Source organism: Haliotis rufescens, unplaced genomic scaffold, assembly GCF_023055435.1.
Source record: "Haliotis rufescens isolate VD_foot unplaced genomic scaffold, xgHalRufe1.0.p SCAF_24, whole genome shotgun sequence".
In the NCBI taxonomy this organism is placed as follows: domain Eukaryota; kingdom Metazoa; phylum Mollusca; class Gastropoda; order Lepetellida; family Haliotidae; genus Haliotis; species Haliotis rufescens.
In genome coordinates, this window is record NW_025963935.1 from 6,326,909 (window position 1) to 6,398,997 (window position 72,089).

The window sequence follows — 72,089 nt, forward strand, 5'->3', positions numbered from 1 at the left end:
TGTTGTGACTGTGCTGCTGGCGGTGTTACTGTTTGACAGAATGCGAGATATTCCCTTCTGCTTTTCAGTATTCATACTTGAGTAATTATTTATCGAATTCACGTTTTTGTGGCCTGAAATTTGGAAAACAAAATAATTCAAAATAACGTTTTATCCATATTTTGAAAGATGAATGAATGATATTTGTATTTCTCTTAAGAGTATTTTATTATTTATTTGGTATTTCATTACTTTAATGTCTTAAAACAACAAGTTTATAGGATGAGGCCAATAGAACTTTCAAATGTTTATTTTTTTTTTTAACCAATATATGTTCTCATAATATTCAAAATACCAACAAAATGAATTTATCTAACTTATACAAACACATTTTAACCATTGATATTAAAAAAAGAAACTAAATTTGTTATTGTCCCCAGACTTATTAAATAAATGTAAAATTAATGTATATTTTCACTTCAGTGGAATACCAACCTTCAGAATTTCTTTCTGAATATGTGTTTTCCATATAATTTTATTGTTTTAATATATGTAGTATAAATATTTCATAAATTCATTTTTTTGTTTACAGCTGTCATCTCACCAGATATCTGAATGATGTCATTGGGAGAAACGCCGCTGTCTCTTAACTTCTGGACCAGGTGTTTCCTCATACTGAAAAAAACCCCAAATGATTCAGGTATATTCAATATCATGCCATTTATTTGATATTTATTACCTAATTTATTTTGACTTACTTTATGGCTGATTGGCATTGTATTTCCCAATATTATACTAAAGTGTTTATCCAAAACTAATATAGATATTGAATATTTACCTGTATGGTGTCAATCTTTTGTCATCAGCTATGTCAGCACCTTCTGTCATAGCCTTCAAAATTCCATATAGCTTGTTGACACCTAGTGGGGCATTTTTGTACCAGTACGACTGTTCCTTCCTGTTGTTATTGACTGCTAGAAAAAATGGACTGTCTGGTGTACAAGAGGCTGGTGGTCGTCTTTGTCTGTACAATTTATATGCATTGACAGGGCATCTTTCCAGGTCTTCTGGTGTTGCATAGGCTCTTGGATTTATTTGCCGTATATTTTTAGGATTATCCCCAGGTCTTGTTTTTGTTTGTCGCTCACTTATAAAGATAAGATACTCGGATCCATCATCATCATTTCTAATGTCAATGTCTCCCCATTGTAAATTTCTGGTTTCCTTTCCGGTTCTCATGCCGAAGTTCAGACAACAAATCATCCACATGGTGTGAAGGAGGCTGTGGGGGTCATCACTTCCGAGGGTCTTGGCATCGTACATGGCATCAATATCTATATCTGACAGCTCTTCAGCAGCCTTTGGTTTGTTGCCTTTACCCATTGATTTAAGTTCTTTTTGTTTGCATTTGAGGGTTTCTCTAGATCTTGCAAATGTGATATTGGAAATGATGTTAAATGTAGAACCCATTTGTTTCAACTATCTTTGTAGGGAAGATTGGTAGCTTTTTAGACTGACTGGTTCATATTCTGATCCATCATTCTTTTTTACTGACAGAAAAAATCTTGACAAATAGGAATCTAAAGATACTGCATCGATTTCTTCAATTTTTCTAGTTTCCCCCTCAACCATCACTAGGTACTCACTGATAATTCTAATGTCTCTATCTGTCTTCTTTCTTGTGTTTTCATTTTCCAGATCTTGAAGAAACCTTGAAACATTATTATCACTGATAGATTGATACTTTTTATCACCAAGTATGCTGTAATTTATTGCAGATAATAAATTATCCACATCATCTCTCTCTCTATGTTGTCGCTCATTTTGGCTAGCAGACGATCCAAGGGAGGTAATCATGAAATTATGTCCCTTTGTATCAAGGGGAAGTAACTCGAGATGAAAGTAGTTTCGGTTCAAACCTTTTATTTTCACCGGTGAAAATATAAGCTTATATTTTCACTGAAGTGAAATATCATTTTTCAAATTTATTTCACAATACCATTTATATTTTCACTATATATCTATATATTTCATACTTATGTATTTAATAAATAGTTACACGGGACTACTGTGTTTATGTATTTCATTTTAAAACACGAGAAAAATGAAAGGTTGGTTTGTTGTTTAACGCCGCAATATTCCAGCAATATGACTGCGGTCTGTATGTAAATAATCGATTCTGGACCAGACAATCCAGTTATTAATATCGTGAGTCGATCATGAGCATCGATCCCGGCAATATTTGGATCGACGGCTTTCTTTGAAACGGACAAGTAAAGTCTAGACCATGTTATAAAAGTAAAGTTATCACTTAATGATATATTCTGATTGCAAACCTTGTCTTTTTAACTGTTGTTCTACATCTAAGTTTAAATCTTCCAACACAGAAGACCCGTCACAGTGTCAATTCCCTTCACCTGCTGAAACTTCCATCTGACAGGTCTCACAGTAGAAATGTACTTTGTGCACCTTAAATTTGACAGATTTTCCCAGCTGTTCCTTGATGTCATGAACACAGATGTGACTGAAAAGACAGACTTGACCAACAAAATCATATCTGAAAAAAATTCTTTTGATAATGAGTGTTGAGCCCGTGGATCCGGGGTAGAATAGGTATGCTGGCCGTAAAAGGCGACTAACGGGATCGGGTGGTCAGGCTCCCTGACTTGGTTGATGGATGTCATCGATCCCAATTGCGTACGTGGATCGATGTTCATGATGTCAATCACTGGATTGTCTGGTCCAGACTCGATTATTTACAGACCGCAGTCATATATAGCTTGAATATTGCTGAGTGCGGCGTTGAACAACAAACCAATCCTATTAAATAGGCGGCGGTCGGGTTAGTTAAAGCGTTCGATTCCCGACATGGTGAAAGTGACCGGCAAACTGCATTCTAAACCCTGCCACTGCTGAATAATACGATATATTTAAATCATTTGACAATCTGCATGTACAGAAACATATCAACAAGCGGAGACTGCTTTTGAAAAAATAACTTACCTCATCCGAATTCACAGATCATCTGTCCAGTTCCAGTTGCTGCACAATCACTTGGTTGTAATATATCCAGAGTGAGCTTGAACTAAGATGGCTGGTGACAACAAATCTTCCCCGACAATGTGATGTCATTCTGCTGTCACTTCACGAGGCAACAGGCTAAACTTTTCGGCAGTCGCTCCCACGCCGCACAAAATGGGCACCAATTGTTTTTAACTGTAATATTGCTTGTCACAACATTTAGTAGACAGATAACTTCGTGAATAGATATATTTGTTTAAAAAAAAAATCAAACTAAGGGATGGTAGATCTACAAGTGGTTTCCTAAAATCATTTACAAACAGTGTTGTAATGTCCAAAGCACAACGTTATGACAACGTTAAATTGCAACGTTGTTGTTACGTTGTGGAATAACGTTGTCATAGAGATACGCAATTACGTTCTGGGAATTTTAGTATTAAGAGATGAAAATTTAAATGCCGAATATATAGAAAGGTACAGCAGTTCTGTCTTGCTATTCTGACAAATTGACAAATTCATGTTTATTTTGATAAAGCAGTTCTATTCCTTTATGACTATCGAGAAGCAAACTCCATAGCGTTTCACCGACGTTTCAGAAACGTAGTTACAAAATGTTGTGTGATGTCCAATGCACAACGTTTTCACAACGTGAATGTGCAACGTTGTTATAACGTTGTGAAATGACGTTGCACATTGACGTTATAATAACGTTGTGACAACGATGTTACCAGTACACAACCTTTCCACAACGTTGTGACAACGTCGTGTGTTCGCTTGGCATTCATGTCTAAATGTTAAGAAATCTGTTCAATTGGATCCCCATTATCAGAAAATATTATCAAACAGAAACTGTACAGTCTCTGAAATGAATACACTATAATAAATAAGGTTAATATCTGATAGTGTGTTCACGAGTAACAAAATCTAGATTTACTGAACAACTATAGACTTGCTCGAGATGTTTGGATATTTGTGCGCCGGGGTTTGTATTAAAGCTGTGGGCTGGAAGCTGTCATGACTTATGAGACATGTATTATAAGATGAAACATATGTATGATCTGCAATGTAGATACATTATGGCTCATCATGATTTGAGCTCGATACCGTCATCGATACCTCTTTCGTTGACGTCAGTTGGCGGTCGGGTAGCCTAGTGGTTAAAGCGTTCACTCGTCACGCCGAAGACCCGGGTTCGATTCCCGACGTGGGTACAATGTGTGAAGCCCATTTCTGGTGTCCCCCGCCGTGACATTGCTGGAATATTGCTAAAAGCGGCGTAAAACCATACTCACTCAATCACTCACTCGTTTACGTCAGGCAGTGAGATGGTGTTGGAGGTAACGCTCCTTTTCCAAACGCATATGAATAAAAAGCTGAGTAACGATTATATATATTTTAATGAAAATCCCATGTGAATGTTTATATATCCGTGATCAGGAAAGAATCACATCGTAAGGATGATGACTTAATGAATCACATTACAAGGACACATTAATTGTTTTATGATATAATGGGTAGGTTTCTCGGCAGGTTAAAGCCAACGGATAAAAACGATATCCGTTGGGGTCATATGCGGATAGAGATGCAAATATCAAAGGTCAAGTAGGGACTACTTTTACTGTTTATAAACAAACATGGCGTCGCCCTTGTCATTCGGCGATCGAGACAGAATTAACCATCGGGAATATGGATAAACTACAGGGATAATTGCTATCATTATCAAAAGAACAGTCATATAAACTGAGAATCAGTGTCTAACTGTGACGTAGCTAAGGCATTTTATAAGTTTTGGCAACTTTGGCGATATAAATTTCGAAACAATTTTGCGAGGGCACGAGGCCTAGCCAAACGGGATCATTAACCATATCTGCAGCTTGAAACCTTCTCCACAAATTAAAATAGTTGGATTTGGCCGTAATATGTTTGAATTGTTACCTTGTTTCGTTTTGTCGCTGTGTGTACATCTGACTACACTTCTTAACGTTATGACAGGACCGACCGACTGTCAACAACGTCTGACCGTGGCCGTGACGTCTCATTGACTAGGGTTAGAGAAGCTTCCCTTTGACAAAGGGCAGTTACACTAGCGGACAGACCGATGGATTGCCGCGAAAGGCAATTAAAAACAATTGTTGTTTTGCGTATATGTTGCTTCGCCACTGTATAAGAAACAGATTTCAGTTGGAACTATATTGGTTTCTGTCACTGTCCGACTGACACATCACTTACCCTATGACGTAATAAATATTAATGCGCGCATTCCAGGAAAACTCGCAATGTTTCGGTAATGTTTGTGAGAGAGGGAAAGCGATTTTGAAGCACAGAATTAAAGAATGACATTATATGATAAAGAGGTTATCACGCTTGTGTGTTTCGGGATGGTAAATATCCTGTACTAGGAATAAACACTATGTATTTAGCTCGCCAAGGCTCGCTAAATACAATGTTTATTCCTAATGCAGGATATTTACCATCCCCAAACACACTCGCGTGATAACCTCTATTTATCCCATATAAATCCTCCTGTGATCATGATAATAAACTCATCATTCCATCCACGTTTGTAAAAACAGTTACCAGCACATTGATACTGACTACATTTAATGAAAGTGATATCAACAATTAAAACAAAAGTGAATGTCTGTTGGTAAGTTGACAGAATAGGATTCGATTATTTACACAGACCACCGTCATATAGCTGGAATATTGCTGAATGCGGCGTAAAACAAATCGTACTATATCAACGTGCCTAAAAAGCAACGACATGAATGATTGTTCCCAAAGGACCCGTGAAGATTCCGGGGTAGAATAGGTCTTCAGCAACCCATGCTTGCCGTAAAAGGTGACTATGCTTGTCGTAAAAGCGGACTAACGGGATCGGGTGGTCAGGCTCGCTGACTTGGTTGATGCATGTCATCGATCCCAATTGTGTGGATCGATGCTCATGATATTAATCACTGGATTGTCTGGTCCAGACTCGATTCTTTACAGACCGCCGTCATATAGCTGGAATATTGCTGAGTGCAGCGTTAAACAACAAACCAACCAACCAGACATAAAGACAATCCAGCGATTAGTTCTTGAGATATCGCGGCAACACCGTTTTCCAACTCCAAAAGCAGATTTGCCTGCCGTGACCTTGAACATGGGGTCAAGGTCACCAAAACCGACTGGTGTCTGCGGTGTCTGTATATACACCATAGTTCCACATATGAAGACAATCCAGCGATTAATTATGTGCGGCGTAAAACAACAAACCAACAACAACCAACAACCAAATGTCTCAAAGAGAGTCAAGTGCACTGGAACACTGAGAGTCTGAAGAAGCCACCACACATCTGACTGCTGTCGCCCTTACATGGATCGTCGCAGTCCCCTTCGCTCATGACAGTATACTTCGTGTTGTCATAGGAGTTTCCACAGAAGCAATGTGTTTTGAGCTGAAAGAAAATGTGCGTTCATATATTAGTGAGTGAGTGAGTTGGGTTTAATGCCGCTTTTAACAGTATTCAAGTTATATCGCATCGTGTCAGCTTAATGTGGGAGAAAAGCCCGAAGTGATGCAGGTCTCAGACGTTTACCACTTCGGTGAGACCCACGAGCACGGGTATGGTGCTGACAAACCTAGAAACATAATCGGGGTGAACCGGGATTCGAACCCACAATCATAGGTTTCTGGCATGCCCAAGGGACGCAACTCTGCGCAGCGAATCGCGGCGCCTTAGACGACTGGGCCACCCGTGCCCCCAGCATGAGAAAGAGTACATTGTGGTAATATCGGGTAAATACCGTCTCAAACGTATCATTTGGTTAAGCATTTACGGCATTGCAATTATACAGTATGTTAAATACATTTGTATGTAAATACATGAGTAACTCTAGAATGCCGTAAATGTAAATGTTAACAGTTCCTGTATGAAAGGTCGAAGCTAGAATAACATGAAATACCTCCCAGTATTCACAATTCGTTTTTTGTACCTTATTTATTAGAACAGTCCTGTTAAGAAAGTTTCAACCAGTCATTATCAATTCATGTATGGTTGTCAATTATGTATTTAATGTAACAAGTCATTGACTGCATCTATCTTGTAACGTAATATTGTTTAAATTTCTCTCTCTATATAAAATTTCACTCTGCCATGAATAAAGACTTAAAGGGACTTAGCAGCCTTCTCTCTGTTTAAAGGTGATAGCCGAGTAATCAGCCCCACCAAGTTAATTCCCCCACTATCTTGGTCATTGTGACGTAGCAAACGGGACCACGCCCAAACAAGGCAAAACGGTCCCAAAGACCAGCTACGTCACAGCTATCCCCCGTGAATACATACGAGTGATTGCCAGTGTAGGAGTGACGTCTGTCTGTTATTAGTCAAATAATGAAATGAGTCCGTTCATAACTGAAACCGTCTCCGTGCATGATACTTTGAAAACGCCCTTTGATGCAAGATGAACAAAAAATATTGCTGTTTGTTGGATTTAATCTTTGTACTCGCTGATTTCCGTCTCATTGGAACTGAGTTGTTTTGTTTTGTTGGTTAAAGATAGCGGCTAGACTGCAAAGCTGTCGTGTATATTCATGGGTTATACAAACCACTGAAGCACTGAAGATGCTTCCTCTGACAGTGATGTGTCAAATAATCTCTCTGAGGATATTTGTGACGTTGTATATTTCTATTTGAACCATTTAGCCATTGGATTTCACGCTGGTGGTTTACTTACCTCAAGTCCAGCAATAACATAGTTGTCCTGTCTGCATCGAGTCAGGCACCATTCATGCGTCATGGAGTCGTGGAAGTCGTGGATGTCGTTGATCATTCTGTCAATGTCATCCAGGTAGCATCCCTTATACACAAAACCTGCAACCAGATCAGCATCAGATGTAGTTCAGGACTTCTTAGCAAAACATAGATTAGCTGTTTTTGTTTGTTTCTTGTTTATTGTTGCACACACAGGGCAATGTGGCAGCTATATGCGGCAGTCCGTGAATAATCGAGTCTGGACCAGACAATCCAGTGATTGGCGTTATAATCATGGATCTCCAAGAATGGGTTACGATCACATGCATCAAACATGTCTGCGTGCCTGGCAAGCGGCTCAGCTTTTGAAGAACGCATGTCTTAGTTTCGGTTGCGTTCAGGAGACTGCTGACAGCTCCAGACAGGCAATAAGCCAAGACGCAGAGCCTGACAACCACAGACAGGCAATAAGCCAAGACACAGAGCATGACAACCCCAGACAGGCAATAAGCCAGGACGCAGAGACTGACAACCACAGACAGGCAATAAGCCAAGACGCAGAGCCTGACAACCCCAGACAGGCAATAAGCCAAGACGCAGAGCCTGACAACCACAGACAGGCAATAAGCCAAGACACAGAGCCTGACAACCACAGACAAGCAATAAGCCAAGACGCAGAGCCTGACAACCCCAGACAGGCAATAAGCCAAGACACAGAGCCTGACAACCCCAGACAGGCAATAAGCCAAGACACAGAGCCTGACAACCACAGACAGGCAATAAGCCAAGACACAGAGCCTGACAACCCCAGACAGGCAATAAGCCAAGACACAGAGCCTGACAAGCCCAGACAGGCAATAAGCCAAGACACAAAGCCTGACAACCCCAGACAGGCACTAAGCCAAGACACAGAGCCTGACAAGCCCAGACAGGCACTAAGCCAAGACACAGAGCCTGACAACCACAGACAGGCAATAAGCCAAGACACAGAGCCTGACAACCCCAGACAGGCACTAAGCCAAGACACAGAGCCTGACAACCACAGACAGGCAATAAGCCAAGACACAGGGCCTGACAACCCCAGACAGGCAATAAGCCAAGACACAGAGCCTGACAACCCCAGACAGGCAATAAGCCAAGACACAGAGCCTGACAAACCCAGACAGGCAATAAGCCAAGACACAGAGCCTGACAAGCCCAGACAGGCAATAAGCCAAGATGCAAAGCATGACAACCCATGACAGGCAATAAGCCAAGATGCAAAGCCTGTCAACCCATGACAGGCAATAAGCCAAGACACAGAGCCTGACAACCCCAGACAGGCAATAAGCCAAGACACAGAGCCTGACAACCCCAGACAGGCAATAAGCCAAGACACAGAGCCTGACAAGCCCAGACAGGCAATAAGCCAAGACACAGAGCCTGACAAGCCCAGACAGGCAATAAGCCAAGACACAAAGCCTGACAACCCCAGACAGGCACTAAGCCAAGACACAGAGCCTGACAAGCCCAGACAGGCACTAAGCCAAGACACAGAGCCTGACAACCACAGACAGGCAATAAGCCAAGACACAGAGCCTGACAACCCCAAACAGGCAATAAGCCAAGACACAGAGCCTGACAACCCCAGACAGGCAATAAGCCAAGACACAGAGCCTGACAACCCCAGACAGGCAATAAGCCTAGATGCAAAGCCTGACAACCCATGACAGGCAATAAGCCAAGATGCAAAGCCTGTCAACCCATGACAGGCAATAAGCCAAGACACAGAGCCTGACAACCACAGACAGGCAATAATCCAAGAAGCAAAGCCTGACAACCCCAGACAGGCACTAAGCCAAGACACAGAGCCTGACAACCACAGACAGGCAATAAGCCAAGACACAGAGCCTGACAACCCCAGACAGGCACTAAGCCAAGACACATAGCCTGACAAGCCCAGACAGGCAATAAGCCAAGACACAGAGCCTGACAACCACAGACAGGCAATAAGCCAAGACACAGAGCCTGACAACCCCAGACAAGTAATAAGCCAAGATGCAAAGCCTGACAACCCATGACAGGCAATAAGCCAAGACACAGAGCCTGACAACCCCAGACAAGTAATAAGCCAAGATGCAAAGCCTGACAACTCATGACAGGCAATAAGCCAAGACACAGAGCCTGACAACCACAGACAGGCAATAATCCAAGAAGCAAAGCCTGACAACCCCAGACAGGCAATATGTCAAGATGCAAAGCCTGACAACCATGTCCTCGTGTTCCCCCTCTGAATCTACACGAAAATAATTGTAATGAAATGCACGCCCTGTATAATATACATCATGTAAACCCTACACACATATTAATGATTGATTTGAGTCTTTTGTTTAGTGTAGTGTAGTATTCTCTATGTTTTAATGCATTCATCCAATCAGACATGTCTAGTGCTGTGTTGTGGAGTAGCAGAGTGTGAGTTAGTGAGTTGGGGTTTAACGCCGCTTTTAACATTATTCAAGTCATAACACGGCGTGTCAGCTTCATGTGGGAGGAAAGCCCGAAGTGATGCAGATCTTAGACGTTTACCACTTCGGTGAAACCCACGATCACGAGTATGGTACTGACAAACCTAGAAACATAATCGGGGCGAACCGGGATTCGAACCCACAATCATAGGTTTCTGGCGTGCCCAGCGAATCGCGGCACCTTAGACGACTGGGCCACCCGTGCCCCCAGCAGCAAACAGAAGATGGCAAGACAGAGAGAACTTAGTCAACACTGGGCTATGTGCAGGAGCAGGAGTAAAACCCTGTCAGGGCATTGGAGTGAAAAACAACAATCATTAACTACCCACATGTGGCGTTGAGATACCCACCATGCTCACACGATGCATCTGTAGTAGTCACTGATGTTGTGGCAACAGTCATTATTGTGGGAGCTGCAGGCGGGGTAGTAGCAGGGCCTGCAGTTGTCGTTGTGGTTGCATCCAGGTCTGTAGTCGTCACAGACGTAGCAGTGGTGGCAGCATTGGTGACTTCCAGGGCTGTAGTCGTCACAGACGTAGCAGTGGTGGCAGCAGTGGTGACTTCCAGGTCTGTAGTCGTCACAGACGTAGCAGTGGTGGCAGCAGTGGTGACTTCCAGGGCTGTAGTCGTCACAGACGTAGCAGTGGTGGCAGCAGTGGTGACTTCCAGGGCTGTAGTCGTCACAGAAGTAGCAGTGGTGGCAGCAGTGGTGACTTCCAGGTCTGTAGTCGTCACAGACGTAGCAGTGGTGGCAGCATTGGTGACTTCCAGGTCTGTAGTCGTCACAGACGTAGCAGTGGTGGCAGCAGTGGTGACTTCCAGGTCTGTAGTCGTCACAGACGTAGCAGTGGTGGCAGCAGTGGTGACTTCCAGGGCTGTAGTCGTCACAGAAGTAGCAGTGGTGGCAGCAGTGGTGACTTCCAGGTCTGTAGTCGTCACAGACGTAGCAGTGGTGGCAGCAGCAGTGGTGACATCCAGGGCTGTAGTCGTCACAGACGTAGCAGTGGTGGCAGCAGCAGTGGTGACATCCAGGGCTGTAGTCGTCACAGACGTAGCAGTGATAGCAGAAGATGTTATCATCGCTGCTGTTGCAGAAGCTGCAGTTGTGGCAGTGTTGGCATCCAAAGCTGTAGTGGTAGAAGAAACTGAGATATATGTTAAATATACGCTTAGATGTATGTACCTTTACATAGGGATCAAGGGAGGCGGTCGTGATTCACGCATGGACTTTCAACATTGTTGATACTATTTCAATCTGTCATCGCTGTTGTCATGTTGACGCGGTTTCTGTGTCGATACTGGATTTATTACAATAATGTTTGTATATCACTTGTTAAAATCAGTATCTCAGACACATGAATGTCACAAATATCAATACACATGCCTCATTTTTTGTGTTTTATTGATTGCAGTGCTTAATTACTTTTGTACTTTTCATTTAGATTTCAATCTCATGATATCAGGTGTAAAACAATTCATACAACGTCCTAATGTATTATTATGTTTCAAATATGTTAAATGTTCAATTCCCTGTGGTTTTTACCTTTAAGGCGGACATTGGATAACACTCAGTTCTGTATTGTATGTGAGACATGTTCTTAAAGTGCAAACTCTATATGCTGCTAAATAGACTCGGGGATATTCTCCCAAGCTGAAGACCAGGTTGTCCTTCTGTCCGTCCCGACGCTAAATTAAAGGCCTGAGTTGCTGTCAGACGCGAAGACAGAATTTGGTCACGTAACAGATGTTTTGGGCCGAGGTCCGCGAAACCGAGTTCGGCTCTGTGGCCATTGACAAATCTATGAGATTTAATACCTTCTGTGTATTTAGATCAGGGAAGCTGCATATTTAGTACTGACTAGGTCAATAGTATGCTTTGTAAAGCCTTAATGCTTTCGATTGTTTTTCTTATATTGGTGTTCAAAAATCCTCAAACGTCTTGGTCAATGCGCCTTGATGTAATCGGTCTGCCAAGTAAGTTGACTTCTCACGAGTTTGCACTTGTGCATACGCTATTTGGACAGTTATGAGGTTATAAGTTTTTCGCTAGCGTGGGCTGCGTAACCATGACAGCACCCTTAGCATTTACATGTGTATTTTCTCCATCAATCAATATCAGATTCATTAGATGAATATCGCGTCAACGTGGATGTAACCATCGCCATAACACAAGCTTTGTTGTTTGTTTTATTGATTTCTGTTATTGGTTAAATTTATTGATTACTGTTATTGATTACATTTATTGAATACTGTTATTGATTATGGTAGTATCTGCAGTTAAGATAGTAGGTAGGGTCTTCATCAACCCATGCTTGTCTCCACCCGTGAAGATCTGGGGTAGATTAGGTCTTCATCAACCTATGCTTGTCTCCACCCGTGAAGATCCGGGGTAGAATAGGTCTTCATCAACCCATGCTTGTCTCCACCCGTGAAGATCCGGGGTAGAATAGGTCTTCATCAACCCATGCTTGTCTCCACCCGTGAAGATCTGGGGTAGAATAGGTCTTCATCAACCTATGCTTCTCTCCACCCGTGAAGATCCGGGGTAGAATATGTCTTCATCAACCCATGCTTGTCTCCACCTCTGAATTGGGGTAGAATAGGTCTTTATCAACCTATGCGTGTCTCCACCCGTGAAGATCCGGAGTAGAATAGGTCTTCATCAACCCATTCTTGTCTCCACCCGTGAAGGTCAGGGGTAGGATAGGTCTTTATCAACCTATGCTTGTCTTCACCCATGAATCGGGGTAGAATAGGTCTTCATCAACCCATGCTTGTCTCCACCCCTGAAGATCCCGGGTAGAATAGGTCTTCAACAACCCATGCTTGTCTCCACTTGTGAAAATCCGGGGTAGAATAGGTCTTTATCAACCCATGCTTGTCTCCACCCATGAAGATCCGGGGTAGAATAGGTCTTCATCAACCCATGCTTGTCTCCGCCCGTGAAGATCCGGGGTAGAATAGGTCTCATTCAACCCATGCTTGTCTCCACCCGTGAAAATCCGGGGTAGAATATGTCTTCATCAACCCATGCTTGTCTCCACCAGTGAAGATCTGGGGTAGAATAGGTCTTCATCAACCCATGCTTGTCGCCACCCATGAAGATCTGGGGTAGAATAGGTCTTCATCAACCCATGCTTGTCTCCACCCATGAAGATGTGATGAATGTTTTAGCTGTATGCATGTTTTCACATTTGATAACCTGGCCTTACTTCCATTAACATCTGCTACGGATAACAGATTCGTGTTTTAACTGTTTAGTTTTATCTAAATCTGAATATATAATTGGGATTTCGACTGTATCTTATGTGAACATAAGACCCGTGAAGATCCGGGGTAGAATGGGTCTTCAGCAACCCATGCTTGCCGTAAAAGTCGACTATGCCTATCGTAAGATGCGACTAAAGGGATCGGGTGGTCAGACTCGCTGACTTGGTTGATGCATGTCATCGTAGCCCAATTGCGTGAATCGATGCTCATGATGTCAATCACTGGATTATTTGGAACAGACTCGATTATTTCCAGACCGACGTCATATAGCTGGAATATTGCTGAGTGCGGCGTTAAACAAACAAACAACCAACCAACCAACCAACGATGCTCATGATGTCAATCACTGGATTGTTTGGACCAGACTCGATTATCTACAGATCGCCGTCATATAGCTTTCATTTTTCTGAGTGCGGTGTTAAACAACAAACAAACAATTTGTTTGTGTACCACGCGCCTTTGTGATATATAGTTTGGTTACATGTAATTGAAATAAATGTAAAGGGTGGCCTGATAGTTGTGATGATTACCTTCTAGAGGGAGGCAGACATGGCTTGAAGCTGTTTCAACTGGAGCACAGACATGGGTGACAGGACAAGGACGCCCTGTACACGGATGACTCGGACCCTAACAGAGAAATATGTATTAGGATCATATCATATTCCCCAAATGATGTGTTGTCCTTTTTCAAAATCATACAACGTAAAATTACGAGAAAAATGTTTGGTTGCCTGGATCCTTAATGGAGAAATGTATATAGTTCAGGGGTCAGCATACGGTTGTATGGATCCTTAATGGAGAGATGTATATAGTTTAGGGGTCAGCATACGGTTGTATGGATCCTTAATGGAGAGATGTATATAGTTCAGGGGTCAGCATACGGTTGCATGGATCCTTAATGGAGAGATGTATATAGTTCAGGGGTCAGCATACGGTTGTATGGATCCTTAATGGAGAGATGTATATAGTTAAGGGGTCAGCATACGGTTGCATGGATCCTTAATGGAGAGATGTATATAGTTCAGGGATCAGCATACGGTTGCATGGATCCTTAATGGAGAGATGTACATAGTTCAGGGGTCAGCATACGGTTGCATGGATCCTTAATGGAGAGATGTATATAGTTAAGGGGTCAGCATACGGTTGCATGGATCCTTAATGGAGAGATGTATATAGTTCAGGGGTCAGCATACGGTTGCATGGATCCTTAATGGAGAGATGTATATAGTTCAGGGGTCAGCATACGGTTGAATGGATCCTTAATGGAGAGATGTATATAGTTCAGGGGTCAGCATACGGTTGCATGGATCCTTAATGGAGAGATGTACATAGTTCAGGGATCAGCATACGGTTGTATGGATCCATGGTACCATGGTACCTACCGTCTCCGAATAATAATTGTACTGCGCAGCCCTTTCTCAGCTCTATTTAACTATTAGAGCACTACTTTATGCCAAAACGAGGCTAAAATATATCATGGATCGTAGATTCAACACGTTGTCAGAGATACGTTAATCAAGTCAATGTTGTAGTGGGAATTCCACTGTTTCACCACGTGATACTATCGGACCTTACAATGTGTGGGCATCGTTCGATGACTCCTCCCCCCCGTGGGTTGATTCAGGGTCAGAAGACGGGTTAGTGTATCATAGTTACCTTTGGAGCGAAGCCCATTTCTGGTGTTCCCCGCCGTGATATTGCTGGAATATTGCTAAAAGCGGCGTAAAACCATACTAAATCCTCACTCACTCTGGAGTGAATCAAATGCACATTGACTTACATTAAACCTAATCTCACCTCGTCTTATGCATCCTTTCACACCACAAAGCTCACCTTACTTGAAGTTTCTACCGCTCTTCTGTCCACCTTACGTTATCATCTAGTATCTATCTTGGGGCACGGGTGGCCCAGTCGTCTAAGGCGCCGCGTTTCGCTGTGCAGAGTTGCGTCCCTTGGGCACGCCAGATACCTATGATTGTGTTCGAATCCAGGTTCGCCCCGATTATGTTTCTAGGTTTGTCAGCATCATACCCGTGCTCGTGGGTTTCACCGAAGTGGTAAACGTCTGAGACCTGCATCACTTCGGGCTTTCCTCACACATTAAGCTGACACGCTGCGATATAACTTGAATACTGTTAAAAGCGGCGTTAAACCCAACTCACTCACTCCCTTGTTTCTATCTTTCTACTATGCTTGATGTGTCTTCCCCTCGACAATCTTATCTACCTTCTTGTCTACCATACCACCATGCTATCTTTAGGTTAACAACAGTGTTTATCTCTCCCATCCTATCTAGCTTCTTGTCTACCATATCACCATACTATCTTCAGGTAACCTACAGTGTCTGTCATTCCCATCCTACGTACCTTCACGTCTACCATATCACCATACTATCTTCAGGTAACCTACAGTGTCTATCTCTCCAATCCTATCTACCTTCTTGTCTACCATATCACCATGCTTTCTTCAGGTAACCTACAATGTCTATCTCTCCCATCCTATCTACCTTCTTGTCTACCATATCACCATACTATCTTCAGGTAACCTACAATGTCTATCTCTCCCATCCTACCTACCTTCTTGTCTACCATATCACCATACTATCTTCAGGAAACCTACAATGTCTATCTCTCCCATCCTATCTACCTTCTTGTCTACCATATCACCATAATATCTTCAGATAACATAAAATGTCTATTCCTCCCATCCTACCTACCTTCTTGCCTTCCATATCACCATAATATCTTCAGATAACATAAAATGTCCATCTCTCCTATCCTACCTACCTACTTGTCTACCATATCACCATACTATCTTCAGGTAACCTACAATGTCTATCTCTCCCATCCTACCTACCTACTTGTCTACCATATCACCATAATATCTTCAGGTAACCTACAATGTCCATCTCTCCCATCCTACCTACCTACTTGTCTACCACATCACCATACTATCTTCAGGTAACCTACAATGTCTATCTCTCCCATCCTACCTACCTACTTGTCTACCATATCACCATAATATCTTCAGGTAACCTACAATGTCTATCTCTCCCATCCTACCTACCTACTCGTCTACCACATCACCATACTATCTTCAGGTAACCTACAATGTCTATTCCTCCCATCCTACCTACCTACTTGTCTACCACATCACCATAATATCTTCAGATAACATAAAATGTCCATCTCTCCTATCCTACGTACCTTCTTGTCTACGATATCACCATACTATCTTCAGGTAACCTACAATGTCTATCTCTCCCATCCTACCTACCTTCTTGTCTACCACATCACCATACTATCTTTAGGTAACCTACAATGTCTATCTCTCCCATCCTATCTACCTTCTTGTCTACCACATCACCATACCATCTTTAGGTAACCTACAGTGTCTATCTCTCCCATCCTATCTACCTTCTTGTCTTCCATATCACCATAACATCTTCAGGTAACCTGCAGTGTCTATCTCTCCCATCCTACCTACCTTCTTGTCTACCATATCACCATACTATCTTCAGGTAACCTGCGATGTCTATCTCTCCCATCCTATCTACCTTCCTGTCTACCATATCACCATAATATCTTCAGGTAACCTGCAGTGTCTATCTCTCCCATCCTACCTACCTTCTTGTCTACCATATCACCATACTATCTTCAGGTAACCTGCGATGTCTATCTCTCCCATCCTATCTACCTTCCTGTCTACCATATCACCATAATATCTTCAGGTAACCTGCAGTGTCTATCTCTCCCATCCTTCCTACCTTCTTGTCTACCATATCACCATGCTTTCTTCAGGTAACCTACAGTCTCTATCTCTCCCATCCTTCCTACCTTCTTGTCAACCACATCACCATACTCTCCAGGTAACCTACAATGTCTATCTCTCCCATCCTACCTACCTTCTTGTCTACCATATCACCATACTATCTTCAGGTAACCTGCGATGTCTATCTCTCCCATCCTATCTACCTTCCTGTCTACCATATCACCATACTATCTTCAGGTAACCTACAGTCTCTATCTCTCTCATCCTACCTACCTTCTTGTCAACCACATCACCATACTCTCCAGGTAACCTACAATGTCCATCTCTCCCATCATACGTACCTTCATGTCTACCATATCACCATACTATCTTCGGGGAACCTACAATGTCTATCTCTCCCATCCTACCTACCTTCTTGTCTACCATATCACCATAGTATCTTCATGTAACTTACAATGTCTATCTCTCCCATCCTACCTACCTTCTTGTCTACCATATCACCATACTATCTTCAGGTAACCTACAATGTCTATCTCTCCCATCCTACCTACCTTCTTGTCTACCATATCACCATACTATCTTCAGGTAACCTACAATGTCTATCTCTCCCATCCTACCTACCTTCTTGTCTACCATATCACCATAGTATCTTCATGTAACTTACAATGTCTATCTCTCCCATCCTACCTACCTTCTTCTCTACCACATCACCATACTATCTTCAGGTAACCTGAATATCTATCTCTGCCATCATATCTACCTTCTTCTCTACCAGGGGGCACGGGTGGCCCAGTCGTCTAAGGCGCCGCGATTCGCTGTGCAGAGTTGCGTCCCTTGGGCACGCCAGAAACCCATGATTGTGGGTTCGAATCCCGGTTCGCTCCGATTATGTTTCTAGGTTTGTCAGCTCCATACCCATGCTCGTGGGTTTCCCATCTTACCTACCTTCTTGTCTTCCATATTACCATAATATCTTCAGGTAACCTACAATGTATAGCTCTCCCATCCTACCTACCTTCTTGTCTTCCATATCACCATACCATCTTCAGGTAGCCTACAATGTATAGCTCTCCCATCCTACCTACCTTCTTGTCTTCCATATCACCATACCATCTTCAGGTAGCCTACAATGTATAGCTCTCCCATCCTACCTACCGCCATGTCTACCATACCACCATACTATCTTCAGGTAACCTACAATGCCTTTCTCCCATCCTACCTACAAGTTATACAGATTATTGTAGCCTCATGCATCCTTCCATAACAACGCCAAACTACCTACCATCTCTGATGTGTGTACCTCTGCACTGATACATCGGGGATCTGTCATGGCCTGAGATGGATCGGTGAGTGTTGTGTCATGAAGCCGACATTCCCTGGATTTCCCGAGCCAGCTTATAGCCTTACATCGTTTGGAAAACCAGCACAAATTCACACAACTGATGTAAGTATGTGCATGTTTGACTTTGTAGAAGCCTCCATAGCACAGGTGTGTGAATTTGTCGAAAGGCCCTTGCAACGACAACCCCACAGAAAGTGATGCCAATACTGATGACATGCATACAACATTCATCTTCACAAGTGAAGAGATATTTGACCAATGCCTGCTTGACGTGATATCGAGAATGAGCTTTAGAATCGATTTATATTTTTCAATAGCTCCATCATTGCATTGTTTTCTAGGGAATTGGGTGGATGGGGTACCATCGATTTCTGATGCATGAAAAATAATGTCTTATCTGTATCTCTAGCTCGTTATTATGTGTAAACATAAACTCCTGCCCCGCGAAACCTTCAACGGAGTAACCACAACATTTATGAACCTGCCACCAAGGATACATAACAGATACATGGGGATGCAAGCAAGGTTCACAGCATGCTTCCTGGATGTTTAGCCAGCAGTAACAACTACCAACTAACCAGCCAGTCCTGTCCGCATTCAAATCATTGAATTAGTTTTTGTATAATGTAAAGAAATACATGGCCTGACTGATATTAAACACGTAACTAACTAGAAATGAATTTGCACTTGTAAAAAAGAAGAAGGCCCTACACCAGCATGTCCATTAATGCCACAATAAATTTAAAGTATTGAACCTTTATCTTCGACATGGAGATAATGCTACTACTACATTACACCTGCATAAGGGTAACCCTAACCCTAACCCTAACCCTAACCCTTACCCTTACCCTAACTCTAACCCTAACCCTTACCCTTACCCTTACCCTAACTCTAACCCTAACCCTTACCTAACCCTAACCCTAACCCTTACCCTTACCCTTACCCTTACCCTAACTCTAACCCTAACCCTTACCCTTACCCTAACTCTAACCCTAACCCTAACCCTAACCCTAACCCTAACCCTAATCGTAACTCTAACCCTAACCCTAACCCTAACCTTAACCCTGACCCTAACTCTAACTCTAACCCTAACCCTTACCCTAACCCTAACCCTAATCGTAACTCTAACTCTAACCCTAACCCTAACCTTAACCCTGACCCTAACTCTAACTCTAACCCTTACCCTAACCCTAACCCTAACCCTAACCCTAACCCTAACCCTAAACAATTCACCCTCACCAGTCTAGTATCATACAATTGTCTTTGATTTTGTGAAACAAATTACTATTACATCACACACGTACAAAGCATTATGAGGAAACTATATAAACTCCTAACACTCGAACTCGAACATTAACCCTAACGTCACCAGTAACATTCACCCTTACCTCAACACTGATATTAAACCAAGCAAATACAAGTTTAGCCAAAATTATTATTTTCCATTTTCGGCACATCAAAGCCCATAAGTTCATACTGATTGACCTAGACCTTTATGTCATTCAATCAGATATTAGAAATATCCCCCAAGGTCATATAGGAGATGTAATATGTATGCAGTCTCCAATTTTTGTCAAACGTGCATCAATGAGAAAACCAATTATGGCATCTGCGATGGTCTAATTAAAGAATGCACGAAATACGAGCAGCCCCTAAAAATGTTTTCTAATTGTCCAAATCTTATATAATGTGACAACATGAAGTAATATCGACCTCAAGAAGTGACTTAAATATGTAATATAACCATCAATATGATAATCTAAGAAGTATAAGACAGTTTTATGTAAATCCAGATATCCACTAATGTCTTTCTAATATCGTCAGTTAACATTTACCCGTGAAGATCTTGGGTAGAATAGGTCTTCAGCAACCCATGCTTGCCGTTAAAAGCGACTTACGAGATCGGGTGGTAAGGCTCGCTGACTCGGTTAATGCATGTCATTGATCCCATTTGCTTGGATTGATGTTCATGACGTTAATCACTGGATTTCCTGGTCCAGACTCGATTATCTACACACAGCCGTGATATAGCTGGAATATTAGTGAGTGGGGCGTTAAACAACAAACAACAAGTTTATGTTATACGAAATGTGCCCATGTATATTTATCACGCCATGTCAATTAAAATTTAGTTTATGTAAATACAACCGCTTCCTAAATGCTGTACACCATGGGTCTGTGCCCTCACAGTTTTGTATGAATTAATTAACTATCTATCTACAACTTGAAAACAATAATCGACTATTTCGTATCTTTTAATGTCGGTCAAAACAAAGCATGTACACTTGCAAATTGGATCGGGCCTAAAAAAAATACAAGGGAAAACATTAATCGTTGGTGTTGTGTACAGACCAGAGTGTGATAAGAAAACAATTTCTTGAACCGGCGAGGACAATATTGATTATGTGCTCGATATTACATCTAAGTTAGTGACTGTCGGAGATATTGATGTCCAGGTATGGATTGGTCGATATCGGATTTTTTACTATGCTCTTGGGGCAATATTACCGCATCTTGAATTATTAAACACTATTTTAGAAATATCAACCTTTCCTAAAAGATTGGACACTCGGCTTTATTGTTCCTCTTCCTAAGAAAGGATCTATTAATGGCGTGAATAATTACATAGGTATTGCAGTGCAAGAAAATTTATCAAAATATTTCAGTTATTGATAAATGTTTGACATTAAGGCCCAACTCTTCAGACACAATTGTTGAAGAGCAAGCTGGGTTTAGAAATCGGTAACATTGATGATAACATGTTTATACTTCAGAATATTACCATAATAAAGCATATTAAAACAAAAGGTAGATATTTCAAAGGAATTCGATTCTATATGTAGAAACACAATATGGTTATTATTTTGTTCCTAAATATATGTAATAAAATGGAAAACTGTTAATATTTTTAAAGATGTAAAATCTTGTGTTAAAAATAACCGTGTTTACTTTGATGTGTTTATTTGTCATGTCGGTGTGCGACAGGGTTGTGTTGTAAGTCCCTTTCTATTTATTCTTTTCATAAATGAGTTGGCGGAACAAATCAAAGGTAAATGTAAAAGTGGAATTTGACAACACCATGAAACAATAAAGATAGTCATGCTTCTCTTTGAAGAAGATATTGTTTTGTTTTCAAGTACTATACAAGGTTTACAACATTTTATCAGTCAATTATACTGTGAGGAGTGAAAACTGAATTTTAAAATGGATAAGAGAAAGATTATCGTGTTCCCAACTTTCGGCGAATGAAAAATGGTCTTTCGATGGAAAACAATTAGAAACTGTCACCTACCTACTTCATTTTGAAGGACGTTATCCTTGAACCTGCGTCCCAATAATGCAGCAAAGTGGGTTGAGAAACATTTACTAGGAAGTCACAGAATCAAAAATAAACATAAGTGATCGTTCTCTTTCAAAATACTTGATGTTAAAATATGGCCTTTACTTTTATAGGGCTCGGAGATATAGGGCTCCAATGAGTCCAGAGCAATTGAATTGGTACACTTTTATCCATGTAAAACATGTCTTGGTGTAAAACAATGTTCTTTAAATCTTATGGGCTATGGCGAATGTGGGCGTGTACCTTTATAGGTGTTCCAGTACACAAGATCACTTAAATATTGGCCTAAACATTCCGTGTGATAGATTGCCAAGAAAATGTGATAAAATGATTTTGTCATGTGGAAGTCAAGGAGCTTAAAATTGTGTTGATAATGTAAAACGTTTGTAAAATGAATGTGGATATACGTATGTATTGAATGAACATTGTGCACTAGAAAATTCAGATAAAATATCAACTTTCAGATGACCTACTTCTTTATTTCATTTAGGACCATCCAAATATCTTATTCTCACTTAGTACTCCAACTTCTAAATGCCTCTCAATTAAGTTATTCATCGTCTTCATGGAGACGTGGCAACCTCAACCATCAACTGACTCAAGCTCCTAATTGTAATAAAGACGTAGTTCCTATCCTTACTCAGATAACGTGGGACTCCATGAGACAAACCCTTAAGGATATGACTTTTTAAAAAAGCAATCTATTGCGTAACTTCCGGTAAATGTAATTACCTTAAGCTTTTTAAAACTCAAATCATATACAGATAAATAAACTGTGTTATCAGAGCTATCAGGATCTTATTGAAGATGAATATCACCTGCTGATAATGTGCCATAAATTTGATAAGAAGTGTCTACTTACAATGACAGTTTTATGTAAATCCAAACATCCACAATTTTCCTCAGTATTAGAGTCAGTTAATATTTACGTTTTATGAAATTTGACCGTGTATAATTATCATGACCCGCTGTGTTATTGCTGGAATATTGCTAAAAGCGGCGTAAAACCATACTCACTCACTGCAACGAAAATCATTGATAGCATTTGTTTTAACTTTATTAAGAATCTTACAATTCCATTGGTCAATCCGTATCACGTGTCAAACAATACATTTTAAAGTAGACCCCATAACAAGTGACTGACACTGACCTCGAATATTGATTTGTCACATAATCAGTATTGACCTGTCACGTGATGAATATTAACTCGTCTGCTAGAAAACAAGATGGTGTCTGATGCGAAAATTTCACGGTTAGTTACTGTTATGAAACAGAGGACACTATTAAGACTACACAAACTTTAAAGTAAATTTCGGAAACGAACTAGACGATGACAGTTTGCGAAGAAAGAACCTTCTTCTCAGGTGTCGGGACCCGTGATGATTCCGGGGTAGAATAGATCTTCAGCAACCCGTGCTTGCCGTAAAAGGCGACTATGCTTGTCGTAAAAGGCGACTAACGGGATCGGGTGGTCAGGCTCGCTGACTTGGTTGATGCATGTCATCGATCCCAATTGCGTGGGTCGATGCTCATGATATCAATCACTGGATTGTCTGGTCCAGACTCGATTATTTACAGACTGCCGTCATATAGCTGGAATATTGCTGAGTGCGCCGTTAAACACCAAACCAACCAACCAACCAACCTCAGGGGTCGGGTCCTCGGGTCCTTGTGTATTGACCCCGTCAAGAGTAATTATTTGTGTAGCGTCGTGAACAAACCTGAACATGATAAGAATATCTTTTCTGTAATTACCTGGAGGAAAGTATTGATTATGCACTCGAAATTACTTACATGTAAGTTCGTAATTGTCGGAGATATTGATGAAAGGTCTCTGAGACAGGAAATTTTAACGCAATTTGTTGAGCCTACACAAACAACAATTAAACTCTTTACTAGATCCGATAACTGAAGGTGAAGATATTTAAGGATTCTGGAGTGATTGATTTACTTAGTTTCTACATGTCAGTGAAAACAGTTTTATAAACCATATCATCATTTACATTGAAACAGCAAATAATCTGAAATATTATGCAAAGGAAATGTTATATTACACTATCAAAAGTTTTGTCATAGAGTAACAGCTATACTCAGAAAATTAATCTTCTTATTCGATGGTAAGGATAAAAAAGGGGTTTAACGTCGCGTCCAAGATTATTGCACTTATAAAGCGACGTGTATGCAGATGGTACTTGTTGTTACCCTGTCTGGCGCTCGGCATTAAGGGGCTAAAACAAGGACTGGTCGGTTCGGAGTCAGTATACTGTGTCTGAGTGGGGTATTCATGTTAAACTGCGGCATGGTACCTCAGTGAGCTAGCACTATATATCGGCATCAGTCCGGACTAGTACAAGCAGCCACACACACGTACATGCACGTCGCTATATAAGTGAGATAATCTTGGACGCGACGTTAAACCCCATTTCACCTCACCTCGCCTATAACTAATTGCAAGGGACCGGATAAATGTGTTCGTTATATACGGTGTTCGTTATATACGTTTTCCCTCTTGGCTAAAGCAAAACACAATTCACATACACATACAAGTTTATACGCGTTTCCTACCTCATCTACCGGTGACGCTCATACACATACAAGTTTATACGCGAATCCTACCTCATCTACCGGTGACGCTCATACACATACAAGTTTATACGCGTTTCCTACCTCATCTACCGGTGACGCTCATACACATACAAGTTTATACGCGTTTCCTACCTCATCTACCGGTGACGCTCATACACATACAAGTTTATACGCGTTTCCTACCTCATCTACCGGTGACGCTCATACACATACAAGTTTATACGCGTTTCCTACCTCATCTACCGGTGACGCTCATACACATACAAGTTTATACGCGTTTCCTACCTCATCTACCGGTGACGCTCATACACATACAAGTTTATACGCGTTTCCTACCTCATCTACCGGTGACGCTCATACACATACAAGTTTATACGCGTTTCCTACCTCATCTACCGGTGACGCTCATACACATACAAGTTTATACGCGTTTCCTACCTCATCTACCGGTGACGCTCATACACATACAAGTTTATACGCGTTTCCTACCTCATCTACCGGTGACGCTCATACACATACAAGTTTATACGCGTTTCCTACCTCATCTACCGGTGACGCTCATACACATACAAGTTTATACGCGTTTCCTACCTTATCTACCGGTGACGCTCATACACATACAAGTTTATACACGTTTCCTACCTCATCTACCGATGACGCAGCTAAAAAATACCCAATGATACAACCTCAAAACATTTTGATCCAATCGTGGGATTTTTTTGATTTGTCGCTGATTGCGTACAGCCAATTGTCAGTGACACTTGACACGGAGTGAGATTTCTCAGTTCGCTACACACGTCACTAATTAGTGGTAGAAGGGCCTTGTCGGTGATCAGATATCAGTTCGCTATATCCGTTAGAGATTGTAATGTACGTAACCTGTATATGATAGTGAGTGAGTGAGTTGGGTTTAACGCCGCTTTTAACAGTATTCCAGTTATATCACGGCGTGTCAGCTTAATGTGGGAGGAAAGCCCGAAGTGATGCAGGTCTCAGACGTTTACCACTTCGGTGAAACCCACGAGCACGGGTATGGTGCTGACAAACCTAGAAACATAATCGGGGCGAACCGGGATTCGAACCCATAATCATAGGTTTCTGGCGTGCCCAAGGGACGCAACTCTGCACAGCGAATCGCGGCGCCTCAGACGACTCTGCCACCCGAACCCCCTTTTATATGATAATATATATGTGAAACATCAGGGATTTTTTAACAGTTCGTTGTATCCGTTTATATCCGTGTTCTCCTGTAGATGAAACTAAGCAGTTAAATACGAGTACTCCATCCCGAGCAGATGCTGATGGAAGAAAGACGAGGTTGCCAAATGTGAAAAAGCTGAAATATTTATCACACTGAGAATAGACAAATATGATATGCGTGATATAATAAATTATCTCCCTAGGAAAAAAGCGTCTGGCCTATATCACACAAATTATAAAGTTTTGAAACATATAGTAGCATCTTTAAGGTTTTTTTATATTTCATTGAGAAAGCGTACCTGTCTTAGCCAATAGAAACTAGCTCATGTAATGCCGCATTTATAGACCAAATATCTTTGGTTTGCTTTACCGGGAAAATGTTTGAACGAGTTGTGTTCAAGCACTTGCACAATTATTTTCATGATACGAAGATGTGTTGCTTGCCTCGCAACGAAAGGTGGACACACACGCTATTGATTTGTAAATTTACATTTTGGCCTGTTCGGTCTTTTTTTTATGAAATCACGCATTTTCGAAAGTCAGTATGGCAAATTAAACCATTTGAACACTTACAGAGTCTTTTATCTGTTGCAAACCGAAATTGTTTCAGATTTGGTAAAAAAACCTTTGCATTAAATCTTATTCATTGTCACAGGAATTTATGTTGTTCAGTGTAGACAGGACGGAGGCTAAATGATACCAATGTTTTGGAAGACGTGTTGCATCTCCTCCAAGAACCGCTGGGCGTGCACAACGTAAGAAGACTATACTTTGTGTCATTGAAAGAAATCAAGCAACTCCAACAACCTTCGTTGATGAATTGGGCTACAAACAGTAAGTCCACAGTGTCGCCTGGAGTATTGTTCTTGAAATCGCTTTAAAGTGTGATTAAAAAAGAAAACCCACAGAAATAAACTCCACTGAATCAGACAAAGGTCGCATGTTCTTGAATAATAATTGTGCAAAAAGGGAATTGGTGAGTTAAAGTCGACTCAGGTTCAATGACTTCGTTATCATCGTGGCGTAATGTCGTATCCTGAGGTCCTGAGACGTTGATCGTATTACCCTCCCTGGGTTGTCTGGCCAAGACTAAATAATGTAGAGGGCGCTGTCATATTACATGAATATTCCGGTCTGCAGCGTGAAAAAACAACAGCGCCACAAGGCATCCGCGATGTAATCATGTAGTTAAAGATATTACAATGAATCTATATACTACTATCATGTATCCTAAGGATCAGAGGGTAATAATTGGCTTCACGGTATATCCACAGAGTATTCAAGATACCACTGTGCAATAATTGACACCACAGTGCATATGGGTATCAGTGTGTAATTCGTGACACCAAGGTGTCCCCAAGGTATGCTTGACACCACAGTATATCCGAGGTATGTTTGAAACCACAGTGTATATATCTATCAGTGTGTAATACTTGACACCAGTGTATCCAAGGCTTGAGATCACAGTGTACCCAAGGTATGCTTGACATCACAGTGTATCCAGGGCTTGAGATCACAGTGTACCCAAAGTCTGCTTGATACCACAGTGTACCCAGGGCTAGAGATCACAGTGTACCCAAGGTCTGCTTGATATCACAGTGTATCCAAGGTATGCTAGACATCACAGTGTATCCGAGTAATGCTTGACACCACAGTGTATCCGAGGTACGCTTGACATCACAGTGTATCCAAGGTATGCTTGACATCACAGTGTACCCAAGGTACACTTGAAATCATAGTGTATCCGAGGTATGCTTGACATCACAGTGTATCCGAGGTATGCTTGACATCACAGTGTACCCGATGTATGCTTGACATCACAGTGTATTCAAAGGTGAGCTTGACATCACATTGTACGCAAGGTACACTTGACATCATAGTGCATCCGAGATCTGTTTGACATCACAGGGTATCCAAGGTCTGTTTGACCCCAAAGGGTATCCAAGGCAAGCTTGACATCACAGTGTACTCGAGGTACGATTGACATCACAGTGTATGTGAGGTATGCTTGACATCACAGTGTATGTGAGGTATGCTTGACATCACAGTGTATGTGAGGTATGCTTGACATCACAGTGTACCCAAGGTATGCTTGACATCACAGTGTATCCAAGGTCTGTTTGACCCCACTGTGTATCCAAGGTAAGCTTGACATCACAGTGTACTCGAGGTACGATTGACATCACAGTGTATCTGATGTATGCTTGACATCACAGTGTATGTGAGGTATGCTTGACATCACAGTGTATGTGAGGTATGCTTGACATCACAGTGTACCCAAGGTATGCTTGACATCACAGTGTATCCGATGTATGCTTGGCATCACAGTGTATCCGAGGTATGCTTGACATCACAGTGTATCCAAGGTATGCTTGACATCACAGTGTACCCAAGGTATGCTTGACATCACAGTGTATCCGATGTATGCTTGACACCACAGTGTATCCGAGGTATGCTTGACATCACAGTGTATGTGAGGTATGCTTGACATCACACTGTATCCAAGGTATGCTGTACACCGCAATTGACTTGGGTATGCTTGACATCACGCTGTATCCAAGGTATGCCTGACATCACAGTGTACCCAAGTTATGCTTGATATCACAGTGTACCGAAGTATTTTTGATACCACAGTGTATTCAAGGTACGCTTGACACCAAAGGGTATCCGAGGTATGTTTGACATCACAGTGTATCCGAGGTATGCTAGACATCACAGTGTATCCGAGTAATGCTTGACACCACAGTGTCTCTGAGGTACACTTCACATCACACTGTATGTTAGTTATGCTTGACATCACACTGTATCCAAGGTATGCTTTACACCACAATGTATCTGGGGTATGCTTGACATCACGCTGTATCCGAGGTATGCTCGACATCACAGTGTCTTCAAGGTATGCTTGACATTACAATGTACGCAAGGAATGCTTGATATCACCGTGTAACGAAGTATGCTTGACACCTAAGTGTATTTAAGGTACGCTTGACATCACAGTGTATCCGATTTTTGCTAGACATCACAGTGTATCCGAGTAATACTTGACACCATAGTGTATCCGAGGTACGCTTGACATCACAGTGTATCCAAGGTATGCTTGACATCACCGTGTATCCAGGGTATGCTTGTCACCACAGTGTATCCTAGGTATGCTTGACATCACAGGGTATCCGAGGTACGCTTGATATTACAGGGTATCCAGGGTATGCTTGACACCACAGTGTATCCAGGGTATGCTTGTCACCACAGTGTATCCTAGGTATGCTTGACATCACAGTGTATCCAAAGTTTTGCTTGACATCACCGTGTATCTGAGGTATTCTTGACATCACAGTGTATCCAAGGTATGCTTGACATCACATTGTATCCAAGGGATGCTGGACATCACAGTGTATCCAAGGTATGCTTGACATCACAATGTATCCGAGGTATGCTTGACATCACAGTGTATCCAAGGTTTGCTTGACATCACAGTGTATCCGTGGTACCCTTGACATCACAGTGTATTGAAGGTATGCTTGACATCACAGTGTATCCGAGGTATTTTTGACATCACAGTGTATCAGAGGTATGCTTGACATTACAGCTTACGTGAGGTATGCTTGACATCACGGTGTATCTGAGGTACATGTATGCTTGAAACCACAGTGTATCAGAAGTATGATTGAAACTACAGTGTATCTAAAGTATGACTGACACCACAGTGTATCCGAGGTATGCTTGAAACTACAGTGTATCAAAGGTATGATTGGAACCACAGTGTGACCAAGGTATGATTGACACCACCGTGTATTTAAGGTATATCAGTGAGGTGAGATGAGGTGAAATTGGGTTTAACATCGCGTCGAGGTTTATTGCACTTATTTAGCGACGTGCATGCACGTGTGTTTGTGTGGCTGCTTGTACTAGTCAGGACTGATGCCGATTTATAGTGCTAGCTGAGATACCATGCCGCAGTTTAACACGAATGCCCCACTCAGACACAGTATACTGACTCCGAGCCGACCAGTCCTTGTTTTAGCCCCTCAATGCCGAGCGCCAGACAGGGTAACAACAAGTACCATCTTTTAACGTCTTTTGGTATGACGCGGCCCGGGATCGAACCGCGGACCTTCCGCTCTCCGGGCGGACTCTCTACCACTAGACCACGGAGGCGGTCTAAGGTATCATGATACATCCAGTGTGTCAGTGTTATAGTTGATACCACAGTGTTCCCAGGGTACATCCCAGTGTTCAATATTTGACACCATTGTGTATTCAAGGTATAATTCTAGAAAAATCTCTCAGTGTATCAGTACCAGTGTGTAATAATTGACACAAGCGTATATTCAAAGTACAATTGTGTAATAACTTACATTACGGTTATTCAAGGCAGCAATTGCAATGTATAATGATTGACACAACACCTTATTCAAAATATTAATGTGTAATAATTACATCACAGTGTGTAGGAGGCATCATTGTATATTAATGAACATCACATTGTTTTCAAAATACCATCCTATAATGACTGACAGTGCATTCAAGGTGCAATTGTGTAATAACTGATATCACAGAGTATCCAATGTATCAGTGTTGAGACATTAGAATTGTCAGCTTTAGCGACGTGTTATGGCCTTGATGCTAATCCTTCATTGTGTCCAAAACACCATCGTATAATGACTGGCATCAGTGTATCCAATGTGCCTTTGTGTAATAACTGATATCACAGAGTATCCAATGTATCAGTGCTTACCAACTGACACCAGAATGTATCCAATGTATCAGTGTTGAGACATTAGGATTGTCAGGTTTATGGACGTGTTATGGCCTTGATGCTAATCCTTCATTGTGTCCAAAACACCATCGTATAATGACTGGCATCAGTGTATCCAATGTGCCATTGTGTAATAACTGATATCACAGAGTATCCAATGTATCAGTGTTGAGACATTAGGATTGTCAGGTTTATGGACGTGTTATGGCCATGATGCTGATCCTTCATTGTGTTCGAAATACCATCGTATAATGACTGGCATCAGTGTATCCAAGGTGCCATTGTGTAATAACTGATATCACAGAGTATCCAATGTATCAGTGTTGAGACATTAGGATTGTCAGGTTTATGGACGTGTTATGGCCATGATGCTAATCCTTCATTGTGTTCGAAATACCATCGTATAATGACTGACAGTGCATTCAAGGTGCAATTGTGTAATAACTGATATCACAGAGTATCCAATGTATCAGTGCTTACCAACTGACACCAGAATGTATCCAATGTATCAGTGATGAGACATTAGAATTGTCAGGTTTATGGACGTGTTATGGCCTTGATGCTAATCCTTCATTGTGTTCGAAATACCATCGTATAATGACTGGCATCAGTGTATCCAAGGTGCCATTGTGTAATAACTGATATCACAGAGTATCCAATGTATCAGTGCTGAGACATTAGAATTGTCAGCTTTAGCGACGTGTTATGGCCTTGATGCTAATCCTTTATTGTGTTCGAAATACCATCGTATAATGACTGGCATCAGTGTATCCAAGGTGCCATTGTGTAATAACTGATATCACAGAGTATCCAATGTATCAGTGTTGAGACATTAGGATTGTCAGGTTTATGGACGTGTTATGGCCATGATGCTAATCCTTCATTGTGTTCGAAATACCATCGTATAATGACTGGCATCAGTGTATCCAAGGTGCCATTGTGTAATAACTGATATCACAGAGTATCCAATGTATCAGTGCCCACCAACTGACACCAGAATGTATCCAACGTATCAGTGCTGAGACATTAGAATTGTCAGCTTTAGCGACGTGTTATGGCCTTGATGCTAATCCTTCATTGTGTTCGAAATACCATCGTATAATGACTGGCATCAGTGTATCCAAGGTGCCATTGTGTAATAACTGATATCACAAGAGTATCCAATGTATCAGTGTTGAGACATTAAAATTGTCAGCTTTAGCGACGTGTTATGGCCTTGATGCTAATCCTTCATTGTGTCCAAAACACCATCGTATAATGACTGGCATCAGTGTATCCAAGGTGCCATTGTGTAATAATTGATATCACAGAGTATCCAAGGTATCAGTGTTGAGACATTAGAATTGTCAGCTTTAGCGACGTGTTATGGCCTTGATGCTAATCCTTCATTGTGTTCGAAATACCATCCTATAATGACTGGCATCAGTGTATCCAAGGTGCCATTGTGTAATAACTGATATCACAGAGTATCCAATGTATCAGTGTTGAGACATTAAAATTGTCAGCTTAAGCGACGTGTTATGGCCTTGATGCTAATCCTTCATTGTGTCCAAAACACCATCGTATAATGACTGGCATCAGTGTATCCAATGTGCCTTTGTGTAATAACTGATATCACAGAGTATCCAATGTATCAGTGCCCACCAACTGACACCAGAATGTATCCAACGTATCAGTGCTGAGACATTAGAATTGTCAGCTTTAGCGACGTGTTATGGCCTTGATGCTAATCCTTCATTGTGTTCGAAATACCATCGTATAATGACTGGCATCAGTGTATCCAAGGTGCCATTGTGTAATAACTGATATCACAAGAGTATCCAATGTATCAGTGTTGAGACATTAAAATTGTCAGCTTTAGCGACGTGTTATGGCCTTGATGCTAATCCTTCATTGTGTCCAAAACACCATCGTATAATGACTGGCATCAGTGTATCCAAGGTGCCATTGTGTAATAATTGATATCACAGAGTATCCAAGGTATCAGTGTTGAGACATTAGAATTGTCAGCTTTAGCGACGTGTTATGGCCTTGATGCTAATCCTTCATTGTGTTCGAAATACCATCCTATAATGACTGGCATCAGTGTATCCAAGGTGCCATTGTGTAATAACTGATATCACAGAGTATCCAATGTATCAGTGTTGAGACATTAAAATTGTCAGCTTAAGCGACGTGTTATGGCCTTGATGCTAATCCTTCATTGTGTCCAAAACACCATCGTATAATGACTGGCATCGGTGCATTCAAGGTGCAATTGTGTAATAACTGATATCACAGAGTATCCAATGTATCAGTGTTGAGACATTAGGATTGTCAGGTTTATGGACGTGTTATGGCCTTGATGCTAATCCTTCATTGTGTTCGAAATACCATCGTATAATGACTGGCATCAGTGTATCCAAGGTGCCATTGTGTAATAACTGATATCACAGAGTATCCAATGTATCAGTGCTTACCAACTGACACCAGAATGTATCCAATGTATCAGTGCTGAGACATTAGAATTGTCAGGTTTAGCAAGTGTTATGGCCTTGATGCTAATCCTTCAATGAGTGAAAGTGAAACTGAAGAAACTTTGGGAATTATGTGGTTGACGAGGAACCTTTGGATGATTCAGGTTTGGTAATGCTGGTGGAAGAAAAATCAGAAAATCTTAAACTGACTTAGCTGGAAATAGAATAAGGAATTAAAAAGAAAGAAAGAATTAACACTGAACTAATTATAGTTTCAAAAAGAAATAGAGGAGACATAATTCAGAATGAGGGAGATGGACTCGCAATATAGTCATTTCTGAAAATGTATCAAAATTATTAACTAGTATTGTCAGATTTGTCCCTGAACTGTTGACAATTCGTTTCGGCATTTGTGAAAGTGGCAACAAATTTAAAGTAGCATAAATCGCAAGTTATTGCAAAGTGTATCAAAAGGCAAATTTTCAAAAGACTATTTGAAGCGCTATCAGTTGGTGAAAAAGGCATACAGGCCAACATTACATTTCTTACACTTAAACGTGTGTTATCCATCGTGTACTCATCGACACATCGGTGTATCCATGGTACCACTGTGTACTACTGGCACATCAGTGTATCCAAGGTACAATCGTGTACTCATTGAAACCACAGTGTATCCAAGTTACCACTGTGTACTCATTGAAACCACAGTGTATCCAAGTTACCATCGTGTACTAAATGACATCACGCTGTATCCAAGGTACTATCGTGTACTAACTGACGACGCAGCGTATCCAAGTTACCATCATGTACTAATTGACAACACAATCTTTCCAAGGTATCGGAGTATGCTACTTTAAAACACAGTATATCAAAGGCATCAGTTTGCACTACATTCCTGAATCGAGGACACAAATGAATCAGGGCTTGAGCTACTTGATCATATGATTGTCCAGCCCGGTCTAGTGTACTATGCCATAATGGCGGAAGAAAATGTTAAACAAAAGTCACTCATGACCCTTTCGAAAGTTTATGAGTGAATCAATTTTTTGCAGTATTTCTGTTATTGTACAGGCCTCACACGATGTATGCATGCCAGGAGATAATCCTGATTGTTCGTTAAACAAATGGGATACCCAATCGACTTCTTGTCTCAAAGAATTATGCACACAAGGTATATTAATCAGCCAGACAATGACAGCTGGCTGAACGTTATGTTAATATCTAGGGATGATACATTCACAAAAAGACCATCATTGTCTTATAGAACAGATCCTTTGGCAGTGAGAAGATTCACAATTGCAGTATTTCCAGTCTGTTTTGCATAATCAAGGGCAGTCTTTCCCTCTTTGTCCTCTATTCCTGGAACTGTACATTTCTCCAAAATCTACTTCACAGATTTACAATTTTCCCTGTGGGCCGCATTATGAAGAGCTGTTTTCCCCTCTCGGTCCTGTTCAGATGGATCAGCACCTGATAGCAAGAGCGTCTCAACATAGTCAGTACACCGATCTTCAGTTGCAAGGGCTGCACAATGAAGTACCGTCCTGCCTTGCCCATCTCTTTGATTAGGGTTGGCACCTCTGTTTAATATCAGCTTAATATTGACTGTACTTCCTCTTTGTGCTGCATAGTGGAGAGCCGTCTTGTCGCAGAAACTTTTTAAATTCAAATCAGAGGCATGTTCCAAGAGAAGCTTAGCAGTAACACAGTTCCTTCCTGTCACAGCATAGTGGAGAGGTGACATTCCTTGCTGATCTCGTACATTTGGATCAGTGCCTTGATTTAGGAGTAATGTAACATTTTTCACCTGTTCATGTTCTGCTGCACAGTGAAGAGCTGTCTTGCCATGTACATCTTTTATTGATGAAACAGCTTCTGCGTCTTGGAGGAACTTTACAGACTCACTGTTGGGTAATTGTGACAAATAATGTAGAGGAGTTTTGCCCTGTGTGTCTTGCTTGCATGGGTCAGCACCTTCGGCCATCAGCATAGCAATACACGCACTGCTTTGATTCACTGCTGAATAGTGAAGGGCAGTTTTTCCATCTCGATCTTGTATGCTTTGGTCACTTCCTTTCTCTAAGAGAAGTTGAACACGTTCCCTACTTTTTGTCTCAGCTGCATAATACAATGCTGTTTTTCCATGATCATCTTGTAAATCCGGAAAAGCATCCTTATCTAGAAGAAGCTTAATGCTCTCGTCAGTCATACTGAACTCTGCATAGTGGAGTGGTGTTTTGCCAAATTAATCCTTGACACATGGATCCACCCATTTAAGCATCAATAGCTTTAAGTTACCACTGCAGCCTTTCTCTGCTTCTAAGTGGAGAGCTGTCCTACCGTGTGCATCTGTCACACTGGGGTCAGCATCTTGCTCCAAAAGTACCTCGGTATTGTCACTATTTCTGTTTTCAGCTGCATAAAGCAGAGGTGTTTTTCCTAGGAGATCCTTTTTACATGGGTTGCTACCTACCTCTAAGAGAAGCGTAGTACTTTCATTGCTGTTATTTCCTGCAGCGTAATGTGGTGGTGTTTTGCCCCCGTGATCTGTTACATTCGTATCTGCTACTTCCTTTTGAAGAAGTTTAACAATGTCAGCATTATTAATTGCTGATGCATAATGAAGTGCTGTCTTGCCTTGATGATCTTTCAAATTGATATCGATCCCAGCCTCAAGTAATAACTTTACGCTGTCAGCATTTCCACATTCAACTGCACAGTGGAGAGCTGTTTGGCCAGACGAATCCCTTAAGCATGGATTGATGCCTTTCTCCAGGAAAAGCTTAAGGTTATCACTGTTTGAACTTTGTGCTGCATAATGCAGTGGCGTCCTGCACTTTTCATCCTGGACATGTTCATTTACATTTTGTGCCAAAAGAAGTTTTAAACAATCGCCGTTGTTGTGCAATGCTGCACGATGGAGTGGAGTTACGCCCCATTTATCGCTTAAACATGGATCAGCTCCTCTCTCCAGAAGTAACTTAACACTGGCACAATTGCGGCTATCAACTGCATATAACAATGCACCTTTTCCAAGTCCATCTTGAATGCAAGGGTCAGCACCTTTATCTAACAGCAGTTTCAGAACATCAGTTGTCAGCTCAGATGCACAGTGAAGGGCGGTTTTGCCCCTTAGATCTTGAATCTGCAGATCAATGGGTGTTTCTAGCAAAAGCTTTATATTGTCAATCCTTCCTCTTTCTGTTGCATAGTGCAGGGCTGTTTTCCCCAGGGCATCTTGAAGACATGGATCACTTCCTGCTACAAGTAGCAATTTGACATTGTCACTGCATCTTCCTTCTACAACGTAGTGTAAGGCACTCTTTCCATCATTGTCCTTAATAGTTGGATCAGCACCTGCTTGCAATAGTGTGTTCAATAGTCCTATCTGTTTTTCCGCTGCACAGTGCAGTACCGTTTGGCCATTTGAATCTTGATCATTTGGGTCAAGACCTTTACCCAGTAGCATTTTAGTTATGTCATCTAAAGTTCTGGCATGAATTGAGACAACAAATATATTATGCAAAAGAAAAAACAGAAGGTTGTATTTATGTCCATCTTTGTCTATCTGATTTACACTAAGCCCTCTTTCTAGCAGGAAAGACAGCAGCTCCTCATCTCCAGTCTCCAGAGATGAGATTACTGCTGGAAATGCAGCTGTTCTTCCACAGTTGTCTTCTTTTTGCAAAAAGTCCTCTCTGAGGTCCAGAATATATTGCATTTTCTCAATAGTGTCAATCGGTGATCTTGCAGCCTTGTGAAGCACTGTCTCTCCGGTGACATCTGTCACGTCAATTGAAGCACCCGACTCGTGCAGAAATTTTAATACGTCAATATCAGCATTCCTACAAGCAACAAGAATGGCACGTTTGCAGATCTGATATTCATCCATGCTTGCAGAAAAGTTAGATACAATGTCATCAACATCTACATTGACATCAGCTCCATTCCTAAGCAGAAACTTCACTGTTGCAAGGTCACCACCTTCAGCTGCTCTGTAGAGGATTGTCTTGTTGTCTTCATCTACACCTTTGATATCACTGCCTGCCTTCACTAACGCGTTTACTATGTCCATGTTTGGACTGCACAGACTTTCCAACCATAACATCGGAATACACCCACGGACGTTTGTAATATCTACAGGTGCATGCTTTCCAATCAACATCTTCACACACTCGACTTGATTATGTTTGGCGGCCAGGTGCAGTGGCGTATTTCCATCTTCATCTTGGACACCCACTGGAACTCCTCTGTCAAGCAGCAGTCGAACACACCCTGTATTACCATGCTTAGCAGCTGTAAAAAGTAAGGACGTGCTCATATGATGTATCTCCTCCTGACTGTTTTCAACAAGCTCCAGCAACTCCTGCAAACACAATTCTACACCATATGCTGCTGCTTGCTGTAGAGCAGTCGGATAATACTCCTCCCTACTAAACGGGTCAATCTTTTGGGAACGTATGTTCATCACGTTCACCCCATGAGCCTGAATGAGCTTGATGGCTGTAGTATCCAAATGGGTTGCCGCTAACAATGTCAGATGACCAAAGTCAACATGACACCCAGTGTCAAGAAGAATGGTAATTATCTCGCTCATGTGTCTCATGTTGTATGGCTGATACTCAGGTGATCTGTAGCCAGCACTCAGTTCTTTGAATAATTGCGCCAAACAGTGTCTGAATACTGCCTGGCTTCTCACGTGATCCCTTAACCGTTTAACAACAAACTCCACAACAAAAACATTTCCATATAAAACAGCCACTTTGAAAAAGTTGTCAAGATTGGGTATTGAATTCCATGAGAACCTTTCTTCTAACTCTGATTCAGTGGATACTGGGTCTGCTTTTGACATCAAGACACATTTACACACGATATCAGAAATATCCCTGTCCATAAGCCTTGACATACAGAGAGCTCTGAAGCAAGATGCATTTGGCTTCAACCCAAAATCAAGGAGAGTCTTGACGAGAACACTGTCGCCAACAAAGATTGCACAAGGCAAACACTCCTGTAAAACGTCCTTTTCATAGAGGTCAAGCCGCTGTGAAAATATGTGTGTTGTTAAAACATTCAAATGTTTCAGTACAATAAAAGATAGAAGATATTCAACCTTAAATATTTCCATTTGTTCAATTCCATGCGAGAATACATTACAACAGATCTGTACTTTATTGTTCAATTTCTGTTGCAAAATTCTGTTCATTTTGCTTTCAAGTGTCCACTTATGAAGCAAATTTTGAATGAATACTTCATCTTTAAGAGATGGGTGGTCAACGATTTGTCGTGAGGTTTCAGGTGTCAGTAGTATGTCTGTGACTCGATCAGCTAGCATTCCATAATTCTCCTCTGTAAGATGCAACGCCAAATCTTTATCACATTCATTTTGTTTTGTTTTGACAAGCTCAACGAGCATTTGCACAGAACCTGTTTTGATACAAATGTCTGGATATGTTTTGGATAGACTGACGAAAACGGAATCAAAAATGGATTGATGCTGAAACACAAATCCATTTTCACTGTGATCTAAATAGATACCACAAAGAGATTCTGCCTTGTGTCTGATATTGGCCAGACTAGGATATGAAACTAAATTTGGACAGATATCCTTCACAATCTGCAAGGTTTCTTGGAATTCCTGTGTACCCTGCCTAGTGAGTAGTTCACATTTTTCTAGACATCCTCGTTTCAGCAACACCAGCAGCAGAACAAGATACCCTAGTCCATCACTTTCCTGTAACCTGTCTACCTCCTCCATGATGTAATCAGTTGGCTTCAGGAAGAACTTCACGCCTTTACTCTGTGCCTGCTTACTGCCAGCAAAATACTTACAACACTGAGGAAAACCAATACTTGAGCCTGAACTTGCAATCTGTTCCATATCTTTCATCGAGAAATTGGTTCTGTTTTGACAAATGATCTTCAGCATCTTCTTTTTTTCATTTGGTCGGAGAGAATACTTCCCGTCATCAATCGTCATATGTGTGGCATTCTTCATCAAATGGTAATTCTGTAGTTGTCGCTCACACTGTGCACTGATCTCTGGTCTGGATGTTATGATCAGGTAAATATGACCAGCTTCTACGGATGGCCACATTATACTAAATAACCGTGACCATTCATCTGCAGTCGATTCAACAAAGCTGCTTGAACCAAAGATGTTATCTATCATTGCAATGTATTTGCATTTTCCCTGCCCTCTTCTTTGTGGTATTAGCTTCCATTCTTCAGCTGATGTTAATACAAGCGGTGTTCTTCCTTCCTGCTTGGCTAACGCTGATAGGAGTCTCTTGCCTAGTCTTGACTTACCAGAACCAGATCTCCCTTTGATGAAGATAATACCATGTTGTTTAAGCAGTTTCAGTGCCGATCTCTCAAAGAAGGTGGAGACATATTCTGTATGGTCATGGCTGATTAATGCTTTGCTTGACTCTGGAATGAAACAGGAGCAGCGTTATAATCCTTATGGCAGATACGGCTACAGATATGTCAACTTCATCCTCTTCCTTCACAGGAATTCATGGCGGTTACAAACTATCTATTTTCCTACCTCATGTATTCAACGAGGTCGAAGGCTGACAAAGCAATGAACCGATCACCCAGATCTACATTTATTTGCAATACAGTCAAGTCTCAATAATCTGACACTCCGTAATCCGACAATCGGCTTTATCCGGCACTTATGATTGTAACCGATTAAATCAGTGCTATTAAGACCCGTTAATCCGAGAGTCTCGCACTCCAACACACCAAATTTGCACCAAATTACCGAAATCAGTCATTTATCAGCCTCGTTAATCCGACACAGTGATCAGCATACATCATCTGCCCGCGAGTACACAGCCGGTGTCTTAAGCTTTGCAGTACCAGTTTCAAACTTAGGACTTCCAAACATTCCAGATTATGTTTTTTAAAGCATTTTTAAAAAGTCACAGAGTTTTGTGTTGAGCTTTAGAGGTTGCATGATTAAAAAACACATATGAATATTTCATTTTTATTATATGTTTGTATCATTATCTATCGTGTAGTTGTCCGATTGTCGATCACGAACGTTGCTACTACTTAATTTCGTTTATCCGACAAACTCGTTAATCCGACATAATCATATGCAACCAACCATGTCGGATTAACGGGGCTTGACTGTATATAACAGTTAAATACTGGGGAGTTACAACTACAATATTACTATGGGACAATGCCTATGGGACAATGCCTATGGGACAATGCCTATGGAACAATGCCTATGGGACAATGCCTATGGAACAATGCCTATGGGACAATGCCTATGGAACAACGCCTATGGGACAATGCCTATGGGACAATGCCTATGGGACAATGCCGATGGAATAAGTAACAGACATGAGGCAAAACGTAGAATCATGACATCGCCTGTGTATTTGTATAACCTTTGGGAAAAAATTAAAAGCGTTGCCTTACCACAGATGTTGACAAAACGTCTGTCTGAAAAAGAAAATCATGTGACATTTATGTACATATTTTCTTAGGAAGTATATGTAGTTATGTGTGAATTTAAATCTTAACTCACTCACTCGTATGTATATGCCCTTAAAGAGGATGAGGGGCGGTCAGGTAGCCTAGTGGTTGAAGTGGTCGCTCGTCAGGCCGAAAACCCGGGTTCGATTCCCGACATGGGTACAATGTGTGAAGCCCATTTCTGGTGTCCAACGCCGTGATATTGCTGGAATATTGCTAAAAGCGGCGTAAAACCATATTCACTCACTCACTTCAAGAGGATGAGAAGTTGTCCCCTGACAACAATAGTCGTTGCTGAATTGATAAAAGGAAAATTGCATGGGAACGTTATTGGCATTTAGAAATGCTATGCTCTTTATTGTTCAATGTGAGTTCAGGGCAGAATACATGTCGCATAGACTGACGGGATCATATCTGGAAGGTGATAAATTAACATCTTGTAAAACAAGACACGGTGTACTGATCTTTTATCGAATCCAAGATTCGCCCTGATTATACTCATCAGCTCAATATGGATACCGACCCGTGAAGATCCGGGGTAGAATAGGTCTTCAGCAACCCATGCTTGCCGTGAAAGGTTAATATGCTTGTCGTAAAAGGCGACTAACGGATCGGGTCGTCAGGCTCGCTGACTTGGTTGATGCATGTCATCGATCCCAATTGCGTGGATCGATGCTTATGATATCAATCACTGGATTGTCTGGTCCAGACTCGATTATTTACAGACCGCCGTCATATAGCTGGAATATTGCTGAGTGCGGCGCTAAACTACAAACCAACCAACCAACAAGCATAACGATACCGGTATGCCTGTGGTTCTGTTCTCCCGAGTTAAACCGAGATGCCTAAAACATTTCATTCGTTCACCGTACATGTACTGGTTTTACATACAAGAAATTCACCCCGATGAACAAATGGTTCCAAAATTCAGCATATGTAACTAGGACGAAAAATATGTTTCATGATTTTGAAAAAAAAATTCTTAACTTAATAAGAACATGACATGTTTGAGAAAAACAAAGGTTGCATTTTCAGCAGTCTCTCACCAGCACCACCTTGTACGGCCATCGCCCAGCCTCCTTACTTCTCTAGAACTGTAGTGCTTTACTTTCAGCTGTCAAATAAATACATATGATATCATTTAAGATGAATAATGTGCTCAGTGTGTGTTCCTAATTCTGTGATTAATACTTCTTTTAGCAAACAAGGGATTCGAACCAGGACATGGTGTGTACCAGGTGGCCAGTGAATGTTAAGAAATCTTCTACCATACAAGATATTCGAACGAGGTCAGTGTATGCACGAGGTGTGATGGTACCAAATATACCCCTTTCTGACCAGACCCGTGAAGATTCCGGGGTAGAATAGGTCTTCAGCAAACCCATGCTTGCCGGCGACTATGATTGTCGTAAAAGGCGACTAACGGGATCGGGTGGTGAGGCTCGCTGACTTGGTTGATACGTGTCATCGGTCCCAATTGCGTGGATCGATGCTCATGATATTAATCACTGGATTGTCTGGTCCAGACTCGATTATTTACAGACCGCCGTCATATAGCTGGAATATTGCTGAGTGCGGCGTTAAACAACAAAGCAACCAACCAACCTTTCTGACCAATCTCGTTTCCTCCAATGGCAACAATGATCACACATGATTCGTATAACGTGGTGATATAAATTAAGGAAGAACGCAAACAATCAACAAATACCAATATAATAGACACACATGCAGATACAGGCACAACCTGGTGCAGCGTCTGGAGCCAGTCACCACTTGACACTCACTATTTGTGTACACATGTCTTTCATTATTCAAAACGGGGGGCCCAGTCGTCTAAGGCGCCGCGATTCGCTGTGCAGAGTTGCGTCCCTTGGGCACGCCAGAAACCTATGATTGTGGGTTCGAATCCCGGCTCGCCCCGATTATGTTTCTAGGTTTGTCAGCACCATACCCCTGCTCGTGGGTTTCACCGAAGTGGTAAACGTCCGAGACCTGCATCACTTCGGGCTTTCCTCCCACTCTAAGCTGACACGCCGTGATATAACTGGAATACTGTTAAAACGGCGTTAATCCCAACTCACTCACTCATTATTCAAAACGTTATCGTTTCTCGTTTGCTTAGTTTTAGACAAAGACGAATGACCATAACGCTTTAGAGTTGAGAGCGAGTCTGTAACGTGGGAAACGGACGCCTTGGAACTCTCAGTTGTGAAGTCCTGCTCTGTCATGTGGCAGAGTTGAGGAAATAGATTGTGAATATTGGTATCTGAATATTTAAAGCCCGCTTCATTTAGTTTTGGCAGCTGTATACCTGTTTATATTATATAAATCAATGTCAAAAACAGTTCGGAATAAGGTATAACTTCAGGTTTTTTTTCATGACGACGTTGTCATTGTATCACGGACAGCTTGAGCATTCCGGGGTAAGTCATATTTCAGTTACATGTTACCTTGTTCATGTTAATCAACAACTTGTTTGGGGCGGTCGGGTAGCCTAGTTGTTAAAGCGTTTGCTCGAAGACCCGGGTTCGATTCCCGACATGGGTACAATGTGTGAAGCCCATTTCTGGTGTCCCCCGCCGTGATATTCCTGGAATATTGCCAAAAGCGGCGTAAAACCATACTCTCTCGCTCACTCACTCACTCACTCACTCAATCAATCACTCAATCAATCAATCAACAACTTGTGGTTTATACATTTATATATTTATAAACAGACAGATCTTACCTATATAAATTAAAAAATGGTATTCCTAGACAGAAGGTCCCCGTGTACAGCGTCATTAGGGTTGACAGAACACGTGGCTGCGCATATCAGGGTGATAACTGGGTATTTTGTGAACGCAACAGTCAACAAACGTGGGTGTTTTAGGACACAGTGCCCATACAACACTACTATTACCCTTTCATTTCCTATGGACAAATGAATTAAAGATAGAGCACTCATCATGCACTTAATTAAATGCGGCTATAGACATACATGTTTCGAAAACGATTGGATCTGCAGCGAGTTTTAACAGCAATATGCGTTATCAGAGTTACCTCCCTTAGCACCGCTAGTCACAGTCTACACACAAGGGCACTCTTGTTACTCCGTCCGTCAGCGGAATAAGCAGATCGGACGGAAAGGAATAATTCAGCTCTATTGTTCAAATATGAAATTTACAAACTTTACTGAATTATCCGAGTTCATATGCCCCCATGATGTATGATTCTGTTGTTGCTTTAAGAATCGCTGTATGAACATTACTATGTATGAGATGCTGTACGAAAAAAAAAGGTGGAATAAAAAAAAAATTTAAAAAAAATAATTTTTTTTTTACAAACTTATATGAGTCGTAAGTACTTTGCGACTAAATTTAAAATGAAATGTATTTTCAATGAAACACACATACGCTCTGCAGGACACGAGATGTATATAATATGGTTTGTTTGAAGATTAATGTAACTGTTGTGTACAGTAACACCTTACAGAAATTACTGCTGGCTTCACGGATCAACAATAAAAACAACAATATAATGTCTCGTCTTGCTCCACACAATGATCAAACCACTACTTCCGGGTTGCGGAATTCATAAGACGTATACAACAACCCCCTCCATACCCACACACGCTTACCTAGACAACACATAATAAGTTCAAACAATCAAACACGCACCCCCCCCCCCCCCCCACACACACACACCTATGTTAGATCCGCCCTTGTAACGTGTCTGCAACTGCACGACACAGACACAAAATATCCCGTTTCCCTCGTCTCTAAGGCTAAGAGGACATATTTACCTGACTACGACAGGCAAGCTGGCAGCCGTGGCTGCATGTCTGTGTCTATATGGACGTCAGCTGCTTCAGCCACCACACAGGGCTCTTCATATCGTCCATGTCCACATCATGATACTTGATTCACGGTCGTCGGTGACAGGAATACGGGTCTATCAAGAGTTTTGAGCATGCAGGTATCTTGTGTGAAGTATACCGACCTGTGAGACGCAATACTGGCACAACCGGATTTCCATGCAACGCCAGGAAGAATTACTTCCCCTGACGGAGTTCATGATTTTACAGCCGCTTTCTCTGGTTACATCTTTTTTTTGTATTTGTGGTACGAAATGCTGGGTTATGCATAAAACACGTTCACTTGTGAAACAAACTATCACATTTACATGACAGTTTGTCACACGCGTACACACACACATGCTCAAACGAACACACACTCACAGGTAGACACACGCTCACACGTACATACACAAGCACACACACACACATACACGTACATAATCAGGCTCACACGTACACACGCAAGCTCACACGTACACACACACGCTCACAGGTACACAATCACGCTCACAGGTACACAATCACGCTCACACGTACACAAACACGCTCACAGGTACACAATCACGCTCACAGGTACACAATCACGCTCACAGGTACACAAACACGCTCACAGGTACACAAACACGCTCACACGTACACAAACACGCTCACAGGTACACACACACGCTCACACGTACACAAACACGCTCACAGGTACACAATCACGCTCACACGTACACAAACACGCTCACAGGTACACACACACGCTCACACGTACACAAACACGCTCACAGGTACACAAACACGCTCACACGTACACAAACACGCTCACAGGTACACAAACACGCTCACACGTACACAAACACGCTCACAGGTACACAATCACGCTCACACGTACACAAACACGCTCACAGGTACACAATCACGCTCACACGTACACACACACGCTCACACGTACACAAACACGCTCACACGTACACAAACACGCTCACACGTACACAAACACGCTCACAGGTACACACACACGCTCACACGTACACAAACACGCTCACAGGTACACAATCACGCTCACACGTACACAAACACGCTCACAGGTACACAATCACGCTCACACGTACACAATCACGCTCACAGGTACACACACACGCTCACACGTACACACGCTCACACGTACACAAACGTTCACACGTACACACGCTCACACGTACACACACACGCTCACAGGTACACATACACGCTCACACGTACACACGCTCACACGTACACAAACGTTCACACGTACACAAACACGCTCACAGGTACACAATCACGCTCACACGTACACAAACACGCTCACATGTACACAATCACGCTCACACGTACACAATCACGCTCACACGTACACACACACGCTCACACGTACACAAACGTTCACACGTACACACGCTCACACGTACACACACACGCTCACACGTACACATACACGCTCACACGTACACACGCTCACACGTACAGACACACGCTCACACACGCTCACGCGTACACATACACGCTCACACCTACACATACACGAACACGCACACACGTACACACACACGTACACACGCTCACACTTACACACGAACACAAACACGCTCACACGTACACACACACACGCTCACACACATGTACACACATGTCTATCGGGTGCTGTTTGGATGCGATGGGAAATTTCATTGTGATTAGATGTTGCGTTCAGATGCAAAACCACGATATTATGAATGTACACCTCAAGGGCAGCTACATCTATATCATTAGTTCCCTTTGTTGTAAGTCGATACAAAGATGATTTCGTGATAAGTCTGTAAGTTCATGACTCTTGAAACGTATTCAAACACAAACAATTCAACAACAGAAGCTGCATCATGGGCCTCCTGTCGCTGAAGGAAAATGGTTCGTTATAAACTTCTGACATTTCAGATTTAGAATTAAGATCAAGGCCGTAGTTAACTTTTTTGGACAGGGGAGGGCAAATATTTGTACAAGTATCACTTGTCCCCAACTTGATTCAAATAAAACTGTTTTCTATAAAAAAAATCTTGGGGGGCAACTGCCCTCCCTGCCCCCCGGATGGCTACAGCATTGAAGATGTTTTGTTCTTGTAGATTGTGATACTTTGGGGACGTAGAGTCATAATTAGCAGATCCTTTACCTTTGATATATATAGAATACTTAACGAGCTCCCGTGTTATACCAATTTTATGAAACGAGTGAATAGTTGTGGTATCTGACGAGCGAAAGCGAGTCAGATACCACAACTTTTCACGAGTTTCATAAAATTGGTTTTACACGGGAGCGAGTTTAGTATTTTATTTATTACTTGCAATTTATAACGTTTTTTGAATTTTACTGTTGAGTATGAATAGGCTGACACCTACATGATCCACGACATAGTCCAATTGAGTTTAACAGAATAATACTTCAAACACGTCAAAAGTTGAAACGTATGAATTTCATACCATACAATGGGTCTACCTTTAGAATTCACAAAATTATCGTAGGGCTAAGACTTTCGCATCTCACATACTTTAACTTAGACCAACGACTGTCGTTGCGCTACAATACGATCGCCTTGTGGAACGGGCCTTGCACCTCAAAGTTTTCAATAACGTCACAATACCCGATGACGTAATTTGTGGAATTTTGATGCAAGATCCATCGGCGAAACAATGCCATGTGACGTCAGCCTAGCAAGAAGGTTGCCGGGGTCATCGAGTGTGCATAAGCTCCTCTCAGTGATCTATCAACTCCACACGCAATGTCGTTGAATAAGCCAAGGGATGTTGAGAGCTTTCAATATTTGTTCGTGAAACGTGTTCCGAGAGTACACAAGCACACGTTTTGGTATTACACAATGTGTAATAAAGATGTATGTTGATTAAACGGGTGATCTCGTCACGGGCAAGTAATAATTCTAATTATATTCCACACTTTGTCAAATGGAGTATGTTTATTTTTTTGGAATAAAATGTTTCCTGATCTTGCGTCTATTCAGTTTCATACATGCACAAGGTGTAGCTCGAGTACTATTGACATTCTTCAAATTATCCCGGGAGGGATATTTATCTAAATAGTTTCAGTGGCAATAGCAATCAATGTATCAGTAAAAGTTTTAATCTAATCCAAATCAAGAATAGAAGTATCATGTTTAGCACAACACAACTATTATCAAGCGTTTGTAAACATCCATTCACATATGGGTACATCCTTTGAGGGACTTGTTATTATAAATAGACAATGGAAAGACTTTAAAAAGAGATGAATCTGATGCAGATTAGTCCATAGCTGGGTATGTACCAGTGGCTGGGTGTAATTTATAAGTACATATTTTACTACCTTCATTTAATAAGCAAAGATTCTGTTTAAGGAGAAAGTCCTCAAGCATTTTACCTTTTCATTACAGCAAGTAGAACCCCATGAAGAATTATGACCATTGCCAACGAGTAAGAAGGGCTTTTAAGTTTATCAAGATATTTAACGTGAAGCGTTGGTGACGGTGCGATATATAATGAATAGAGTGTAAAAGCAATTTTGGAAGTTAAAACGCCAGTCGATTGAAGATCGGTAGGTTGTTTTTGTACTTGGACATTTGTAGACGATGCTTGCATGGAAACAGAGGATGCACTGTTCGTTTGAAAGAGAAAGATATGCCGGACTGTCGTATTTGACCCATGTACAATCTGGCTGATGCAAGGATTAAATGTTGGTCCTGCAGAAGAAGTACCAGCAGCTATCTTTCGTGCATCAACGTATCGAATATTCTGTTCTGATTTCATCCGTTGCACAGCTGACTCAGTTTTAAACACAAGGTGCCATGTGTGATTCCGTGCAATTAAAACATTTTGTCAGAGCTTCAAAAGTATAGTCTTCATAGCTTCGACATCCACATCGATGACAGACAACAATGTTTTAGCCTGAATTGGTACCATGAACAAACTTTTGGCAATTAATGCAGTCGATTGGACAAAGTATAACTAAATCAATCCTCATTACGTCCCATCTGATCCCATAGATGCTCGACTGGATTCAGGTTTGGGCGTGGAGAAGGCCAAGGCAAAGTCTCAATGGCGTTTATTTTTCTTGAGATGGTTAGTCACAGCTTGTGACTAAATCAAGTTTATAATTAAAAGAGCAACAACCCCAAACCCCCAATAAACCACCACCACATGCCACTGTTTCCTGGATGATAAGCTGATGATAAGATGTTCCCATTCCCCTCCAGACACCAGGCCAAACGGCCCCACATTTGTTGAGGTGAGAGAAGAGAACGTCCTATTGGTCCTCTGGCCCGTGAGGACACGGGGTAGGATAGGTCTTCAGCAACCCATGCTTGCCGTAAAAGGCGTCTATGCTTTGTCCTAAGAGGCGACTGACGGGATCAGATGGTCAGGCTCGCTGACTTGGTTGATGCATGTCATTGATCCTAATTGCGTGGATCGATGCTCATGTTGCCAATCACTGTATTGTCTGGTCCAGGTTCGATTACTTACAGACCGTCGTCATACAGTTGGAATATTGCTGAGTGCGGCGTTAAACAACAAACAAACAAATAAACAAATATTAGTCCTCTGGTTCTTAATCCCGCTGCATTCAGAGGACGTCTGATGGTGCTAAGGTACACTCTGCTTTGGATGTGCCAGTGATGACGAAGGACAGTGCAAGTTGCCTTTACATTTAAACATTTACCTCATTAACCTGATTTACCCGATTTACCTGTTTCACCCGATTTACCTGATGTACCTGATTAATCCGATTTACCCGATTTACCTGATATACCCGATTTACCTGATTTAGACGTTTTTCCCGATTAATCCGATTTACCCGATTTACCCGATTTACCTGTTTTACCTCCGAATACGTCGCCGAAAACAACGCCACTGGTGCCAAAGTTTTATTCTCTGAGACAACCAGAACATACATTAAAAACATACCAGTAATGACTAGTTCCAGGTGTCGGTTTCATATGGTTTATTCGGCAAAGGTGTAGCATACGTAATAGAACATTCTTCGTTGAAGCAACACCGCTGTGGTTTTCGTTAACTATACAATCTAGATAAAGAAGCTATGGGATCAACTTGAACGTAGAGGTCACTAGTAGGGTTGACAAGGTTCTCTGGTTTCTATTACAACCTTTCAAACATATGCAAATTCAATAATATTGATTTTAAACCGTGAATGACACTAAACTCCACACAACGGAAACTATCATGAAATAATAACTGTATATTATACTACTGCATTCATGTCAATATCATTAAGGGGCGGTCGGGTAGCCTACTGGTTAAAGCGTTTGCTCATCACGCCGAAGACCCGGTTCGATTCCCAACATGGGTACAATGAGTGAAGCCCTTTTCTGGTGTCCCCCGACGTAATATTGCTGGAACATTGCTAAAAGCGGCGTAAAACCATACTCACTCACACGCTCATGTTACCTCACAGCCTGAATCCACTCAAATAAGAGACACAAAAGACATGATCGTTCCATTGTATCATGCAGCATACTCTGAATGTTTTGATATATCCCTTTTTTCCACCAGCTGCAGGGAGTTGGTGTACATGTAGGTATAGCCATTTCATAGCCATTGTGGGAGAACTGTCATGTCTGATACAAAGATGACTATTTCTGCCTCAGATCCTGAATCAGCCTTTGCGTAACTTGAGTTGAGTCTCTGTAAGAGAGTGAGTGAGTGAGTTGGGTTTAACGCCGCTTTTAACAGTATTCCAGTTATATCACGGCGTGTCAGCTTAATGTGGGAGGAAAGCCCGAAGTGATGCAGGTCTCAGACGTTTACCACTTCGGTGAAACCCACGAGCATGGGTAAGGTGCATATATAACATAAACGGGGTGAAAAGGGGTGCGAATTCACAATTATACCAACCCAAAACATTTAATAGAATGCGCCAGTAATTATTATGTTTAATATGTTTTCAAAGGTTTCAATATTGATATTGGTAAACTGCACTCAATCTGTTGAATATTTTCATTAATATTTTCCAAATGGTATTTCTTGTATCAATCACTGTGCTGTATACGAAGGGTTGGAAATACCTGCCACGTCTATCAATTGCTTAAAAAATGCCAGTGTTTAGGACTTCTGTGTTCTGTAAGGAAACCGATTGTATTTCTGCATTCATTATTAACTATTATTCGGAACACCACATCAATGATACAGATCAATCATAGATCACATTGTCACAAACATTACTGTTACTGATTTACATGAAATGTTTGTAGTTGTTCCAACTGACAAGACCTCAAATAACATAATCATTATATGTAAGCATCACTACATAATTTGTTGGAACTTGGTATACATGACATATAAAAATTTACCACAATCACCAGCAGCTGAAGCGATGGTGTAAATCCTGCTGGGGAACCGTGTAGGTAGCAGAAGTATCGTAGGTCCCCACGGTCCGTTGTATTGTGGCCTAACTTTGGTTGCTGGTGATCTATAGTCCATATTTATAATTTGTGGTTGAATGACAGGTTATGCTTTTAATTGTTCGCGCAACTAATTTTACTTCTAAACTAGTTATTATACTGTCCGTCGATGATTGGTCGAAATTCAAGTATTATTAATGTTCTCGTCACGATATGGCTGAAATACTGCCGATGTGATGTGAAATTTTAACTCACTCACTCACTGACATATAAAACAATTCCACATATAAGTCCAGTATGTTAACTGAGAAAGAAATCTGCCAAAACTATAAATCAGTCCTGTCAATTTTTACCTTGACTCTAAAACCTGAATACATATCAACTCCTCTTTTGTACTGTAGTCCAAAGCTCCATACAAATCCGTACAAAGAGAGACATGTTGCGAGGTCCAGCAAATGTACCATCAAATCCATGTCTGATTTCTTCCTAAGATAACATACTGGCCATATAGGTGGCATGGTTTGATATGTCACTCATAACAAGTTCTTTGATCACATAATTAGGAAATCAGAAGCTGTAAGTATATTTTAACATTTAATATTTCAATTAACATGACGTGGTTTTTTTTCATAACTTTTTGCACGGATTGTGGATCACGGCAATTCAAAATTCCAAAAACGTAACTTTTAAGTTGTACCTGATTAACACACGTGACGAATGCGTGAGTGATGATTGCATACGATATACCTGTGATATGTTCAGTTAATTTTAAAGTAAACAAACGGTCTAATTAAATATTTATTTTGACAACTATCCATAAATTCCAGATCACAATAGGTTCTCAGCTTCTCAATTGCAGATACGGTACAAGTTTCAAGATGAAAGATGCATTAATTTCTCATCAAACAAACCCAACAACAGTTGTACATAATCAAATGTGTAAAATGACAAAAGAAAAACATACACAGTCGAGGTAACAGTTAGGAATGATTTTATTCATTTGATGATTTGAGAGGCTGAATAATTATTAAGCAAAATTCGAGTTGGCTGAGATACTGAGATTTGGTAGCAAACCGTCTCTTTCTATCGTTTGTGATATATATTTTGTATTGATTTGTTGGTGAAGAGTTTCATATATAGAAACTCCACTCGGTATATATAGAATGTCATCTACATGTCAACAGTAAGTTTTTGAGAAATATTACCTGGTCGTCAATATTTAACTTTTGTTCTAAACACTTGGGTGATAAGTGAGTTAAAATTTAACGTCGCATCAGCATTATCTCAACCATATAGCGACGAGACCAAGTTAATATATTTACAATTTCGTCATTTATGCAAAGTTTTGTTGTAACAAGTTGTAAAACATATTTGAGTATACTTTATTTAGAAACAATTCATGAAACATATTTGAACATAACAATATTATATATATACAGTTTTAAAACACAGGACATAGGCCACCAGTAACGAAAGCTAGGCCACCTCGCTGGGGATCATGGGGTCTAAACACTTGGTATCAACATTAATATACTCTTTAACAAAGCAGGGGATCATGGGGTTTAAACACTTGGTATCAACATTAATATACTCTTTAACAAAGCAGGGGATCATAGGGTCTAAACACTTGGTATCAACATTAATATACTCTTTAACAAAGCAGGGGATCATGGGGTCTAAACACTTGGTATCAACATTAATATACTCTTTAACAAAGCAGGGGATCATGGGGTCTAAACACTTGGTATCAACATTAATATACCCTTTAACAAAGCAGGGGATCATGGGGTCTAAACACTTGGTATCAACATTAATATACTCTTTAACAAAGCAGGGGATCATGGGGTCTGAGCACTTGGTATCAACATTAATATACTTTTTAACAAAGCAGGGGATCATGGGGTCTAAACACTTGGTATCAACATTAATATACCCTTTAACAAAGCAGGGGATCATGGGGTTTAAACACTTGGTATCAACATTAATATACTCTTTAACAAAACAGGGGATCATGGGGTCTAAACACTTGGTATCAACATTAATATACTCTTTAACAAAGCAGGGGATCATGGGGTCTAAACACTTGGTATCAACATTAATATACTCTTTAACAAAGCAGGGGATCATGGGGTCTAAACACTTGGTATCAACATTATTATACTCTTTAACAAAGCAGGGGATCATGGGGACTAAACACTTGGTATCAACATTAATATACTCTTTAACAAAGCAGGGGATCATAGGGTCCAAACACTTTGTATCAACATTAATATACCCTTTAACAAAGCAGGGGATCATGGGGACTAAACACTTAGTATCAACTTTAATACACTCTTTAACAAAGCAGGGGATCGTGGGGTCTAAACACTTGGAATCAACATTAATATACTCTTTAACAAAGCAGGGGATCATGGGGTCTAAACACCTGGTATCAACATTATTATACTCTTTAACAAAGCAGGGGATCATGGGGTCTAAACAATTGGTATCAACATTAATATACTTTTTTTAACAAAGCATGGGATCATGGGGTCTAAACACCTGTCATCAACATTAATATACTCTTTAACAAAGCAGGGGATCATGGGGTCTAAACACTTGGTATCAACATTAATATACTCTTTAACAAAGCAGGGGATCATGGGGACTAAACACGTGGTATCAACATTAATATACTCTTTAACAAAGCAGGGGATCATGGGGTCTAAACACTTGGTATCAACATTATTATACTCTTTAACAAAGCAGGGGATCATGAAATATAAATGTTAATATCAAGTATTAGAACAAACGAGAGTTTACAAGAAACATCCCATGCAAGAAAGATTATTCTTTGAACGGGCCGCACCGAATACCACAACACTCGTGCGTAGGATGCGATAACCTTTGTGGACCATTTTTATCTGTCAATCTTATTTATTCTGCTCATCTTACAGTTGTGATACGATGTGCTGGTAGAGACGGGATTTGGTTTCAATGTGGTGATAGAGACGGGAATAGTTTACAGTGTGTTGGTAGCAACACGAATAGGTTGCAGCGTGCTGGTTGAGATGTGGCTAGGTTACAACATTTGTAATTATTAATTTAGTCCTTTATGACATTATATTCATCCTTTACATACCGTTTATGTTTCTTAAATACATACTATCTAGTTTGCATTTTCTGTAGAATCAATAATTGTGACCATGTTGTCAAGGCTTACCTTAAACAAGATAATCTATACCTTCTTTAACCTTCCATTAAATATTTGATTTGTTAAATATCATTTCTGTATGTAGTGATAACACAAATGTTTCAGATGAACCTTTAGACGGTAGACCACCAGAGGAAATGATCACTGGCACTTATATCTGTGGCCTTTGTTTTATTTTTTCCGATTATGCCACTGTTGACCAAAATGCTCTGAGGAAAGTAAGCAGTAATGTGGAGCTGACAGATGACATTAGCTTTAACGTTACCAACAGGTTGACATGTGCTACGATTTGCTGCAAAAACGTCAGCAGATGCGGCTTCTTCTTTTCTAAAGATGGACGTTGTCAGTGTCTAAAGGAGCATGGGGGCTATGAATTTTGGGTAGGAACTCTCGGAACAAGTAAGATATTACCTTTTCTTCCTATCGTGTACTGCTGCTTACTTATTCTGTTAACTGTTCATTGAAAATTTCACCCATCCCAGAAATGTCCGATACTAGACACACATCACAGCAAAAGAATTGTAGGTTTCCGTCTTCCGGAAACCTTCCGGATACCTTCCCATTTTAGATCCGGCCCGGATACCTTCCGGAAACCTTCCCAAAAAATGTCAAAATTTGGGGGGTGCATAACAAAATATCTTGAAAATACCAAGAAATTTGAAGGTTGCTGAAGGTATCTGGAAGGTTTCCGGAAGGTATCCGGGCCGGATCCAAAATGGGAAGGTATCCGGAAGGATTCCAGAAGATGGAAACCTACACTTTTTTTGCTGTGCGTTCTGTATATTTATTTCAGTATTTTCATCTGATGATGTTAAATCTTAGTTCATGTTGTGATGCCTAGGTTATGTAGTAACACCACTGTTTTGTCTGTGTGAAGATTATTATATAGTTTGTATTCTATATAGAGGTGTAACGATACGGGAGGGTCGCGATACGATACGTATCGCGACCCCTGTATCGCGATACGTATCGTATCGCGACCCTCCCGTATCACGATACAGTGTTTACTGGTACAAGCTAAGCCAAGTCGATGTCCTTCTGCTATCTAAAAGATGTGACAAGTACAGTTAAAGAAGATATAATAAGGTGTTTATTTACTGTTATAGCAAATTGTCAGCAATACAGTATGTTTTACTGAAACAACAAACTTGCTTTGAAACTGTTAAACGTATTTCATGGGCGCATCCCCCCCCCCCCCCCCCTTTTTTTTTATTTCGAAAAAAATCTTTATTTCTGTATAAATTACCACCAAAGACAATAAATAGATCTTAATTGTGCACCCCCCCTTTTCAAAAAAGCTGTATCCGCCCATTTATTTCGTGTATTTTTTTAGTATAATGCGCACGCCCCTCTAGCGGGTTCAATATTTTGGAAAAAAAAGAAATTTGAATATTATGCGCAGAAAAAATTACAACATATTGAGATAAAAAATCACCAGACATGTTGATTTACCGTTTAAATTGTATTTTTTGTTCAGCCGGGCATTGTTTTATATCCAGGGATTAAGAATACCTTGTGTATTTTCTCGTAAACTAAGCCGGACACAGCAATCATCTGTACATGTACACACGTTTTCTTGGAATCTACCGGTGATTCGGTCAAGACACACCCAATGATATAACTTTACAGTATTTTAATGTAAGGATCGGCAAAAGTTGTATCTGAAACTATTTTTTTAATCAGGAATAATATATTCCAGTATATTGTTAATTTCGATGCAGCTTTTACTAAACATATTTAAAATAATAATAACCCTAAGCGAAGCAGCTGATCGCTATTGTCGGGTTTATTTTTTACATGGAACCAGTCTGACCAGTCACCGTCAAGGCTCCCGTGCACGTGATCGCGTGATCGCGAGAATTACGTGTTGACATAGAATCGTCAAACAAAAACAAATCTGACTTTTAACGAATCAAAGTATGGCATTTATGATATATGTATCCATTCTCTGTCAACTAAAATTCCTTTCAAGGCGTCAATAGCGGTAATCTGACCGTGGTTGCTGTTAATAACGGTGAGTTGTGCGATCTTCCGATCGCTTCATACACGATTTCGCCGAAATTAATTAAAACAATATTAAAAGGAATTTTGAATAAAATTAATGAAATAAGTTACAAACATGAGTCCAGATATTCAAAGAACACTTTTTTTTTATAGCCAGACAGTGTAATTACATGAATAATTTGCGAACTTCAGTATGGATTTGTTGACATGGTATTTCCGGTGTTACGTGCTCACGGTAATGTCTTTCCATGGGGGAAAAACATCAAAACTCATTAATTCGTGTATAATGCGCAACCCATTCTACACAGCTGTGCTTTTGGAAAAAAAGTGCGCACTATACTCAAGAAAATACGGTAGGTAAAACTGTGTTATGAAAATATCGTATGTATCGCGATACATGCTTTCAAAATCGATGCATCGTATCGTGGGCTGTGCATCGGGATACAATACTGTATCGCCGTATCGTTACACCACTAATTCTATATAAACTCCTACTCAGAGGGCTATAAAGAGATTGATGTGTCTTAGTCTCTAATTTTCAGAGACATAATCATTCCTACCTATTCAATACCGATATCTCAAACAAAACTCTTTCTCTTTTTGGTGTTTGGTGTTTATTTTAATACTTGGAGCTAAATTTTGTCATATACTTGTCCTGTGCTAGATGATTAAGAAAGGTTTTTGAGGGTGGTTTTTCAAGAGGATCAGGTTTTGGGGGAGCGTCTACTCTATGATGAGTTGTAAGTTGTCCACAATACCATATCCTTTGTGAATATTGATGCAGTGTTACCTATATTTCACTTCCTTTTTCATAATTCATGTCGAATTCCACAGTTGACAATGGCATGATAAAACAGAACTAGGTGCTAAATGTAGGGTGTGTGATCTCGCTGTAACCGTTTTGCTCATACTGACCCTAAGTTATTAATCTAAAATATAAAATATAATATCAAAGCGAAAAAACAGGGTATACACATTATGAGTTAAAAGGGTAAGCAATAACATTCTACATCATATGCATTGTCGACGCATGCAGAAAAACAGACACAGAAAGAAACATGAACCGTGTTTGACGTTGATGATTTAGATTGTATGTCGATGTTCTGAAGTAGTGAGATACCTCTCTGTGGGGTTGTGATCGGTTTATTCAGATGAATATGCATTCATGTAGCTATTTGGTCAAAGTCATGAAGCCATGGCCCTGCAAAAGTTATAACAATATAGTAATAGTCATACATAATAGTAATTACTCAAAAGTATCAATCACAATTCGAATCACATCACAGAAGTGTATTGGTACTATATAGTCTTCAGGGATATTTAATCCTTTCTTGCTCTGTCCGAAGTCACTCAACCAGTTCATGCATTCCATCTGAAAGACGATCATCCTTGGGAAGATTCCGTTGTCCAGTTGTGGCTGGTGACCTTTCAGTGACAACACATGCACATTCATGTGTAACAGCGGGATAATATAGGACAGAGGGATTGGGCTACGTTGAAAAACGTTTCATTTGACATTAGAAAGCCGTATTCATGTACATTAGTTAACATAAAGTATTTGTAAAGGAAATTGTTAATGTAAGAGAATAGCCAGTCCAGATTATCAAAGGAAACAGATTCCATTTGACACACGGGGCAAAATACCTGGGAAAATGATACGAATGAAAACATACTCAAGATTAGAAGATGGCAGGAAGTAAGTATGGTGAACGACATCAATGCTCGAATGAATACCTTATCTGCCTTATTCAAACAGTGGCACTAGGCCTAATTATAAACGACCTGAGCGTGTACGCTCCTGAAGATATAGTCTGGAAGTTAATTTAAGGTACCATTGATAAGAACGTTGTCAGGGACGTGATTCGCCGTTAACACGAGAAAATGAATTTATTTCACCACGAAAACTAAAACAAATTCTCTTTACAGTGCATGACTTAGATATTTCCAAATGGACCATTTGTAAACTCCTTTCCAAATTTGGATATCAGTACAAAAAAGACGAAAGGGTCGACACTAGCAATGTGTGAACGACCAGATATCATTCGTTTGCGTATCAATCATTTGCGCACTATTAAAAAGAAACGAGAAGAAGGCTATGAGCCTGTCTATTTGGCAGAAACCTGGGTTAACGCCTGCCACACAGCGGCTTACCAATGGTCTCACCCAGATACCAGAGAGCCACAGCGCAAGATCCCCCCGGTAAAGGGGAGCGCCTGATTGTCCTCCATGCAGACTCCCACAGAGGTTTCTTCCCTGGGTGTGATGTACTGTTCAGATCAAGATCTACAGATGGCAGAGACTATCATACCGAGATGAATAGTCAGGTTTTCACTGCGTATGTTCAGGAGCAGCTCCTCTCAGCACTGCCTGATAAATCCTTGGTGGTTATGGACAATGCTCCCTATCACAGTTGTCGAAATCCTATTAACCGTTGTCCAACCTCAAATTCCACCAAAGGTGAGATATGTCAGTGGTTGGACAACACTCGCATTGCTCGGCCCACGAAACCCAAAAAAACTTACTTCTGCCAACTGGTTCTTCAGAACAAACCCCCTCCCTCTTATTCGATTGACAACATCTTGAGAGAACGCGGTCACGAATTGCTTAGACTTCTTCCTTACCATTCTGATTTGAATCCCATCGAACTAATCTGGGGTGATTTGAAAACTATGGTCGCACGGCAAAATAAGACCTTCCAGCTTGCCGACGTCAAGCAGATTGTCTTGAAAGGGATGGGAGAAATTACAGATGTACATTGGGCAAACTGTGTCCTACATGTTATCAAAGTTGAGGAAGAGTATTGGAAACAAGACTGTATCCGACCAGATACAGTCCAGCCTGTTGTTGTTCATTTAGGTGACAGTACAGACTCAGAATATGACGACGAGGGGATTTCGTGGGACCAAGAATAGTGCAATGTATACCCCTGTTTCACTACGACATGTAATAGCCCGAATTACCACGGATATGAATTCTTACATATTCGTACATATTCTTAATAATTTCTTAAGAATCTTAAATATATCTTATTTGATTCCCAAACATTCTTGTAGTTCGTGGGATTCGTGAGAAAAAAATTGTTTATCAAAGAATTTCTAGGAATCGTCTACGAACTTCATGTTCATGCTTTGTAGTACATGTCGTAATCGGATCTTGTCGACTTGTCCACTGTGCAATTCTTAGCTCAGAATTTGATTCTCTTTCACCCAAAACAGACCCGAAAATCTCGACTTATCTTCGAAAATATTAAAATATTTTCTTCGAAACCATAAAGCAATGATTTGTCTAAATGAATAATTACGTATGATATATTACCCCTAATAACATCATGCATGAAATATAATAATGTGGCAAGGAATGATACATTCGAGTCAATAACACTGACCTGAAAAAGAATGCAAAAACAATTATATAAATACTATTAAATAACTGCTTGAGACACCCAACGCTAACACCGTATTCGTGCGTGCGTGATTCCCGTGCAACCTTTCGAGTCGAGTTGATTGGTTCAACTGTGTCATATGGCCCTTTGACGCAGGGGTATCCTTATGCAGATGGTTGTTTCAATGAATGCTCGTTCCACCCGTGACGAATAGGTCTAGTTGTTGATGAAATATAGTGATAGATAAACAGACAGATTTTTTATTCATGAACCGATTGTCTTTAAATGTAATATCCAGTTATGTATGACTGTTTAATAATCTCATACCAACTTTGACTGGAGTAGGTCCAATAGTTTTTCAGATATTGTAGTAAACGTCGGTACCTTAAATTAACTTCCACACTATATATTCGCCTAAAAATCTCACGCTTCGCGCATGGAAATCAAAGGCAGATGAGTATGTTTCAAAAGACCCTATACCTCATACATGCCCGAGTTACCGATAACAGATTATTCTATTTTTTTCCATGTTTGGGATGAAATATGTTCTGTGTTCTGTGTCTTCATTCCGGAAGGAGTGTTGATAGCAGAAAACTTGTTTTCAAACATCATGTATTCAAGTTGTACAAGGCTTGTGTTTGCAGATGCCATTCATGGCATGTATTTTTTTAATGATAGTTTACAAACTACCTTTTTACCATGTCTAACGGATCCCACCAAAATAGCAACTATCGTGTTAGACATTGGATATTTCTGTGTCACATTCCGGAAGCAGTAGTAATAATAGCAAACTACTTCAAGCATTTCGTATGCATCGGACAAATTTTAATTCATACATTGACTTATAAGCTGATGTAATTTGCGATACTAAGCCATAATGTTCTGCTGTTGATATTAACTCATCTTTGCCATCAAATTTCACTTTTTCATCATGTTTAGTGGTGAGCGCGCCTTTCTATCATTTCCATGACAACGTTCAACTTGTATGCATTTCATGGCCAATTACTTTGGGCTAATCGTATCAGGTAGTATCTTTAGTGATCACGTGACCAACATTTATATATTCCCACAGATATACACACATATGCTGGATGTTACCACGATGAACTGGTCCGTTTACTTCCACATGGCTACATGAAGGACACCTCTGGCCTGACAATTGACACTTGCAAGCGGCACTGCCAAGGAATGAACTACATCTGCTTTGGAATTGAGGTACACAACAATACGATTAAATATGTTGTACAATGTACGTATCATTTATCAAACCTCTAAACCATGCAACAGGAAGAAGCATTAATTCGGTGAAATTTTCAAAGCAGTTACAATAGAGATTAGCCCTTGCTGTTTATAAAATCAAGCCAGGTTTCATCCCCACTTTCCATGCAATACTTTGCCATGGTCGAGGAAGGTCACTAGCAGAATACAGAGACTACCATGTGACGATGTGTTTGTAGTTTAATTTAAATCTGACTTGATAAAGAAAACAGGTGTATTTATTATTTATTTCAGACTGAAAACCGTCTACGTGGACCTGATGTTTAACAAAACGAGAAACTGAAAACTTCCATAGATTACACATTGATAAAAATATTTTTCCTTCACTACTACAATTAGAATGGTAAAAAAATCAATACGATGTCAACTCGTAGCACGATACTGGTGAACTAAGTGGAACAATATCCTACCAGTGGGAAGATATGTATCACCCACATCAGGGTAGCAAGAAACATTTATATCAGTGTACTTGCACATGTTATTAATGGATGCACATTTGGCCCATTCAGCAGTAACAATATACATACTATCGAGGCACAAACTAAATCGACACAAGCCTCGTCACTACACTGTTAGTATGTCTAGATCTCCATGCTCATCGGACAAGTACATCAGACCAACACACTAGACCTGTACACCAGACCAGTACATCAACCCAGAACATCACACTAATGCTTCAGACCAATACATCAGATGAGTACATCACAGCATTACACCCGACAAGCTGACATGCTGTAATATAAATGGAATACTGTTCTAGGTGGCGTTAAACCAAAGTCACTCATTCACAAGTACATGATCCCAGAACTTAAGACTAATACATCAGGCAAATATATAAGGGCCGTACCCAAGGCTAGTTCATCAGAGCAATACATAAGGCCAATATATCAGACCAAGACACTAGACCAGCACACCAGGACAGTAACCATAAAATACTCCACCAGCGACCAGCTGAATTGTACTCTGATGGTTGTCTTATCGTGACGAGCACCACATTTCCAGTTAAGCAGGAAATCAGATACAGTAATGCACATGCTACTTCTGATTACAGGCTGGAAGAGAATGCTACTGTGGTGATGTCATCAAAGATGGGTACACCAAGCAACCCGACACTAAATGCAACACACCATGTACTGGTGACAGAAGCACGGTGTGTGGCGGACACTGGATGATCTCCATCTACAAGATTGGCTAGTGTACAACATATGGTTTAACTGGTCACTAGTTCCTTGCTACGCAGTATATAGACATAATATATCAACATTAATATACTCTTTAACAAAGCAGGGGATCATGGGGTCTAAACACTTGGTATCAACATTAATATACTCTTTAACAAAGCAGGGGATCATGGGGTCTAAACACTTGGTATCAACATTAATATACTCTTTAACAAAGCAGGGGATCATGGGGTCTAAACACTTGGTATCAACATTAATATACTCTTTAACAAAGTAGGGGATCATGGGGTCTAAACACTTGGTATCAACATTAATATACTATTTAACAAAGCAGGGGATCATGGGGTCTAAACACTTGGTATCAACATTAATATACTCTTTAACAAAGCAGGGGATCATGGGGACTAAACACTTGGTATCAACATTAATATACTCTTTAACAAAGCAGGGGATCATGGGGTCTAAACACTTGGTATCAACATTAATATACTCTTTAACCAAGCAGGGGATCATGGGGACTAAACACTTGGTATCAACATTAATACACTCTTTAACAAAGCAGGGGATCATGGGGTCTAAACACTTGGTATCAAAATTAATATACTCTTTAACAAAGCAGGGGATCATGGGGACTAAACACTTGGTATCAACATTAATATACTCTTTGGCAAAGGAGGGGATCATGGGGGTCTAAACACCTGGTATCAACATTATTATACTCTTTAACAAAGCAGGGGATCGTGAAATATAAATGTTAATATCAAGTATTAGAACAAACGAGAGTTTACAAGAAACATCCTATGCAAGAATGATTATTCTTTGAACGGGCCGCACCGAATACCACAACACTCGTGCGTAGGATGCGATAACCTTTGTGGACCCTTTTATCTGTCAATCTTAGTTATTCTGCTCATCTTACAGTTGTGATACGATGTGCTGGTAGAGACGGGATTTTGTTTCAATGTGGTGATAGAGACGGGAATATTTTACAGTGTGTTGGTAGCAATACGAATAGGTTGCAGCGTGCTGGTTGAGATGTGGCTAGGTTACAACATTTATAATTTTTAATTTAGTTCTTTATGACATTATATTCATCCTTTACATACCGTTTATGTTTCTTAAATACATACTATCTAGTTTGCATTTTCTGTAGAATCAATAATTGTGACCATGTTGTCAAGGCTTACCTTAAACAAGATAATCTATACCTTCTTTAACCTTCCATTAAATATTTGATTTGTTAAATATCATTTCTGTATGTAGTGATAACACAAATGTTTCAGATGAACCTTTAGACGGTAGACCACCAGAGGAAATGATCACTGGCACTTTTATCTGTGGCCTTTGTTTTATTTTTTCCGTTTATGCCACTGTTGACCAAAATGCTCTGAGGAAAGTAAGCAGTAATGTGGAGCTGACAAATGACATTAGCTTTAACGTTACCAACAGGTTGACATGTGCTACGATTTGCTGCAAAAACGTCAGCAGATGCGGCTTCTTCTTTTCTAAAGATGGACGTTGTCAGTGTCTAAAGGAGCATGGGGGCTTTGAATTTTGGTTAGGAACTCTCGGAACAAGTAAGATATTACCTTTTCTTCCTATCGTGTACTGCTGCTAACTTATTCTGTTAACTGTTCATTGAAAATTTCACCCATCCCAGAAATGTCCGATACTAGACACACATCACAGCAAAAGAATTGTAGGTTTCCGTCTTCCGGAAACCTTCCGGATACCTTCCCATTTTAGATCCGGCCCGGATACCTTCCGGAAACCTTCCCAAAAAATGTCAAAATTTGGGGGGTGCATAACAAAATATCTTGAAAATACCAAGAAATTTGAAGGTTGCCGGGCCGGATCCAAAATGGGAAGGTATCCGGAAGGATTCCAGAAGATGGAAACCTACACTTTCTTGCTGTGCGTTCTGTATATTTATTTCAGTATTTTCATCTGATGATGTTAAATCTTAGTTCATGTTGTGATGCCTAGGTTATGTAGTAACACCACTGTTTTGTCTGTGTGAAGATCATTATATAGTTTGTATTCTATATAAACTCATACTCAGAGGGCTATAAAGAGATTGATGTGTCTTAGTCTCTAATTGTCAGAGACATAATCATTCCTACCTATTCAATACCGATATCTCAAACAAAACTCTTTCTCTTTTTGGTGTTTGGTGTTTATTTTAATACTTGGAGCTAAATTTTGTCATATACTTGTCCTGTGTTAGATGATTAAGAAAGGTTTTTGAGGGTGGTTTTCCAAGAGGATCAGGTTTTGGGGGAGCGTCTACTCAATGATGAGTTGTAAGTTGTCCACAATACAATATCCTTTGTTAATATTGATGCAGTGTTACCTATATTTCACTTCCTTTTTCATAATTCATGTCGAATTCCACAGTTGACAATGGCATGATAAAACAGAACTAGGTGCTAAATGTAGGGTGTGTGATCTCGCTGTAACCGTTTTGCTCATACTGACCCTAAGTTATTAATCTAAAATGTAAAATATAATATCAAAGCGAAAAAACAGGGTATACACATTACGAGTTAAAAGGGTAAGCAATAACATTCTACATCATATGCATTGTCGACGCATGCAGAAAAACAGACACAGAAAGAAACATGAACCGTGTTTGACGTTGATGATTTAGATTGTATGTCGATGTTCTGAAGTAGTGAGATACCTCTCTGTGGGGTTGTGATCGGTTTATTCAGATGAATATGCATTCATGTAGCTATTTGGTCAAAGTCATGAAGCCATGGCCCTGCAAAAGTTATAACAATATAGTAATAGTCATACATTATAGTAATTACTCAAAAGTATCAATCACAATTAGAATCACATCACAGAAGTGTATTGGTACTATATAGTCTTCAGGGATATTTAATCCTTTCTTGCTCTGTTCGAAGTCACTCAACCAGTTCATGCATTCCATCTGAAAGACGATCATCCTTGGGAAGATTCCGTTGTCCAGTTGTGGCTGGTGACCTTTCAGTGACAACACATGCACATTCATGTGTAACAGCGGGATAATATAGGACAGAGGGTTTGGGCTACGTTGAAAAACATTTCATTTGACATTTGAAAGCCGTATTCATGTACATTAGTTAACATAAAGTATTTGTAAAGGAAATTGTTAATGTAAGAGAATAGCCAGTCCAGATTATCAAAGGAAACAGATTCCATTTGACACACGGGGCAAAATACCTGGGAAAATGATACGAATGAAAACATACTCAACATTAGAAGTTGGCCTTATTCAAACAGTGGCACTAGGCCTTATTATAAACGACCTGAGCGTGTACGCTCCTGAAGATATAGTGTGGAAGTTAATTTAAGGTACCGACGTTTACTACAATATCTGAAAAACTATTGGACCTACTCCAGTCAAAGTTGGTATGAGATTATTAAACAGTCATACATAACTGGATATTACATTTAAAGACAATCGGTGCATGAATAAAAAATCTGTCTATTTATCTATCACTATATTTCATCAACAACCAGACCTGTTCGTCACGGGTGGAACAAGCAGTCATTGAAACAGCCATCTGCATAATGATACCCCTGCGTCAAGCAGTTATATGACACAGTTGAACCAATCAACTCAACTCGAAAGGTTGCACGGGAATGACGCACGCACGAATACGGTGTTAGCGTTGGGTGTCTCAAGCAGTTATTTAATAGTATTTATCCAATTGTTTTTGCATTCTTTTTCAGGTCAGTGTTATTGACTTGAATGTATCATTCCTTGCCACATTATTATATTTCATGCATGATGTTATTAGGGGTAATATATCATACGTAATTATTCGTTTAGACAAATCATTGCTTTATGGTTTCGAAGAAAATATTTTAATATTTTCGAAGATAATTCGAGATTTTCGGGTCTGTTTCGGGTGAAAGAGAATCAAATTCTGAGCTAAGAATTGCACAGTGGACAAGCGGACAAGATCCGATTACGACATGTACTACAAAGCACGAACATGAAGTTCGTAGACGATTCCTAGAAATTCTTTGATAAACAATTTTTTTCTCACGAATCCCACGAACTACAAGAATGTTTGGGAATCAAATAAGATATATTTAAGATTCTTAAGAAATTATTAAGAATATGTACGAATATGTAAGAATTCATATCCGTGGTAATTCGGGCTATTACATGTCGTAGTGAAACAGGGGTATATATTGCACTATTCTTGGTCCCACGAAATCCCCTCGTCGTCATATTCTGAGTCTGTACTGTCACTTAAATGAACAACAACAGGCTGGACTGTATCTGGTCGGATACAGTCTTGTTTCCAATACTCTTCCTCAACTTTGATAACATGTTGGACACAGTTTGCCCAATGTACATCTGTAATTTCTCCCATCCCTTTCAAGACAATCTGCTTGACGTCGGCAAGCTGGAAGGTCTTATTTTGCCGTGCGACCATAGTTTTCAAATCACCCCAGATTAGTTCGATGGGATTCAAATCAGAATGGTAAGGAAGAAGTCTAAGCAATTCGTGACCGCGTTCTCTCAAGATGTTGTCAATCAAATAAGAGGGAGGGGGTTTGTTCTGAAGAACCAGTTGGCAGAAGTAAGTTTTTTGGGGTTTCGTGGGCCGAGCAATGCGAGTGTTGTCCAACCACTGACATATCTCACCTTTGGTGGAATTTGAGGTTGGACAACGGTTAATAGGATTTCGACAACTGTGATAGGGAGCATTGTCCATAACCACAAAGGATTTATCAGGCAGTGCTAAGAGGAACTGCTCCTGAACATACGCAGTGAAAACCTGACTATTCATCTCGGTATGATAGTCTCTGCCATCTGTAGATCTTGATCTGAACAGTACATCACACCCAGGGAAGAAACCTCTGTGGGAGTCTGCATGGAGGACAATCAGGCGCTCCCCTTTACCGGGGGGATCTTGCGCTGTGGCTCTCTGGTATCTGGTTGAGACCATTGGTAAGCCGCTGTGTGGCAGGCGTTAACCCAGGTTTCTGCCAAATAGACAGGCTCATAGCCTTCTTCTCGTTTCTTTTTAATAGTGCGCAAATGATTGATACGCAAACGAATGATATCTGGTCGTTCACACATTGCTAGTGTCGACCCTTTCGTCCTTTTTGTACTGATATCCAAATTTGGAAAGGAGTTTACAAATGGTCCATTTGGAAATATCTAAGTCATACACTGTAAAGAGAATTTGTTTTAGTTTTCGTGGTGAAATAAATTCATTTTCTCGTGTTAACGGCGAATCACGTCCCTGACAACGTTCTTATCAATGGAATCTAACTTTAATTTCCTATCCTGTTTTGGGATGCCCCCTTAGGGTTGTGCAGGGGAGCATGTGTTTTTAAGAGAGTTCAAAATCTTAACTACGGTTTGTTTGGGAAGCTGTAACGCATGAATTGTTCTTTTCATGTACTTTGAAATGTCAAAGAAGGGCGCACGTCTTTCACTTTCAGCCTTAAAGTATCCAAATATCTTAACAACGAAAACTTTCGCATCAGCGGAAAGATGCTTGCGCTGAGACATCATGAAATCTAATGCTAACACCGTATTCGTGCGTGCGTGATTCCCGTGCAACCTTTCGAGTTGAGTTGATTGGTTCAACTGTGTCATATGGCCCTGTGACGCAGGGGTATCATTATGCAGATGTCAGAGGTTACAATGAATGCTCGTTCCACCCGTGAAGAACAGGATTGGTTGTTGATGAAATATAGTGATAGCTAAATAGACAGATTTTTTATTCATGCACCGATTGTCTTTAAATGTTATATCCAGTAATGTATGCCTGTTTAATAATCTCATACCAACTTTGACTGGAGTAGGTCCAATAGTTTTTCAGATATTGTAGTAAACGTCGGTACCTTAAATTAACTTCCACACTATATATTCGCCTAAAAATCTCACGCTTCGCGCATGGAAATCAAAGGCAGATGAGTATGTTTCAAAAGACCCTATACCTCATACATGCCCGAGTTACCGATAACAGATTATTCTATTTTTTTCCATGTTTGGGATGAAATATGTTCTGTGTTCTGTGTCTTCATTCCGGAAGGAGTGTTGATAGCAGAAAACTTGTTTTCAAACATCATGTATTCAAGTTGTACAAGGCTTGTGTTTGCAGATGCCATTCATGGCATGTATTTTTTTAATGATAGTTTACAAACTACCTTTTTACCATGTCTAACGGATCCCACCAAAATAGCAACTATCGTGTTAGACATTGGATATTTCTGTGTCACATTCCGGAAGCAGTAGTAATAATAGCAAACTACTTCAAGCATTTCGTATGCATCGGACGAATTTTAATTCATACATTGACTTATAAGCTGATGTAATTTGCGATACTAAGCCATAATGTTCTGCTGTTGATATTAACTCATCTTTGCCATCAAATTTCACTTTTTCATCATGTTTAGTGGTGAGCGCGCCTTTCTATCATTTCCATGACAACGTTCAACTTGTATGCATTTCATGGCCAATTACTTTGGGCTAATCGTATCAGGTAGTATCTTTAGTGATCACGTGACCAACATTAATATATTCCCACAGATATACACACATATGCTGGATGTTACCACGATGAACTGGTCCGTTTACTTCCACATGGCTACATGAAGGACACCTCTGGCCTGACAATTGACACTTGCAAGCGGCACTGCCAAGGAATGAACTACATCTACTTTGGAATTGAGGTACACAACAATACGATTAAATATGTTGTACAATGTACGTATCATTTATCAAACCTCTAAACCATGCAACAGAAAGAAGCATTAATTCGGTGAAATTTTCAAAGCAGTTACAATAGAGATTAGCCCTTGCTGTTTATAAAATCAAGCCAGGTTTCATCCCCACTTTCAATCCCCACTTTCCATGAAATACTTGGCCCAGGTCGAGGAAGGTCACTAGCAGAATACAGAGACTACCATGTGACGATGTGTTTATAGTTTAATTTAAATCTGACTTGATAAAGAAAACAGGTGTATTTATTATTTATTTCAGACTGAAAACCGTCTACGTGGACCTGATGTTTAACAAAACGAGAAACTGAAAACTTCCATAGATTACACATTGATAAAAATATTTTTCCTTCGCTACTACAATTAGAATGGTAAAAAATTCAATACGATGTCAACTCGTAGCACGATACTGGTGAACTAAGTGGAACAATATCCTACCAGTGGGAAGATATGTATCACCCACATCAGGGTAGCAAGAAACATTTATATCAGTGTACTTGCACATGTTATTAATGGATGCACATTTGGCCCATTCAGCAGTAACAATGTACATACTATCGAGGCACAAACTAAATCGACACAAGCCTCGTCACTACACTGTTAGTATGTCTAGATCTCCATGCTCATCGGACAAGTACATCAGACCAACACACTAGACTTGTACACCAGACCAGTACATCAACCCAGAACATCACACTAATGCTTCAGACCAATACATCAGATGAGTACATCACACCAATACACCCGACAAGCTGACATGCTGTAATATAAATGGAATACTGTTCTAGGTGGCGTTAAACCAAAGTCACTCATTCACAAGTACATGATCCTAGAACATAAGACTAATACATCAGGCAAATATATAAGGGCCGTACCCCAGGCTAGTTCATCAGAGCAATACATAAGGCCAATATATCAGACCAAGACACTAGACCAGCACACCAGGACAGTAACCATAAAATACTCCACCAGCGACCAGCTGAATTGTACTCTGATGGTTGTCTTATCGTGACGAGCACCACATTTCCAGTTAAGCAGGAAATCAGATACAGTAATGCACATGCTACTTCTGATTACAGGCTGGAAGAGAATGCTACTGTGGTGATGTCATCAAAGATGGGTACATCAAGCAACCCGACACTGAATGCAACACACCATGTACTGGTGACAGAAGCACGGTGTGTGGCGGATACTGGATGATCTCCATCTACAAGATTGGCTAGTGTACAACATATGGTTTAACTGGTCACTAGTTCCTTGCTATCCATAATGAGTTACATAATGACTATGGACTGTGACTATGAAGGGACAAGGATGTGTACATCACTAACCTACGAAGGAAGACAGAATCATCTTCTTTGTCTGTTATTGCCGAGGTCCCTGTGCTTTCTCTATTATATTATTATATTATCACTTTAGATTTCTGGATAAAAATTGTGACATTAATCGTAAGGAACAAACAGTGACAGATTACTACCCCCACCTGGGCCAGACCTAGATCCCAACAAAGCTTCTATTTGGGTCTTAAGTTTATCCAAATTATGTGATGACGATCATGGATCGTCATGTCCTTTAAGCTAAATTGTAATGAAAATATTCTCTATTATTTTTACTCATATGCATATCATTATTTCGAAGAAATATTTTCGAACATTTTTACTAAGTTCTTCGTTCATTTTACCAGGAGACCAGACTGTATACTCCTCTTCAAGAAACAATTGATAACAGTATTTGTATGGCATCCCTGCTAAGATATACACTTTGTGGTAATTCTGGCCATTTGATAATTTTGTCCCAGAGCATTAATGCTTTCAAGTTCTAATTTTGTTGGCTTGTAATTGAACATTTGTGTAAATTGTAGTATTAAAGAAACGTCAATATTATAAATAATGGATCAAATTTACCATAGTCCGCCAAGTTATTTGAACGGTATAGGGGCAAAAACAAAACTACATGCAGCGGCTAAGATATCTAAAGATGTTGCCAAGGTTTGGTTTAAGAAACAATCAATATGGCAAATATACTTACCAACCCCGTGAGGTACACAGAGGAAAAAGTTTGACATTTTCACAACCATCAAGTTCATCAGGTTGACCTCTTATTTCTTCCTCATGATAAGTTAAGATGCAAAACATATAAATATGCTTTAACCGTAGTAGATGTAGCTTGTCGGTACAAAGAGGCTGAACCATTAACCTCCAAAGATTCAAATGAAGTTGCTAATGCACTGGGCCGCATATATAACCGCAGACCATAAAAATGGCTTAAATTGTTTCAAATAGATCTTGGGATCAGTATCTTAACTATTAACAAAGCACGATGTTGCAATCAAGCGTGGTGGAAAAGAGGGACCACCCTCGCCAAGCTATTGTAGAAAGATTTAACCGGACATTAGCAGAACGTTTGTTTTGATATCAGTATGGGTGTGAAATGAAATCAGATCGGCTAAGATCAATGGAATGGGTGTCACGATTATCAGCTGTTGTATCAGCTCTAAATAATGAAGTAACAAGATTAATTGGAAAGAAACCATCCGATGCTATTAAAATGAAATCTGTGACTTCAGTTCCACAGAGAGGTAAGAACAAAACCTCTGGATTTGTACCAGAAGAGTTGCTCATAGTTCCAAGTGATACACTCTTACCTCCCTAAGTAACCATAAGCATAGGTAGTTACACCAACCTTATCAATGCATCTCTTTGTATCTGAGGGGGATCATGGTGTCTTGTTCATTATTGATCCTTATATCCTGTGATTGACACTTCTTAAAGTGTTCATCTAGTGTTTGAATGTTCTACCATAGAATAATGCTTCTTGATACTGTTCGTGTTTGATATGCTTTTATGATATGATAAAGATTCTGTATCGGTATGTAACACCTCTTATTTATCACCTTATTGCTTCTGTAGTTCATTGTAATAAACGTCAAACATTAACTGTTTCGATATGTCAAGACTAGGGTTGGGAATTGGACCAAAAAGTGTATTGCGATATATTGCATTATTTCAAAAACATATTGCAATATTATTGCAATATATTGGGAAATAATTTCTACCAAGAGAAAAGTGTTTTTTCATATCCCTTTGACAAATATTAATATGAAAGCTGCAATGTTAACCATTTTGTCAAAATTATGAACCAATTTTAATAAATTGTACTATTATTTTTATCTACAATCAAATAAAGAGTATGAAGCATTTGTTTTGTCTTTGTTTTGATTTAATAAGGTAAGACTATACATCATGGCATATACATGTCAGTCACAGTTTGAATAATGAGGGAAAAATCGATACGCCAAAAACGTATCGCGATACGTATCGTGATGAATTTGTATTGCAATATACCGGTATACCGATAAAACCGCACATCCCTAGTCAAGACTATTTCTACCAACGTACACTGGTCTGTTGAATCTTATGTTACTCATCCTTATATGTAATGCTGCAAAGTCATTATCAAATATCTTACTTCTGTCAAAAGCTGGACTATAAGCTATAAGTTTCCTAAGTCCTTCTTCCTCATGAGATTTGACCAATACGACATCAACACGCTTCCATATTTTTAACAAATACTGAGTTATTAATGAGCTTATGTATGTTCTATTCAAAATCGCTAGTAGCCATCTTTCTTAAATCTGTGTT

General features: G+C 40.4%; 2 protein-coding genes across 2 annotated transcripts; both read right to left on the reverse strand.

The window, feature by feature from the left end:
- Positions 1-6,293: 6,293 nt before the first annotated feature.
- On the reverse strand, positions 6,294-41,566 carry LOC124113553 (cell wall protein DAN4-like). Its single transcript, XM_048401863.1, has 7 exons — positions 41,499-41,566; positions 40,396-40,419; positions 39,268-39,390; positions 14,041-14,137; positions 10,591-11,367; positions 7,720-7,856; positions 6,294-6,440 (listed from the first exon to the last, which is right to left on the reverse strand). The coding sequence occupies exons 3-7, from the start codon at positions 39,301-39,303 to the stop codon at positions 6,294-6,296; spliced, it is 1,194 nt and encodes a 397-aa protein (XP_048257820.1). The 5' UTR covers positions 39,304-39,390; positions 40,396-40,419; positions 41,499-41,566.
- Positions 32,160-35,315, reverse strand: LOC124127195 (serine/threonine-protein phosphatase 6 regulatory ankyrin repeat subunit C-like). Its single transcript, XM_048402083.1, has one exon. The coding sequence runs from the start codon at positions 35,168-35,170 to the stop codon at positions 34,346-34,348; it is 825 nt and encodes a 274-aa protein (XP_048258040.1). The 5' UTR covers positions 35,171-35,315; the 3' UTR covers positions 32,160-34,345.
- Positions 41,567-72,089: the final 30,523 nt, after the last annotated feature.

Bases quoted from the DNA above. Each gene is read 5' to 3' on its own strand.
- LOC124127195 (XM_048402083.1), bottom strand. From the start codon at position 35,170: ATGACTGACGAGAGCATTAAGCTTCTTCTAGATAAGGATGCTTTTCCG.
- LOC124113553 (XM_048401863.1), bottom strand. From the start codon at position 39,303: ATGGTATTATCTTCATCAAAGGGAGATCTGGTTCTG. The intron at 14,138-39,267 runs GTAAGTCAAGAC...TTTCTCTGTTAG, and splicing joins CAAAGGGAGATCTGGTTCTG to GGTCCGAGTCATCCGTGTAC. The intron at 11,368-14,040 runs GTAATCATCACA...CTACCACTACAG, and splicing joins TGTCTGCCTCCCTCTAGAAG to CTTTGGATGCCAACACTGCC.